General features: G+C 40.8%; 3 protein-coding genes across 5 annotated transcripts; 2 read left to right on the plus strand and 1 right to left on the minus strand.

Annotated features, from left to right (window-relative positions):
* Positions 1-5,220: 5,220 nt before the first annotated feature.
* On the plus strand, positions 5,221-7,518 carry LOC109208052 (heavy metal-associated isoprenylated plant protein 21-like). 3 transcript variants are annotated; one of them, XM_019371060.1, is made up of 4 exons: positions 5,221-5,378; positions 5,485-5,560; positions 7,055-7,172; positions 7,416-7,518. In XM_019371060.1, exons 1-4 carry the CDS (start codon positions 5,307-5,309, stop codon positions 7,474-7,476), a joined length of 327 nt encoding a protein of 108 aa, XP_019226605.1. In that variant the 5' UTR covers positions 5,221-5,306; the 3' UTR covers positions 7,477-7,518. The 3 variants fall into 3 exon arrangements, with proteins under 3 accessions (XP_019226605.1, XP_019226603.1, XP_019226604.1); XM_019371058.1 differs by having other exon boundaries at positions 7,055-7,518; XM_019371059.1 differs by having other exon boundaries at positions 5,485-5,551; positions 7,055-7,518.
* Positions 7,519-23,022: 15,504 nt separating this feature from the next.
* On the plus strand, positions 23,023-24,550 carry LOC109208051 (cilia- and flagella-associated protein 45-like). Its single transcript, XM_019371057.1, has 3 exons — positions 23,023-23,645; positions 23,730-24,223; positions 24,375-24,550. Exons 1-3 carry the CDS (start codon positions 23,023-23,025, stop codon positions 24,548-24,550), a joined length of 1,293 nt encoding a protein of 430 aa, XP_019226602.1.
* Positions 24,551-45,261: 20,711 nt separating this feature from the next.
* LOC109208053 lies at positions 45,262-46,802 on the minus strand. Its single transcript, XM_019371061.1, has 5 exons — positions 46,568-46,802; positions 46,288-46,491; positions 46,017-46,103; positions 45,808-45,924; positions 45,262-45,700 (listed from the first exon to the last, which is right to left on the minus strand). The coding sequence occupies exons 1-5, from the start codon at positions 46,766-46,768 to the stop codon at positions 45,401-45,403; spliced, it is 909 nt and encodes a 302-aa protein (XP_019226606.1). The 5' UTR covers positions 46,769-46,802; the 3' UTR covers positions 45,262-45,400.
* Between the last annotated feature and the right edge of the window lie 4,500 nt (positions 46,803-51,302).

Consider the following 51,302-nt stretch of genomic DNA (forward strand, 5'->3'; position numbering starts at 1 on the left):
TATTTCTTCTCTCTCCCCCCCCCCCTTTCATCCCCCCATTTTTGTTCTCCTCCTCAAAACCCTAAAGGTGCATTTTTGGTGACTGTGCTGCTGTCGGCCCCCCGGTTTTTCTTCTACTTTTTTGTTTCGAATCCCAGCCCCCCAACCCCCCCCCCTCTCTCTATTCTCTCATATCTTCCCGCCCTTATCTTCTTCTCCACCTTTTTTCTTCTATTTTTCTAGTTTTACCACCCTCCGTTTTGCGTCTTTATCTTTCTTTCCAGGGACAGCAATCCGGCAACAACATACCGGTCCAGCGCTGCCAAGGCAGTGGTACGATGACTGGCCTGCCACCCCCACCCCCTATTCTTGTTGGCCCCATAGTGTTTGTGTGTTTTTTTAGGTTGTATTTTGCGGCACTTGGAGACGGGCGGGAGACGCACTAGCAAATGTAGCTGAACAGGTTGGTGAGCTTTAATAAGGGACAGAGGGAAGTTAGAAGGGAGTACGTCAGGATCCGCAGACTCGGGTGTACATCAAGTTGAAACTCCAGGTTCTATTCTCGGGAGTTGGTACCTCCCGCCCTCTATTTCTCTTGTTAGTTATACTGTTGTCATAGTAGTTCATACTAGTTTAGTCATTCTAGTAGCGTACCTATAATTACTACTTGTTTTGCTTTTAGTTTAGAACGTTGCTATCCGTGTTAGTGTTTCCCTAAGCTACCGTAGGTGTAGTGGCTGGGATCTATAATGGAGGAGTAAGGGCATGTCCTCGGGGTGGGCAGATGGTGGGGCGGGGGAGGGGGGATGGGGAGAAGGTAGGAGTTAGGGGAATGGACGGGACCCAAAGGGAGTAAGGGGACCAAAGGAGCCTATAGGTTGAGAATTAGATCGTGAAACATAGGGACATTGACGGGTAAGTCTATAGAGTTGGCGAAGATTCTCTAGAAGAGGAAGGCCAATATAGCTTGTGTTCAGGAGACTAGGTGGGTAGGATTGAGGGCGAGGAATGCGGACGGGTATAAATTATAGTACTCGAGAGGCAAGAAGGGTAAGAATGGAGTGGGTATTTTGGCTGATAGAGAACTTAGAGAGTCGGTGGTAGAGGTCAGGTGGGTGAATGATAGATTAATGGCGATTAAGTAAGTAGTTGGAGGGATCACTCCGAATGTTATTAGTGCCTATGCACCACAAGCGGGCCGCTTGCGGAGAAGTTATTCATAGGAGGAGATTTCAACGGGCATATAGGGTCGTCTGCTGGTGTCTATGGTGAGGTCTATGGCGGCTTCAGATTTGGAGATAGGAACGGAGGAGGTACTTCACTATTGGATTTCGCAAGAGCTTTTGAGTTGGTGATCGCAAACTCTAGTTTTTCGAAGAGGGAGGAGCATTTGGTTACTTTCCATAGTACGGTGGCTAAGACTTAGATTGATTAAATCCTCCTTAGGATATGTGATAGGCGGCTGTGCGAGGATTGCAAGGTCATCCCGAGTGAGACCCTCGCGACACAACATAGGCTCATGGTGATGCACGTTGGTATATTATTAAAGAGGAAGAAGAGGTTTGTTCGGGGTCAACCGAGGATCAGGCGGGAGCCTTGACGAGGGATAAAGCTTAGGAGTTGGAGGGGAGGTTGATGGCTATGAGAGCCAGGATGAATAGCGGGGGCGCTAGAGAGATGTGGACATTGACATCGGACAATATAAGAATGGCGGTGAGAGAGGTGTTAGGGGTCTCGAAAGGTTACTCTGGCGGGCACCGAGGCAACTGGTGGTGGAATGAAATGATCTAGGGTAAAGTGGAAGCAAAGAAAGCAACGTATCTTAGGTTAGTATAGAGCACATATGAGGAAGAGAGGAGAGCGAATAGATGAAGGTATAAGGAAGCCAGGAAGGAAGCGAAGCTATCGGTCACGGAGGCTAAGACTGCAACGGTTGCTCGTCTATACGAGGAGTTGGGGGTCAAAGGAGGAGGGAAGAAGTTATTTCGGCTGGTCAAGGCGATAGAGAGGAAGGCTCGTGACTTGAATCAAGTGAGGTGCATCAAGGACAAGGAAGGTAGAGTATTGATGGAAGATGCCCAGATTAAGCGGAGATTACAGGACTACTTCCATAGACTTATATGAAGAAGGGGACAGAGACATTGTGCTAGGGGAATTAGGGCACTCCGAGAGTCACCAAGACTTTAGGTATTGTTGGCATATTAAGGCTGAGGAGATCGTGGGAGCTATGCACAAGATAAGTAGGGGCCGAGCGACCGGGCCGGATGAAATTCCGGTGGAATTATGGAAGTGTGTGGGTAGAGCAGGCTTGGAATGGTTGACTGCACTATTTAATGTTATCTTTAGAACGAAGAGGATGCTAGATGAATGGAGGTGGAGTACGATGATACCGTTGTCCAACAACAAAGGTGATATTCAAAACTGTAACAACTATAGTGGCATCAAGTTACTAAGTTATACCATGAAAATTTGGGAGAGGGTGGTGGAAAGGAGGGTGAGGAGGGCAGTGTCGATATCCGGCAACCAATTCGGGTTCATGCCGGGTCGTTCTACTACGAAAGCTATCCACCTTATCAGGAGGTTGTTGGAACAGTACAGGGATAGGAAGAAGGATTTGTATATGGTGTTTATTGACCTAGAGAAAGCGTATTACAAGGTTCCTAGGGAGGTTCTTTGGAGATGCTTGGAGGTTAAAGGTGCGTCAGTAGCCTACATTAGGGTGATAAAGGACATGTATAAGGGAGCTAAGACTTGGGTTAGGACTGTGCGAGGTGACTCGGAGCACTTTCCGATTGTTTTGGGGTTGCACCAAGGATGTGCGTAACCCATTCTTATTTTCCCTCGTGATGGATGCACTGACACACCATATTAAAGGGGAGGTTCCCTGGTGTATGTTGTTCATTGATGATAAACTGATTGATAAAACGCGAGGCGGCGTTAATGAGAGGCTGAAGGTTTAGAGACAGACCCTAGAGTCTAAAGGTTTCAGGTTAAGTAGGACTAAGACAGAATATCTTGAGTGTAAGTTAGTGATGTGTCGGGGAAGCGGACATGGACGTGAGTCTTGATTCACAAGTCATCCCCAAGAGAAGAAGTTTCAATTACCTTGGGTCAATTATCCAGGGGGGTAGGGAGATTGACGAGGAAGTCACGCACCGTATAAGAGTAGGGTGGATGAAATGGAGGTTAGCATATGGAGTCCTGTGTGACAACAAAGTGCCACCGAAACTTAAAGGTAATTTCTATAGAGTGGTGATTAGACCGGCCATGCTGTATGGCTGAGTGTTAGGCAGCCAAGAATTCTCATATCTAAAAGATGAAAGTGGCAGAAATGAGGATGTTGAGTTGGATGTGGGGCACACTAGGCTGGATATGATTAGGAATGAAGATATTCGGGAGAAAGTGGGCGTGGCTCCATGGATGACAAGATGCGTGAAGTGAGGCTTAGATGGTTGGAGCCGTGCGGAGGAGAAGCATAGATGTTCCGATAAGGAGGTGTGAGCAGTCGACATTGGCAGATATGAGGAGAGGTAGAAGGCACCCTAAAAAGTATTGGGGTGAGGTGATCAGGCAGGACATGGAGTGATATCAGATCTTCGAGGACATGGCTCTAGATAGGAAGGTGTGGAGGTCGAGCATTAGGATTGTAGGTTAGGAGGGAGTCGAGAGTTTTTCTACGTTGTTCCGGGGGCGGGGCTAGGCTGATAGTGTTTCGCCTTGGGTTGTTAGTGGTTTATGTAGTTTTCACGCTATTTTTTATGGCATTATTACTGGTTATTGTTATTGCTTTTACATTTATTTTCTATTTCTTACGATGCTGATATTATTTTTCTGGCTTCTATTGTTGTCACTGATCTATTGTCTATTGTCTATTTTCTTCTTCTTGAGCCGAGGGTCTTTCAAAAACAGCCTTTCTACTCCTTTGGGGTAAGGGTAAGTTCTGCATATACTCTACCCTCCCCATACCCCACTTGTAACATTTTACTGAATTGTTGTTGTTGTTGTATTCGTTAGTAGTTGGTTAGATTGTGCCACCTGTAGACAGCTCATTAGATAGTTAGTCGGTTATCTTTTCGTTTGATACACTCTCTTGTATATAGTGGGATTTTCCACTTTGAACTCAATCAGATTTCAAGTTCCAGAAGATTCATTTCCTTCTCCTTCTGTTTTCCTCTCATCACTGATCGCGTGAAGGTCAAATCCTCCTCTCCATTAAAGCTCACCTCGAGCTCACGCCACTATTTCATTAATAAATCTGATAACTTTCATCCCAACCCCCGTTCTCGTACGACGTTAGTTGCTTTTTTAAAAGCTTAATTTATTGGAGTAATTCTTAAAAGCTTTGCCTGTGTTCTATTCCCTCCCACCTACCTCATCTTACGAATATAGTGCAATTGGAGAATCAGGACAAACATTAAAGTCAATTCTATCTTTTCTTGTAACCTTTTCTTTCTTTTTGTTTTTTTATAGTTATTGTATGTGGACCAATTTGTACCTATCTCCATTATTTATCATATAAATTTCTTACAAATACAAGTATCGAATAATCAATTTGCCTATCAAAACTTTAGACAGATGAAAGGAAATAAGCTAGCATTTCTTCTTGTTGGGATTTTAACCCTGGTTTCCCATGATTATATCATTGACCGAGCCACAACATAATCACCTTTCGGGTACTCATCATGCATGAGAAGCTACGTTTGATCACAAATAAAGGAATGTTTATATCCATACATTTATAAATTATAATGCACTCACGATAATCAACCTACACCAGAAGCCAATAATTGTGGGCATCGCCTAATAATTGATATATAAACGAATGAAAAGGCAAAACCAAATCTATCGAGCGAAAAAAGAAAGCAATCACAAAAGAACTTTACAACAAATTCCCAAATTAACATATACAAATAAATGTAAGGAATAACATAAAGAGTCATGACTTGGGGCCTGTTTGCACTATTTCTGGACGCTTAATTTCTTTAACAAGAAAATAATTAAAGAATTTCAAAATCTTTTCTAGACGAGCTTAACGGTCCATCTCCTTAAAAAGTTTGGAGATGTAAAAAATAATTATATTACTTAAAATGTACTACATGTAGCTTCTATTTATAATCATTGATTGATACTTAAAATATTATAAATGCTGTTGCCTATAAATTACACGATAATATAAATAATGATATACAATGTTATCTAACTTTAATCTCATTATAAATACCCGAGCAATGGTGTCATAGTTGTTCTCACTTCCTCTTCCCTCATTTTTATCTCTTCGTTGCATGAACATCTTTCCTCCAAAGAAAAGGGAAGCTAGCTAGGAGAAGATGGGTGCTCTTCACTATCTTTCAAACTTTTGTACTGTCACTAGCACAAGAACCAATAGGAAACCCATGCAGGTAAATCCTTTTTTGTTCGCTTTTTTTGTCTTTTCTATTTTTCCCTTTGGTCATTCTTGGTTTAAGTTTTTGTGCTATTGAGAAATTCTAATTTTTATCTTGGCAGACAGTAGAGATAAAAGTGAAAATGGACTGTGATGGATGTGAAAGGAAAGTCAAGAATGCCGTTAACAGTATGAAAGGTTCTTTACTCTAAAGTATAAAGCTCTCTTCATGAATATAAGACGTGTTTAACGTTTAAATATCAAGAACGCAAATAAAATCGCTTCTAAAATTATATTGTCTTCTAAATTCACTGCGGTGAAAGAAAAAGAAAAAAAAGTCAAAATTCAAACTGCGGTTGGATGTACGCTATTTTGATTTTATAATTTTAGTTATAATACTGATACAAAGAAGGTGTAATAAGAGGCTCTTAAAATGGAGTATTAAGCTTATTGGTCTTAAGACATATAACGAATATACGTTTTCATCTGTATGTCCATTGTCCATAAGCATATAGAACTCGTCCCTTTTCTTTTGTCAAATGATTTATGTTATACATATATAATGTTAATATTATTAATGAATTTGATTCTATAATAAGAGGTTAGTTACTCTTTTCCCAAATTACCAATTTAATTTATCATAAACATTTGCTTGAATTGATACGTGACGACACTGCCATTGCCTAAAACTTGAACTCAAAGGCGGCCCGACGAATTTTGTGGCCTAAAGCCAAATTTTATGAGGGGCCTTAACCTTTTAATTTTTTTTATTATTTATTTGAAGTCTATTTTTTTTTTTTTTTAGCTTTACTTAGCTACTACTTTATTAATAATTTTCTTATAATCAATAACTCTTAATAAGTATTTCTCAATTGACAATATAGCTAATCCATTTAACCTTTCTTGTGAGTTGTGACATTGTTGTTCTTAAGTTAGATTTTATTAGTTTTAATTTTAAAAACTTCTTTCCGCTAAAGCAATTATAACATGAGTTATGAACATTATTCCATAAGCAATTTAGGCATTCGAAAAAAAATTAAATCTTTTTATTTGATTAAGTGATCAATTAAACTGTTATCTTCTAATTGTACTATTTTCCTTAATACTGTTAATTCAGAAAAAAATCTAAACCATCAATATCGAATTGATTATTATGCTTTAAGGAACATTCAAGATTAAGACAATATTTTTTTTAATTTCCAACATCTAGTGATCTTAGTTTTTACTGCCAAATAGAAAGCCAGAAATATTTTCATATGCTTCGAATTGTTCAAATCTATTTTGAAGTAAAAAAATAGCCTTGTCTATTATGTATAAAAGTAATCAACTCTAAAGGACTCTTCGAAAGATTTTGAGATTTTATTATCAACATTCGCATCACATTGTTACTTTCTATATATCACACGTTTTTTACGAAATTCAGGTTCAATATTCATTTCAAGTGCAATTTCCTTGATAGAAATCATAGCAACTGCAAACCCTTCTTCTCTATACTTGTTAAAGAAAGAAATCAAGCTTTTTCTCTTTGCAAAACTCTTATTTAAACTTATACATAATCTAAAAATAGGGCCTTGCTTTATGGAAGGGCCGCTCTGCTTGAACTCTTTGTTAGATATAAAGACTTTGCTGACTAAGCCCAAACTTTATATATCCTTTGTAATGAAAAGTTCTCTGGTGGCATTGGATTTTCAGGTGTGAAAACAGTGGAAGTGAACAGAAAGCAGAACAGGGTGACAGTGAGTGGTTATATTGACCCAAACAAAGTATTGAAGAGTGTAAAAAGCACTGGGAAAATGGCAATATTCTGGCCGTATGTCCCTTATGATCTTGTCTCCTATCCATACGTAGCTCAAGCTTATGACAAAAAAGCTCCTGCTGGTTTTGTTAAAAATGTTCCGCAGGCAAATGCAGAGGAACATACGATTACTTACCTTTTCAGTGACGACAATCCCAATGCTTGTTCCATTATGTGAAAATTATTGATGTAACTTCTACGTACATGTAATATATATCTCTTGGTTCCACATTAATTTTCTCCTTCTTTGTCTTTTAGGTTCGGGAAAAAGATACATTTACTTGTTCTCAATATGAAGATCAAGCTGAATAAAAGATAGCGTGTACGTACTTGATCATCATGGAAGAGTAAATTAGTAAAATCAGCACAAATTGCTCCCAAATACATTCCTTGACTGGTTGTTTTGTTAGGACAAAACTGTGTTGGGATTATAATCCATGCATGAATAATAATAAGAATAATATTAATAAACTTGAATATTTCGTATTTATGATTTATTTGGTTGAATTGCATTAAAAATGCAATATACGGGGTACGGAGAAATACAATGTTTCGTTAAAAAAATATTTATTCTCGGAAAACAAGAACTTTGTTTACCTCGAAAATACGAGTAACAATTAAATTTGATTTGTGGTTTTAAAGATATGTGATTTAATTCAATACCAATTAATAATCAAGAAATACACAATCAAAAAGGACTACAACTGGAGAAGAGGAAAGCTAGAGCAATGGCCTTGGAGCAGAGAAGTCTGTAATAGAATGAATGTCCCTAAACACAGTTTTATTAACTGGCTAGTGATGAGAAAGAGATTGTTAACAAAGGAGAAAACAATGAAGCTGAACATCACTGATGACAATGAATGTATGCTATGTGAAGGAAAACCATAATCCATTGACCACCTCTCTTTTGATTGCAAATACTCTAGAATGTGCTTGGCTGAAGTATTGCAATGGCTGGGGATGAACATACAAAACACTGAGGTAACAGGAATAGGGAGAAGGATGGATAGAATTGCAAAAGGTAAAGCAGGAAGATCATTCACAAAAGCAGCTTTGGCAGCAGTTATATACTACATATGGAAAGCTAGGAATGAAGCATTATAGAGGAAAAGAGTACCTCGACCACAAGTGCTGTTAAAACAGATTCAACTTGCTTGCAAACACAGATGCATGGAGGCAATGAAGAAGAAGGAAAACAACGACAACCTGTACTGGATAGAACACTTATACAGATAGCAAAAATAGGTCACTTGTATAATGAAAATGTAATTGTATAGAACAAAGTGTAGGCAGGACTTAGGAAAGATATGGGACTTGAAATTGTAACTGTATTTTTGGGAGATTAAATAAAAATTTTATTTCTACCAAAAAAAAAAAAAGAAATATAGAGTGTAGATGAAAGAAATGGATGAATCAAACCAGTGTTACTTAAGCAGATGACCTCGAGCTCAATGACCTCGAGATGGACCAAGAACAATAAAGTAAGAACAATAAAGTAAAAGGACAACTCTGATGAACAATAAGCGAGAAAAGTAGGATAGTATATTCTTTGCCAATGATTAGATGATGTTACAAATGATTGGGGTGCCCTTTATATAATAGGAAAACCCTAAATAAGGTACATTTCTATTTACAGTAAGGAATATTATTGGTACAGCTGTCTAACCGCCTAGTACGGTACAATTCTATTCTGATATTTGCGCCATGATCTTGGGGACGTGGCAGGAATCTCGCCCATTTTGTTAGAAATCCTTAACGGCATTATTTCGAGGTCGAGTGTAGTCAGCTTCGGTATTCATCGCACTCTGATCCCCGGGCCTTGTATCCTATCTTCGAGCTCGAGTCCGATCCATTGGGCTCGACTTCGACCTTGCCTGAACTTGGGCTTAAGGCGACCCCTCGAGCCTATAGATCGAAGGCACGCGATCTTGACCGTATACAGATAGTCCCCGCATTTCTTAGAGTAGGTCAATAAGAATTGATTTGATCTTTGATGCTCCGACGCCTCGGTCCCAATGTCAATCTCGTGATGTCAGCGGCTGAAGTGACTGAAAGGTCGCTTTCGTACAGTTTCCAAAGTCATTAATTGGAGGTGGCTGACGGTCGGCTATTTGGCTTTCCCAATACGCTTATGTGACTTCTATAAATAGGCCAACTTCATAATTTTTGCAAACTTTATTTCTCTAATCGTTTTCATAACCTCATCAGCTCCTTTTTCTGAGTTCATCATTCTCTTAAATTTGCCCTTACTTCATCATCAACCCTTTCTCTCTGAATTTCTACATCATAAGGGCTAAAACATCTAAATTTGTTCCCCAAAAAGAATAAGCCTCTTCATCATCGCGACTGGCCAAAAGCAAAATGGTGGTGCCATCTCGTATCAAGGAGTGTATTCCCCCGCCGTGCGAAAAAACCTCCGATTTTAAAAGCGAGAAACCCGTATCGACACTAGGCCGATGTGAGCCCATGTCTCGATACATTTGTTTGATAACCAAAGATGAGCTCCAACAGGTGAAGAAGGACTGCAACTGGGAGAACAAAGATGTAGTGATCCCTTCCCCTGAAGAGGACATCACTACTCACAAAGCAGGGTACTTAAGCGTGTACACCTACCCATTCATGCTAGGCCCTGCCGATCCAGCTCTGGGTTCCATTGATCCAGTTATTCTTGATTTCTGGCAACAATACCAAGTGACGCTTGGCCAGATATATCCTTCATTCTGGCGCATCGTCAACCTGATCAAATTCTTCTCGAAACAGGTTGAGGGAATGCCTTTTACCCTCGATCATCTGATCAGGCTATACAGTCCTCGTCTCTATCGAGGTGGCTTGATAAAGTTGCAACTCTGATCCACGAAATCTCTTTTCTCCAGCATTGATGAAGATAAAGATCGAGGGTGGATGAGTCGATTTGTCCGAGTCAGGACATCCGATCTGATACCTGCTGAGAGGATGCCATTCCCCGAAGAATGGAATATGAAACGTAAGACACGTTTGTCGATAACGACTTTATGCCCAGTATTTCCTTTTCTTTCTCGGCTTCATCTTTTTTCTCGGTCTAACCCTTTTCCGATGGTGTAGCTGTTGCTTGGTTTCCTGGTGCGGTCCTAGACCTCGAAGGTTAGGTCCGAAAGCTGGTCTCTACTTCTTCGTATGCGGAGCGCAGTTGGTATGACCTGGCCAAAGGTCGATGGGAAGCTAAAAACCATGGTGAGTCTTCTTATTTTCTTATTTGTGTTTCTCGGAGAAATACTTATTTTGTCTTTATACAGGCCTCAGAGATGGCATCGCTAAGCGGCCGCCCCCGCCCGGGGAAGAAGAGATCCCAAAGCCTTCCAAAGAAAGGAAAAGAAAGAGGGGGTCGCTTGCAAATTCCTCGAAGGCGAAGAAAATCAAGGCTCGTAAGCCTAAGGCCGATACTGCGGCCCTATCTCCAAGAACGGCCCAACGCCTTAGGGAAGAGGAGGAAGAGGGGGAGGATGACGACTGCTTGTTGGTAGTTCGAAAAAGAGGAAGCGCTGACGCTTCAAAGTCTTCTGAACCTATAGTGGCTGATGCGGTTCATTTTAGGACTGAAGAGATCTCCGAAGGGAGTTTGAACAAAGTCCCCGAGCCAACGGATAGCAAAAGAGCACCTCGTCTTGGAGGTCATTTGGAGGGTGAGACCGAGGGGCCCGGTCCCGAGGCCCTTCAAAGAGAGGAGAATGCCTCGAGTGGATCACTTGGGGTAATTAATGTGGATGAGTCACCGCCTGGTCCTGAGTTTTTTGAGAGGCAGTTCCAAGATGCTCGGAACATGAGAACTCCTGATATGGGGACGAGCCACGAAGGGCATGATATCTTTCGAGAGTGCCTTGCAGGGATCGAAGATGGTCCCGGTCTAGATGCTTCTTTTATTTTTGATGAGGCCCATCGGCTCTTCGAACAAGTATGTTTTTGTCCTTTAAAATTACGCCTGCGCTTTATCCTTATTGCTCAGAGTTTAACTTTTCCTTTTCTGTGAAGGTGGTGACGCTTCATCGAGAAGCATTCTCCAAGTCCCGAGCCGAGCTTGATCGATGTGAGGCCGAGCTCAAGAAGCTCTCAAAAGAGAGGGATGGCCTTAAGATCCTCTATGTCAAAAAGGAGGGAGAGATTAGTGACCTTCGAGCTGAACTGGCGAAGGCTTGTCATGAATGGACCGAGCTTGTCGAAAAGGTAACACACCCTTCGGAATTTTCTTATGAATTTGTCCGATTGGTTGACTAACACTTTAACTTTGCAGGCTGAACAAAAGGGCGAGTTGGTTGAGCAGCTCCGAGAGGAGCTTAAGATGAAAGAGGTCGAGACCCTAGGGTGGAGGCAAGGCATGGACCGTCTTGCCTCGAAGAAAGATACTCTTCGGGAGCAGATGGCTTCAATCGAACGCCAGCTTCAAAATGTGAAGGAGGAGAGCCTGGCTCGGAGCCGCAAAATCGAGGAGCTTGAAGCTAAATCTGCTGCTGAGCTTCTAAAGCTAAATCTGACGTAGAAGCATTTTTTTTCTTTGTACCGAGCTGACGCTGAAGCAACTAACACCCGGGCAAAGGAGATCTCTGCTGCGGATGAAGTTAAGCTATCATGCGCACTTGACCACGCCAGGCGACAGTCCCGGAGAGAAACCCTCGAGGAGGTGCATGTTCGCGGCTTCGATCTCTCAGCCGATATTGAAAAGGCAAAGACTTTGAAAGAAGAGGCTGCCGCTTTGCTTTCTGATGACGAGAATACAGCCAGTGGCTCCGAGAGCGGAAGAGACGAAGATCAAGTCCCTGAGGATGAGGCTCCCGAAGGCGTGGCTCCCGAAGATGCAGCTGCTGAAGATGTGGACCTGGAGTAGGTTTAGGTTCCTTCATTTTGTTTTAGTATTTTTGTGCAAAGACTCCTCGTAGGTATTGTAAATATATTTTTTAAACATCTCTATAAAGAATTCCTTTGCTTCATCTTTGATTCTGCATTGTCTTTATTTTGTGAAAAAATTGATAACATCAATGATTAAGTGAACCTAGGCTCGGATTCTGAATATAACAACCCTTAGTTTTTTAGTGATCAGCATGTGATCCTCGAACTTAGAATAGAATACCTCTTAAGGTTTTTGTTAGTCTTCGAGCTAGGCTTAAGTTGATTTGACGTGAGTTCGGGATAATGGACTCTCGAGTCCGAGTTGAGTGAGAACGAGGTCTCGAACCCTATATATTTTGGCCCTTAGGCTCTTTTATATCGGCCCTTAGGCTCTTTTAAGTTGGCCCTTAGGCTCGTATATATCGGCCCTTAAGCTCTTTAAGTTGGGCCAATTCGGCCTCTAAAGTGGCTATAATTTTTCCCTCTTTTCGACTAAAAGACTTAGTGAAAGTTTTTGTATGCCTTAGCATGTGTTTTTTGTACCCGTTGGGTTTTTTGAAGGTTCGACGGATCCGGACCTTACTAGTAATTTGTTTGTGTAAATATAATCGAATACCTCTTGAGGTTTTCTCGAAGGCTGATGTTATCGAAGCCTCTAATTTATTCGAGGGCTAATTTTATCGAAGCCCTTTATCTTTGCTTTTGCAGAGGGTAGCCTGATTTAACCGATTTTTTCCAAGTGTTTGAAGGCCTTTTATTTATGGCGGAAGTCGGACGTCTCCGAGCCGCATTATTTCGGCCGAAGCCTTTTTATATGACCGTAGTATTTAATATAACCGTAGCCTTCGGGTATGTCTCTTGGACTTATTTCCCGATAACCTTTCAAACTTGTTCGAAAGGTTAGTCCCCGAGTATATTGGCCTTGGCCTTTGTATCAAGGGGGTGCCTCTTTGAGGTCTTATGAGTCCGAGTTTTCGATGACTCGAATGTCCTGACTGTCGATGACAGTCCCCGAATATCTCGGGGGTGCATTCGTGTTCTGGCTCTTGAGCCGTTTCCCGTAGGATTATAAGTGTAGAGCTCGTATAATAGTAGACTTCTTTGAGATAAAAAAAGGTTTTTGATATAAACAGAATGCTTCTTCAAATAATTGATACATGCGTACATGTTTTGCCGTTGGGGCTCGACTATTCTATATGGACACGGTTCATCTGACCGTTTGTCCCATTACAAAAGTTCTCCCATCGAGGCCCGCTTAGGCGTGAAGTATTTTCCTCGAAAATATGACCTCCGAGGGTGATGCCCCCTAGTATTCGAGGTTTATTGAAAAAAAGGCTTGGATACTGTTGAGTTCTCCTTAGGTAGCATATAGTTGTTGCCTCGTTAAAAACCTCGCCGGTAAAACCCATTTGGGACAAAATCCGATCTAAGGAAAAAAGAGTGCAACGCATGCTTTAAACCTAAGGCCTTCGTCTAAAAAAGTGCCTCCGATATCTTTGATCGAACACCTGCAATGAGTTAGTTTCAAATCCAAATGGACAAGAAAGATACATTTATACCTTAGCAATAGTACTGTTTGAGTAATGATACGTTCCAATTGTTCGGCAGTTGTTCACCTTCCATTGTGCTATGTTTGTAAGATCCTTTACCGACAACTTCGAGGACTCGGTACGGTCCTTCCCAATTCGGGCCCAGTTTCCCTTCATTCGGGTCTCGAGTATTGAGGGTGACTTTCCGTAGAACTAAGTCCCCGATTTCGAAGTGTCGAAGGTTAGCCCTTCTATTGTAGTATCTTTCGATCCTCTGCTTCTGGCGGCCATCCGAACAAGCGATGCCTCTCATTTTTCATCTAAGAGCTCGAGGCTAGTATTTATAGCCTCGTGATTTGACTCCTTCGATGAATGTCGAAACCTGGCGCTAGGTTCATTGACTTCAATGGGGATGAGGGCCTCGGAGCCGTATACTAGAGAGAACAGATTAGCCCCCGTGCTAGACTTCGATGTTGTTCGATATGCCCAAAGGACCTCGGGTAAAACTTCTCTCCATTTCCCCTTTTGCATCGTCCAACCTTTTCTTCACGTTTTGAATGATAGTTTTGTTTGTTGACTCGGCCTTTCCATTTCCATTTGGATGGTATGTTGTTGATAAGATCCTCTTCATTTTATGTGCTTCGAGGAACTCCGTTACCTTGCTACCGATGAATTGTTTTTCATTGTCACATACAATCTCGGCAGGTATCCCGAACCGGCATATGATGTGGTCCCAGATAAAGTCAATAACTTCCTTTTCTTTAACCTTTTCGAAGTCTTGTGCTTCCACCCATTTAGAAATATAATCAATCATAAATAAAATAAATTTAGCTTTACCTGGGGCCGTTGGTAGAGGGACGACTATGTTCATTCCCCATTTCATGAAAGGCCACGAGGATAGGACTGGGTGGAGTTGTTCTCCGGGCTGATGGATCATCAGTGTAAACCTTTGACACTAATCACACTTTTTAACAAACTCCTTAGTGTCTTTTTTCATGCTATCCTAATAATACCCTGCTCTAATAACTTTGCGAACCAAAGACTCGGCGCCAGAGTGATTCCCACAAGTACCTTCATGGATTTCTCGTAGAACATTATCGGTGTCCCCCGGCCCTAAACATACCGCCAATGGCCCGTCGAACGTTCTTCGGTACAATATTCCATCTCCATCTAATGCAAACCTAGCAGCCTTGGTTCGTAGGGCCCTTGATTCTTTATGGTCCGATGGGAGTTTGTCGTTTTTCAAATAATTGATATATTTATTCCTCCAGTCCCAAGTCAAACTTGTTGAATTTATCTCGGTGTGACCCTCTTTGACCACATACCTCGATAACTGGACGACAGTCCCTGGGACGATGTCATCTTCTTCGACCGAGGATCCCAGATTAGCAAGTGCATCGGCCTCGCTATTTTCCTCTCGAGGCACATGATCCAGAGTCCACTCCTTGAAGCGATGTAAAGTTACCTGTAGCTTATCCAAGTGGCATTGCATTTTATCCTCTCGAACTTCAAAGCTTTTATTTACTTGGTTTACCAACAACGGTGAATCACACTTGGCTTCAATGACTTCTGCTCCCAAGCTTTTAGCTAGTTCGAGTCCTGCAATCATGGCCTCATACTCGACCTCATTATTAGTCAACCTAGAATTTTGATAGATTGTCTAATGGTACCACCCGTAGGTGGTTTCAAGACAATGCCAAGCCCGGACCCTTTCACATTCGAGGCACCATCCGTGTAAAGGGTCCATACCCCCGATGATGTACCCGTTCTTAGCAGGAGTTCTTTCTCCACTTCGGGTACGAGGGTCGACGTAAAATCGGCCACGAAGTCAGCTAGGATTTGCGACTTGATGGTCGTTTGGGGTTGATACTCGATATTGTTCCCGCTGAGTTTGACGACCCATTTAGCCAACTGGCCTGATCGCCCGGGCTTATGCAAAACATTTAGAGGGGGGTAAGTTGTTAATACACATATGGGATGACACTGAAAATATGGTTTTAGCTTCTTAGACGCGTTTATCAATGCAAGTGCTAATTTTTCTAAGTGAGGGTATCTAGTTTCAGCATCTCCTAAAGTTCGGCTCACATAATAAACAGGGAATTGAGTACCTTGCTCTTCTCGAACTAGTACACCACTTACCGCTATCTCGGACACTGCCAAGTATAGGTTAAAGTTTTTCATCTACCTTCGGGGTGTGAAGCAAAGGCGGGCTCGATAGATATTGCTTTATTCTTCTAAGGCTTGCTGACATTCCGGGGTCCATGCAAAATCATTTTTATTTTTAAGCAAAGAAAAGAACCGATGACTATGATCTGATGACCTTGAAATGAATCGACCCAGGGCAGAAATTTGTCCCGTTAGCCTCACGGCCTTCACACTATCCACGACCGTGATATCCTCGATGGCCTTGATCTTATCGGGGTTAATTTCGATACCCCGATTCGATACCATGAAGCCGAGGAACTTACCCGAGCCAACTCCGAAGGCACATTTCTCCGGGTTAAGCTTCATGTTGTATTTTCTAAAAATTTTGAATGTTTCCTGCAATTGAGTGAAATGGTCCTCTGCACGCAGGGACTTAACCAACATATCATCAATGTAAACTTCCATTGTTTTACCTATTTGTTCTTCGAAAATTTTGTTGACTAGGCGTTGATATGTAGCTCCCGCATTTTTTAGCCCGAAGGGCATTACATTGTAACAATAAGTTCCAAATTTAGTAATAAACGAAGTCTTTTCCTGTTCCTCCGGGTTCATCTGAATCTGATTGTACTCGGAGTAGGTGTCGAGAAAAGTTAGGATCTCGTGGCCGGCCGTGGAGTCAATCATGCGAACGATGTTGGGCAGTGGGAAAGAGTCTTTTGGGCATGCTTTGTTCAAGTCCTTATAGTCTACACACATTCTAAGTTTATTTCCTTTTTTAGTAACTACTACTACATTGGCTAACCATTCGGGGTACTTTACCTCCCGAATAGACCCTATTTTAATAAGTTTAGTTACCTCGTCCTTTATGAACGCATGTTTCACCTCGGACTGGGGCCTTCTTTTTTGCTTTACCGGTTTGAACTTGGGGCCGATGTATGGTGATTTCTGGTGGAATTCCTGTCATATTTTAATGGGACCAAACAAAGCAATCCATATTATCAATAAGAAATTGAATGAGTTTTTTTCTGAGTTCAGGGGTTAATTGCGTTCCCAGGTATACCTTTCTCTCGGGCATGTATTCGATCAGTATGACCTGCTCCAGTTCCTCGACAATTGATTTGGTTGCGTCGGATTCTTCGGGAACGACGAACGTTCGAGGAGTAAGGAAGTCCTCTTCTTCATCTTCGATTACCTATTGCACCGATTCCGTCGAGGCTAGGGGCGGTGATTGCTAGTTAGCCGCCTGCTTACCTTTGGTGCTCAATTTCTCCGAGGTCGAAGGCTCTGGTATCGGCACCACTTCCTCGACTGCAAACATCTCCTTTGCAGCATGTTGCTCTCCGTAAACTGTTTTCACTCCCTCCTCTGTTGGGAACTTCATCATTTGGTGAAGAGTTGAAGGTACTGCCCTCATGTCGTTTATCCATGGTCTCCCGAGGAGTGCATTATACCTCATGTCACCTTCGATAACATGGAATTCCGTGTCCTGTATGGTTCCAGCTATGTTTACTGGTAGGATTATCTCCCCTTCTGTTGTTTCGCTTGCCATATTGAAGCCATTAAGGACCCGGGACGCAGGTACAATCTGATCTTGTAGGCCGAGTTATTCCACGACCCTCGATCTGATTATGTTTGTTGAGCTACCTGGATCCACTAGAACACGCTTAACTTGAATTTTATTTAAAAGAATAGAAATTACCAGGGCGTCGTTGTGCGGTTGAGATACGCCATCTGCTTCCTCATTACAGAATGATAGGATGTCCTCGGGCACATAGCTCGGAGTTTGTTTTCTCTGGTGATTGACACCTTGGTGCGTTTGAACACAGGTCCTTGTCGGATGTCAACACCGCCAACGATCATGTGCATTACATGTTGTGTTTCTTCCTGCTCATTTTTTCTTGCACCTCTCTGCCTGAAGTGGTTTTTAGCTCGATCACCGAGAAATTCTCGAAGGTGACCCTCGTTGAACAACCGAGCTACCTCCTCCCTTAGCTGCCTGCAGTCTTCGGTTCTATGGCCATGTGTGCCATGATACTTACACATCAAATTTGGATTTCTCTAAGAAGGATTAGTTTGGATAGGTCTGGGCCACCTGGTATCTTTGATTCTTCCAATAACTGACACGATCCCTGATGCGTCTATGCTGAAATTATACTCTGACAATCGAGGTGCCTCCGCGGGATCGGTATGTTTATCGAACCCGCTCTTACTCATGAGTCCCCGAGAGCTTTGACCTCGATCGTTTCTCCGATCATTCCGAGGAGCATTACGACCCGAACCGTTGTTTCTCCGATCGACATACAGCTGATACCGCTCTTTGTTTGACCTTGATTCCCTATCCATATCCCTTGGGGGCTTAGTTGCCGACCTGTTAGGATGAACTGAACCCGAGGGGGCTCCCAACTGGTCGTCCACGACCCTAATCTTTGATTGGTAACGGTTATGTACGTCTGACCACGTCACAGCTGGATACTCGATCAGATTCTGCTTTAGTTGTCGAGACGCGATCGAACTCCTTTCATTCAAACCCTGCATAAAAGCTTGTACTGCCCAGTCATCCGAGACCGGTGGTAACTCCATTTGCTCCATCTGAAACCTAGACACGAACTCCTGTAACATCTCGTCGTTCCTTTGTTTTATCTTGAAGACGTCCGATTTTTTTGTTGCCACCTTTATGGCTCTGGAATGTGCTTTCACGAAGGCGTCTGCTAACATAGCAAATGAATCAATGGAATTAGGAGGCAAGTTGTGATACCAAATCATAGCTCCTTTTGAAAATGTTTCTCCAAACTTTTTTAAGAATACTTATTCGATCTCATCGTCGTTCAAGTCATTTCCTTTGATCCCGCAAGTGTATGAAGTAATATGTTCGTTAGGGTCAGTTGTCCTGTTATACTTGGGTATATCGGGCATGCGAAACTTTCTAGGGATGGGCATCGGAGCCGCGTTCTGAGGGAACGGTTTTTGTATGGACTTTTTTGCATCTAAACCTTTCAAAACTGGAGGTGCCGCCGGTATCTGGTCAACATGGGAGTTATAAGTCTCCACCTTCTTATCATTGTCCTCAATCTTCTTTTCCCCGGACTCGATCCTCTTGGTGAGCTCTTCGAGCATCCTCATAATGGTGGGGTCAGTCCCCAAGTCATTTCCGTTCGACCTCTCTGGCGCTGGTTCAGCACGTCAAGTGTTTTCTGGTTCAGCTACACTCGGAGTTTTATTTTGTCTCTGAAGTTGGCCGATGGCGATCTGCTGAGCTTGCAGCATCTCGTATATCACTTGGAGGCTGACTCCCCCATCTCCTATACCTGGTGTTCCTTGACCCCAGATCGGGCTTCTCTGCGTACACTCCCTCCGGGGTCTGCGCCTAAATCTGCATCCAAAGAAATGTGTGAACTGACATGAACTGGTTCCATATTTGGCACTTCCCCTGGGTTTATCGGTGGTAAACCGACCCCTAAATTGTTGTTTTCCCCATGAAAGCCAAGACCTTCGTTGTCATGAACAGGTGCATTTAGCGAGTTCGACATGTTTAATCCTGAGAATCAGAAAATCTTGACAAGAAAAAGCGTAAAAATAACGTGTGTCATGAGAATCAGTAAAAAAATAATCACTATTATCTTTAGCCCCACGGTGGGCGCCAAACTATTTACCTCGAAAAAACGAGTAACAATTAAATTCGATTTGTGGTTTTAAAGATATGTGATTTAATTCAATACCAATTAATAATCAAGAAATATAGAGTATAGATGAAAGAAATGGATGAATCAAACCAGTGTTACTTAAGCAGCTGACCTCGAGCTCAGTGACCTCGAGATGGACCAAGAACAATAAAGTAAAAGGACAACTCTGATGAACAATATCCCTAACTGCATGCCCCTATCGTCTCCAACCCCACCCTGGTAGTGTTTGCCATTATATATAAATGCTCTTGGGATAATAATTTTTATTTACTTACCAAACAATATTTTAAAATAAGTAAAAAAAATACTTATTTTCTAGAAATATTAATTTTTTCACAGAAAATATTTTTCTTCGTACAAAGCACATCCCCGATGTATAATCTATGTTTTTGTTTTAATCCTGATCAATAATCTTGGATAAAATTTGCGTCAATTTTAACTTGACCTTTTTAATAAAATGGATTTGGCACAAGAGCAATTTTGTCATTTTACTTATTTTATCCGAGTAGAGTTAATCCTTCGATTGCTACTCCATATAAAATATGGTATAAACTAACCTAGATTTCAATATAAAAGTTATCGGTAGCACTTGTACTGAAAAAAGAAACGCAACCAAACAATATTATAAAATAATACCTATTCTTATACAAAAGATTATTTTCATATTTTAATCCCGATAACCAAACGACCTATATCTGAATTTTAACAATTTCAATGAGGAAGCTGTTGCCCGTAAATTAAAGTGTTCTCAAGCTAAGCATTTAACTTTGTTACAGCATATAATTAAAGTGATGTCTTGGTCAGACAAGTGGGAAGGGTTCTAAAATCAGTAAAGTTATTATTTTAGTACTGTTGCCCATTTCCATCAAAGCGGTAGGTGACGAAGGGTCGTTATTCTGGCATAATATAGAAAAATAATTAGAGGTTCTAATAATTTTCTTCTTTGTTTAAAAGCAGTGGTCAGGATTAGGATGGAGGAATATATATGAAATCAGAAAAAATTAGACAGATAAATAAATAAAATTATAAGTGATAGGTGGAGTGAGGACTCAACTTGAAGTCATTGTGGTGATGGAATCTTAGAGGGTGTTTGGCTAAGCTTATAAGCTGGTCAAACTAGCTTATAAGTACTTTTTGGCTTATTTACGCGTTTGGTAAAATTAAAAGTGCTTATAAGTTAAGTTCTTATAAGCTAAAAATAAGCCAAACGTCATAAGTTGGTCTCCCCCAACTTATCAAATTTCAGCTTATAAACACTTTAGGTTTGACCAAAATATTTACTACTCCATCCCTAAAATACTTCTTTTTAGAACAAAACTCTTGGTATACCCAGTTCTTTAGCTGCTTATTATTAATTTCAGCACTTTTATCCAAACACGTAACTGCTTATTTTTTAAATCAGCTTCAGCATTTAAAAGTGCTTTTCAGCACCTAATACTTATCTGCTACTCTAAATCAGCTAAGCCAAACGGGCTCTTAGTCTTTAGGAAAATAGATGGAATTAAGCCACTTTAAGAGCAAAATTACTTCTTTGCTACATTGGCAAGACAAATCGATCGGTTACTTATGATTTCCTCACGTAGTATTAATTATCTTTGTCATCTATATCTATTTTGCGTTATGTAATCCCCAGTAATTAAGTAACTCGATGTTTGCTTTGTACATTTAGAGCTTATAAAGATCTGTTTATTCTAAAATTCGAGTAACAATTAAACTTGTTTTGTGATTTTAAAGATATGTGATTTAATCCATACTAATTGATAAACTAGGAATCATACGTATAAGTTAAAGAAATAAGTTAAATCAAACCAGTCGTGTAAGCAGACCTCGACCTCGAGTAAGGGCGTCCTCGAGGTAAGTGAACAAGAATAACAAGAACAATAAAATAATAAGATGATTCAGATGAACAGTAAGCAAGAAAGCGATAGTGTATATTCTCTTCTCAATGATTGAATAATCATGCGTTACAAATAATTGGAGTCCCCTTATATAGTAGGGGAATCCTAAATAAGGTACAATTCTAATAGTAGTAGGGTATCTTATCATATAGCTGCCTAACCGTCTAGTACAAATCCGTTCCGGAATTTATGCCGTGATCTTAGGGCCACCGCTAGAATCTCGCTCTTTCTGTTATAAAACTATAACGGTATCATCTCGAGGTTGGCCGTACTCGGTCCCGGTGTTCATCGAGCATTCCGATCTTCGAGTATAGTATTCTGCCATTGGGCTCGAGCCCGGCCCATATCAAATTTGTTTCTTGATGCGACCCCTCGAGCCTACAAAATCGGGGACACACGATTTTACCGTACATAGATAGTTCCCGCGTTTCTTAGAATAAAATGATAAGAAACGACTTGAGCCTCGATTTTCCGGAGTCCTTGATGATGACATCATTCTCGTGACATAGGCGCTCGAAGTGATCGAAACGTCCCGTCGGTTCGCTTCCCCAAAACATTAAATGCTTTACTAGTGGTGGTCGGCCACTAGCGTCGTTGAATCATCGCCGCTTGCCTATAAATACAAAGTTCAATTTCGGAAAAAACTTTACTTCAATCTTCAGACCGCCTTCAAACTCCTTTTATCTCTCCCTCTCTTCATCTCTTCTCCCTCATTATCTGTTACCTAATTCCTTTTAGCGTCGAAAAAACACCAAGTTCCGCCTACTTCCGCCTTTACTAATCAAAATCAATGGCAAAAACTTCCAAAATAGTTCCTCAAAAGGAGAAAGCTTCCTCCTGCTCTTCCTGACCGGCCAAACAGGTGGCGCCGACCCTTCACGAGATTATTCCCGGCCCCTACGTTATGAAAAAAAACTTTAACGTTGAAAATCCCCCCAATACCCTGGCTAATGCGAGCATGTATCCCAGTATATCAGCTCGATAATGGAGTAGCACCTCAAGGCTGTGAACAAAGACTGTGGCTGGGGGGATAAGGTCGTGGTACAGATTCCCAACCCCGAGGAGAGCATTACCACTCATGTGGAGGGGTTCCTAAGTGTTTACACTTACCCCTTCACAGTGTGTCCCCTTGATCCAACCGTGATTGACTTCTGCAAAAGATATCAAGTCACCCTCGGCCAGATCCACCCTTCTTTCTGGCGTATAGTGATTATACTTCGCTACTTCTCTAGCAAGGCCGAGGGACTAAATTTCACCCTCAATCACCTCATCTGATTGCATCGGCCTCAGCTTTTCCGATGGTTGATCAAGCTCCAACGCCGATCGAGCAAAGCCTTCTTCGATATCAATGGCGAGGATAAGGATCTGGGCTGGATGAGCCGTTTCGTACAAGTGAGGACCTCGGATGTCATCCCCGAGGAAAAAATGCCATTCCCAAAGAAATGGGACCTCGATCGTAAGTAAAGCCCTTCCCCAGTATCCTCTTATATTCCATTTTCGCATTGTGTGATGCCTTCTCTCTTTTTGCAACGGTTGCTTGGATGCCACATACGGTCGCCGAGGTTGAAGACTGGTCCGGAAATTAGCTGCGACCTCCTCGTATGATGAGCGCAAATGGCGTGACTTGGTGAGGGGCAAATGTGAAGCCAAGCACCATGGTTAGTTCTTCTCCCAAGTTTTTTATGCTTTCCCCTTTATTGGAGATGTCATATTATGTCTAATTTTCATTCATGCAGGCATTGGAGATGTCTTTGAAATGAGGCCAGCCCCGCTCGGGGAAGAGACCAAGTCCCCGATTCCAAAATCGGGGAAGGATAATAAGAGAAAAGGGGCTTCAAAACCCGAAGACCCCCAAGATAAGAGGGCCCCTACTCAAAGGCAAAGGAGGAAACTCATTCACGTGGACATAGACTCAGTCAATCAACTGAATGATGAAGAAGAAGACGAGGGCGAAGAATCGGCGTTGGTGACCCGAGCCAGGAAACCAGTTGAAGCTGTCAAGCCCTCAGAACCGGAGACCCTGCCTCAAAGTGAGGAAACTCCGAATAAAAATGCAGGCAAAGACCCTGAATCGCCTGAGGTCGAGATCGTTCCTCCGCCTTTAACAAGCATAGGAAACGAGACAAGTACCGAGATCCCCGAGGCTGAAGAGAGCACCCCGAGTGATATGCTCGGGGCCATGAAAATAGGTCACTCTCCTCCTCTACCAGCTTATTCTCAGGAGGCAATAAAGGAAGCTCAAGCTCTGCAAACGCCTGACCCGAGCGCAGTCCCCGGTGAAGAATATCGTTTCTGGGATTGTTTTACTGGGGTCGATGACGCCGCCGACCTCAATGACGCATCTACCCTCTTCGAAGAGGCTCACCGTCTTTTCTCTCAGTAAACATTAACTCCTATTGCTGCAATCTCTTCTTCTCCCCTTACTCTAACTGATATCTCTTTTTCCAAGTAGGCCATTACTAGGTTTAGGGCCGAGCTGAGCCAATGTGAGGCTGAGCTCAAGAAGTCCTCGGATGAAGGGAAGGCCCTGAAACTCCTTTGCAGCCAAAAGGAGGAGGAGCTCAAGGACCTTCGGGCAGACTTGGTCAAAGCTAGTAAAAATAAGGCCGAGTTAGACAAGCAGGTAACTATCATTTTGAAAGAGTATAGTCTACTTGACCCAACTGTGGAGGCTAACACTTCAGTGTCTCAGCTGCAGCAAAAACTGGAGATGATCAAGCAGCTTCAAGGGGAGGTCGATCAAGTTAAGGCCGACTACAACCGGTGGAAGGAATATATGGATCGACTTGCTGCTGAGAAAGAGGCTACTCTAGCCAAAATGGCCTCGATTGAGACCCAGATCCGGGGTGCTAAAGAGAAAAATCTAGCCCAGGCCAAAAAGATCGATGAGCTCGAGGCCAAACTTGCCGCAACCGAGGCTGAGGTTGCTGAAGCAGGACGAGGTCAAGAAGATGAAGGTTGCGACTAATAAAACCGTTGCAGTGTACCTAAGGGATGCTGAGGCTACTCAAATGGAACTAAGTGAAGCCTCCGACCGGGAGAAATGGAGCAATGATTTGGCGAAGTGCCAATCCCGGAGGGAGACCCTCTAAGAGATCCATGCTCTAGGTTTCGACCTTACTGAAGAGTTAGCCCAAGCAAAAGCGCTAGAAGCCGATACCAAGTTTCTCATCTCCTCCTCCGATGATGATGATGACGAAGGCAGCCAAAGCGGGTCCGATAATGAAGTTAGGCCCAAAGAGGAAGCTGCTCCCGCGGGAGAGACCAGCCCTGGGCATAGATAAAATTTTCCTTTCTCTTTTTTGTATTTTTCTTTTGTAAGACCTTTTATCTGTCTCTTGCATATATCTTTTTCTAAGTATATATAAAAAGAATTTCCTTGAATGTTTTCTCGATATTTCCTGCCTTACAAAATTCTTGTACTAATTTCATTCTTTGAACGGTATGTTCGGGATTTTATCTCAGACGGTTTCTTTGAAATTGTCGTGGTCGAGTTCAAATAAGGTTCGAACTTTAGGGCATAGACCCTTATGGGCTCGTGCTAGATAATGGTGAGTCCCCGAGCCATAATCAAGTTATTATTTATTTATGCTTGGGATAATCGAATCCTTTGATTTGTATCGGGTGAGAACAAGATCTCGAACCTTAAGTGTATCGGCCCTTAGGCTCTTTTAGATCGGTCAATTATGGCCTCTAAGAGATGGCTATTATTTTTCCTTTTCGGCTTAGAAGACTTAGTAAATATTTATTTATGTCTTGGCATGCATTTTTTACCCATTGGATTTTTGAGGGTTTGGTATCGATCGAAACCCTTTGTTTTTAATGCCTTAGCACAAGTTTGTATTTGAATAATTCGATACCTCTTAAGTTTTTTCGAGGGATGATTTTATCGAAGCCCTTTGATTATTTTGCCGAGGGTAGCCTTTATTTAACCGATTTTCTGAGAATTCGAAGGCCTGTTTTTATTGCGGAATTCGGACGTCTCCGAGCCGCGTTATTTAGGCCGTAGCCTTCGGGTGTGTCTCTTGGACTTGTTTCCCGATAACATTTCGAACTTGTCCGAAATGTTAGTCCCCGAGTATGATGGCCTTGGCCTTTGCCTCGAGGGATGCCTCTTTGAGGTCTTAAAAATTCGAGTTTAGACAACTCGAATGTATTGACTGTTGATGACAGTCCCCGAGTATTCGAGGTGTATTTGCGTTTTGGACCTTGATCCGTTTCTCGCAGAATCACAAATATGGAGGTCGTATAGTAGCAAGTTTCTTTAGGACACAAAGTGTTTGATATAGAAAGAATGCTTCTTTGAATAATTCATGCATGCGTACATGTTTTGCCATCGGGGCTCGACTATCCTATATGGACACGGTTCCTCTGACCGTTTGGCCCATTGCAAAATTTTCCTATCGAGGCCCTCTTTAGCGTGAAGTATTTTTCTCGAAAATATAACCTCCGAGGGTGATGCCCCCCAGCATTTGAGGCTGATTGAAAAGAAGCCTTAGATACTGTTGAATTCTCCTTAGGTAGCACATAGTTGTTGCCTCGTTAAAAACCTTGCCGGAAAAATCCATTTGGGATAAAACCCGATATAAGGGAAAAAGAGTGCAACGCGTGCTTTACAACCTAAGGTCTTCGGGTACAAGGGTGTCCTCGACGTCTTCGATCGAACACCTGCAATGAGTTAGTCTTAAATACATATGAAAAAGAGAAGTAGGTTATACCTCAGCAAAAATATCGCTTGAGCAGTGATACATTCCAATTGTTTGGTAATTGTTCGCCTTCTATCGTGCCAAGTTTGTAAGATCCTTTCCCGATGACTACAATGACTCGTTATGGTCCTTCCCAGTTCAGGCCTAGTTTCCCTTCATTCGGGTCTTGAGTATTGAGGGTGACTTTCCTTAGAACTAAGTCCCAGATTCCGAAGTGTCGAAGCTTGGTTCTTCTATTATAGTATCTCTCGATTCTTTGCTTCTTTGCAGTCATCCGAACAAATGCAGCTTCCCGTTTTTCATCTAATAGCTTGAGGCTAGTATTCATAGCCTCATGATTTGACTCCTCCGATGCATGTCGGAAGCTGGCGCTGGGTTCCCCGACCTCGATTGGAATTAATGCCTCGGAGCCATATACTAAAGAGAACGGGGTCGCCCCCGTACTGGACTTCGATGTTGTTCGATATGCCCAAAGAACTTCGGGTAGAACTTCTCTCCATTTCCCTTTAGCGTCGTTCAACCTTTTCTTCAAGTTTTGTATGATAGTCTTGTTTGTCGGTTCGGCCTGCCCGTTTCCGCTCGGATGATACGGTGTTGATAAGATCCTTTTTATTTTTTGTGCTTTGAGGAATTTTGTTACTTTGTTGCCGATAAATTGTTTGCCACTGTCGCATACAATTTCGGCAGGTATCCCGAATCGACACACGATGTTATCCCAGATGAAGTCAATAACTTCATTTTCTCTGACCTTCTCGAAAGCCAGTGCTTCCACCTATTTATAAAAGTAGTCAGTCATAAGCAAAATGGATTTAGCTTTACCTAAGGCCGTTGGTAGAGGGCCGACGATGTCCATTACCCATTTCATGAAAGGTCGTGGGGACGGGACTGAGTGAAGTTGCTCTCCGGGCTGATGAATCATCGGTACAAACCTTTGACATTTATCACATTTTCTAACAAACTCCTTAGTGTCTTTTTCCATGTTATCCCAGTAATACCCTGCTCTAATAATTTTGCGAATCAAAGACTCGGCGACGGAGTGATTTCCATAAGTGCCTTCGTGGATTTCTCGTAGAAAATAATCGGTGTCCCCTGGCCCTAAACGTACCGCCAATGGTCCATCGAACGTTCTCCTGTATAATGTTCCATCTTCATCCAATGTGAACCTAGCAGCCTTGGTTTGCAGAGCCCTCGACTCTTTATAATCCGATGGGAGCTTTCCATTTTTAATATTCGATATACTTATTCCTCCAAACCCAAGTCAAACTTGTAGAATTTATCTCGGCATGACCCTCCTCAACCATAGATCTCGATAATTGGACGATAGTCCCTGGGATAATATCATCTTCCTCGACTGATGACCCCAAGTTTGCAAGTGCATCTGCCTCACTGTTTTGTTCTCGAGGTACATGGTCTAAAGTGCATTCCTTGAAGAGATGCAAGGTTACCTGTAGCTTGTCCAAATATCTTTGCTTCTATCCTCTCGCACTTCGAAGCGTTTGTTTACTTGGTTTACCACCAACAGAGAATAGCACTTGGCTTCAACGACTTCTGCCCCCTAGCCCTTAGCTAGCTCAAGATCTGGAATCATGGCCTCATATTCGGCCTCATTATTAGTCAACCTAGAAGTTTTGATGGTTAGTCTAATAGTGTTACCTGTAGGGGGCTTCAAAATAATGCCGAGCCCGGACCCTTTCACATTCGAAGCACCGTCCGTGAAGAGGGTCCATACCCCCGATGATGTAACCTATTTTAGCAGAAGTTCTTTCTCCACTTCGGGTACGAGGGTCGGTGTAAAATTTGCCACGAAGTCAGTTAAGATTTGAGACTTGATGGTCGTTCGGGGTTGATATTCGATATCGTACCCGCCAAGTTCGACGGCCCATTTGGCCAATCGACCCGATAGCTCGGGCTTATGCAAAACATTTCGAAGAGGATAAGTGGTAACACACATATGGGGTGACACTGGAAATATGGCTTTAACTTTCTAGATGCGCTTATTAATGCAAGTGCCAATTTTTCTAAGTGTGGAAATCTAGTTTCAGCGTCTCCTAAAGTCCAACTTACGTAATAAACAGGGAACTGCGTACCTTGCTCTTCTCGAACTAGTACACCACTTACCGCTTTTCGGACACTGCCAAATATAAGTACAGCTTCTCATCTACCTTCGGAGTATGAAGTAGAGGCGGGCTCGACAAGTATCGCTTCAATTCCTCCAGTGCTTGCTGACATTCCGGGGTCCAAGCGAAATCATTTTTCTTTTTGAGTAAAGAAAAGAACCTGTGGCTTCGATCTGATTACCTCGAGATGAATCGCTTTAAGGCAGCTATCCGTCCGGTTAACCTTTGCATGGCTTTCACACTGTCTACAACGGTTATATCCTCGATGGCCTTAATCTTATCGGGGTTGATTTCGATTTCCCGATTTGATACCATGAAGCCGAGAAATTTGCCCGAGCCAACCCCAAAGGCACATTTTTCTAGGTTAAGCTTCATGTTGTACTTCCTCAAGATTTTGAATATTTCCTGCAAATGAGTTAGATGGTTCTCCACGCGCAGAGTTTTAACCAACATATCATCAATGTAAACTTTCATTGATTTACTTATTTGTTCCTCAAACATTTTGTTAACTAGGCGTTGATACGTAACTCCAGCATTTTTTAGTCCGAAGGGCATTCCATTGTAACAGTATGTTCCAAACTTAGTGATAAGTGAGGTCTTCTCCTGGCCCTCCGGGTTCATAGAATTTGATTGTACCCGGAGTAGGCGTCGAGAAAGGTAAGGATCTCGTGGCCGACCGCGGCATCGATCATGCGATCGACGTTAGGTAGTGGAAAGGAGTGTTTAGGTCATGCCTTGTTTAAATCCTTGTAATCTACGCACATTCTAAGTTTGTTCCCTTTTTAGGGACTACAACTACATTCTAACCATTCGGGGTATTTTACCTCCCGAATGGACCCTATTTTAGGAAGTTTAGTTGCCTCATCCTTAATGAATGCATGCTTCACCTCGAACCGGGACCTTCTTGTTTGCTTTACTGGTTTGAACCTAGGGTCGAGGCTTAGCCGATGTGATGTTATTTCCGGTGGGATCCCTGTCATGTCTAAATGGGACTAAGCAAAACAATCCATGTTATCGATAAGAAATTAAATGAGTTTTTTCCTGAGTTCGGGGGTTAACCCCGTCCCCAGGTATACCTTACATTCGGGTAGATGCTCGATCAATATCACCTGTTCCAGCTCTTCGAACGTTGACTTGGTTGCATCTGACTCTTCGGGAGCAACGAAAGTTCGAGGAGTGAGGAAATCCTCTTCTTCTTCTTCGATTATCTGTTTCTCTGGTTCAGTCGAAGCTGGTGACGGTGATTGCTATTTGTCCATCTGCTTTTTTGGTGCTCGATTTTTATGAGGTCGAAGGCGCTAGTGTCGGCGCCACCTCATCGACTGCAAACATTTCTTTTGCAGCATGTTGTTCCCCGTAAACCTTTTTCACACCATCCACTGTTGGGAATTTCATCATCTGATGAAGGGTCGACGACACTGCCCTTATGTTGTGGATCCATGGCCTCCCGAGTAGTGCATTATATCTCAAGTCGCCTTCAATGACATGGAATTTTGTATCTTGGATGGTCCCGGCCACGTTCACTGGTAGGATTGTCTCCCCCTTCGTTGTTTCGCTTGCCATGTTGAAGTTGTTTAGGACTCGAGATGTATGCACAATTTGGTCCTGCAGGCCGAGCTGCTCTACGACCCTCGATCTGATTATGTTTGCTGAGCTACCTGGATCCACTAGAACACGTTTAACTTTAATTTTATTTTAACAAAATAGAAATTACCAGGGAGTCATTGTGCGACTGAGAAATGCCTTCCGCTTTTTTGCCATTGAACGATAGGATGCCCTCGGGCATATAACTCCGAGTGCGTTTTCTCTGGTAATCGACACCTTGGTACGTTTGAATATAGGCCCTTGTGGTATATCGACCCCGCCAACGATCATATGAATTACATGCTGCGGCTCTTCCTGCTCATTCTTTCTGTTGGCGTCTCTTTCTCTGAATTGATTCTTAGCCCGATCACTGAGAAACTCTCGAAGATGACCCTCGTTGAACAATCAAGCTACCTCCTCCGTCAGCTGTCTGTAGTCTTCGGTCCTATGGCCATGCGTGCCATGATATTTACACATCAAGTATGGATTTCTTTGAGAAGGATTGGTTTGTATATGTCCGGGCCACCTGGTGTCTTTGATCCTTCCGATGGCCGATACGATCCTCGATGCATCGACAATTAAATTATACTCCGATAACCGAGGTGCTTCTGCAGGATCAGTATGTTTATCAAAACCATTCTTACTCATAAGTCCCCGAAAAATTTGCCCTCGATCATTTCTTCAATTATTCCGAGGAGGATTGCGCCTTGAACCGTTGTTTCTTCGATCTACGACATATGGCTGATTCCGTTCCCTATTTGATCTTGGTTCCCTATCGATATCTCTCGGGGTTTTAGCTGCCAATTTATTTGGATGAACTAAACCTGATGGGGCCCCCAGCTGGTCGTCCTCGACTCTGATCTTCGATTGGCAACGATTATGTACATCTGCCCAAGTCACGGCTGGGTATTCGATTAGATTTTGCTTAATGTGTCGTGACGCGATCGAACTCCGCTCGTTCAACCCCTGTTGTAAAAGCTTGCACGTCCCAATCATCTGAGACCGGTGGTAATTCCATTCGCTCTATTTGGAATAGGGATACGAACTCTCTTAGCATTTCATCGCCCCTCTATCTTATCGTAAAAATGTCTGACTTCCTTGTGGCAACCTTTATAGCCCCAACGTGTGCTTTCACAAAGGCGTCTGCTAACATAGCAAACAAATCGATAGAATTTGGTGGCAAGTTGTGATACCAAATCATTGCTCCTTTTGACAAAGTTTCCTCAAATTTTTTCAACAAAGCTGACTCGATCTCGTCATCATTTAAGTCGTTTCCTTTAATCCTGCATGTGCACGAGGCGACGTGTTCATTAGGATCGCTCATCCCGTTGTACTTAGGTATATCTAGCATACGAAACTTCTTGGGAATGGGCTTCGGAGCCGCACTCGGAGGGAACGACTTTTGTACGAACTTTTTGGCATCCAAATCTTTTAAGACCGGTGGTTCCCCCGGTATTTGATCAACACGGGAGTGATACGTCTCCACTTTTTTGTCATTATCCTTAATCTTTTTCTCTCCCAACTCGATTCTTTTGGTGAGCTCCTCGAGCATCTTCATAATTGTGAGGTCAGTCCCCGATCCATTACCGTTCGACCTTTCTGGCGCTGGTTCGATACGGCGAGTGATTTTTGGTTCGACCACACTCGGAGTTTTATGCTGACTTTGAAGCTGAGCGGTAGCGACCTGTTGAGCTTGTAGCATCTCGAATATTACCTGGAGGCTAACTCCCCCATCTCCTACACCCTGCGTTCTTTGGACACCAGATCAGACTTCTTTGCGTACACTACCTCCAGGGTCTGTGCCTAAGTCCGCATTAAAAGCAATATGCAAACTAACATCGACTGGTTCTGCAATAGGCACTTCCCCGGGGTTAACTGGTGGTACACCGGCTCCTGGAGCAACTACATTATCATTTTCCCCGTGAAGTCCAAGGCCATCATCGCCATGTACGGGTGCATTTTGTGAGTTTGACATGATTTAGCCCGAGAACAAAAATTCTTCACAAGAAAAAGTGTGAAAATAACGTGTGTTATCAGAATCAGTACTGAAACAATCAGTATTATCTTTAGCCCCACGGTGGGCACCAAACTGTTTACCCTAAAATCCGAGTAACAATTAAACTTGTTTTGTGGTTTTAAAGATATGTGATTTAATCCAATACTAATTGATAAACTAGGAATCAAACGTATAAGTTAAAGAAATAAGTTAAATCAAACCATTTGTGTAAGCAGACCTCAACCTCGAGTAAGGGCGACCTCGAGGTAAGTGAACAAGAACAATAAAATAATAAGATAATTTAGATGAACAGTAAGCAAGAAAGCGAAATTGTATATTCTCTTATCAATGATTGAATAATCATGCGTTACAAATGATTGGAGTCCCCTTTATATAGTAGGGGAATCCTAAATAAGGTACAATTCTAATTGTAGTAGGGAATCTTATTATACAGCTGTCTAACCGCCTAGTACAAATCCGTTCCGGAATTTACGTCGTGATCTTAGGGCCACCGCAGGAATCTCGCTCTTTCTGTTATTAAACTATAACGGTATCATCTCGGGGTTGGTCGTACTTGGCTCTGGTGTTCATCGAGCATTCCGATCTTCGAGTATAGTATTCTTCCATTGGGCTCGAGCCCGGCCCATATCAAATTTGTTTCTCGATGTGACCCCTCGAGCCTACAAAATCGTTGACACACGATTTTAGCGTATACAAGATCTTAAAAAGAAAATGACTTTACTCGTTTCTTTTATCATGTTCAGGTTTTTTCATTTTTATTTTGTAGAATCCTAGTTAAATACAAAGTTGTTTACTTTTTACCTCTGAAATGTTGTCCAAATTAGGTAGTAAAGTAGTTAATGCTTATACTTAGAATTTGTCTCTTGCATAGTACTCGGTTGCATATTAATTCTAATTTCTAACTAACATTAGAGAACTGAATTTTCTATTTCTAGAAGTAACAAGACAGCCAAAAGTAAAATTTCGCTTCTAGTACTAACTAAATGCTATAAGAAGAAATATATTTAAGTAGTGATCAAGTTATGTAAAATGGAGTTTCAACTCTAGAAAATGTAATAATATATCAGATTTAGGACGGTCAGTATTTTCCCAAAGCAGCAGGACAAATCCAAACGCCGGCCAAGAAGAGAACTAATTAACAAACATAAATTTTCGTTCCTATTAAATATGATATTGGTTTCACCTTCTTATAATGAACTTTGATACTATTTCCTTAACAGGCTATAAATGGACCAAGCCGATCCACTTTTCAGTATGGGCGTCAGGCCAAGCTCAACCGAGCTTTTTATTACATCGAGATTGAGCATTTACAAAATATAATTGAGCTCGAGCCGAGCCCTAGTCGACTCTTTAATGTTACGCTATTGGAAAAAATAAAATTCATAATAAATTAGTTGATCAATAAACATATGATCATTACGACTTTAAATTGATAATTGCATGTGATTGAATTTTATATAGAAAATTTGAATTAGAACTCAAATTCAAACGACGTTAACTTGAATTTCAAAATATATTAGAAATTTCAGCTTATCAACATCAAGGAGGATATACATAATACAATATCACCCACTTAGGGCTATTCTTGAAAATTGTAAATATTTCCTGGAAATTAGCAATGGCACTACTAAATATATTTGGAAGGAGGCAAATAAATATGCATATTTTCTGACAAATAGGATCAGAAACATTAAGAAAATTTACTAGTTTAGCAAGATGCATTCAAGAAAATGGAGTTTCTTCTCCTAGTAGATTTGAGTTATGTATTTTATGAACGATTAATGTAAAAAGTATTTTTTGTCTTTTCTAATGTACTAAAAAGAACACATGTCCACCTAAGTGCGTTTCTTTGACTTCCATGCTATATTCTTATGTTCAACAGTTCAAGTGAGGAGAAAAGTATTTCATGGCCGAAGTGACTCAATCAAGCAAGAAAATTTTCGGATATTGATTTAACATGTACCATTCTTTTTTCAATGTAAATATTGACTCTCGTGCATATTCTGATATATATGTTCAAGGTGGAAGAAAAGTATTTCATGGACTAGGTGACTGATTATTCAAATGGGAAAATTTTCGTTTTTTATTTTGACATGTATCATTCACTTTCACTACGCACATGTCTGGAGGATTGCAGAAAATCAAATTTCTTCTCGCGCTCACACCTTTTAAAACACTGATTTTAGAGGGTATAAGAAGAGTTTAATGTTAGTTGGGAGCTTAGTACGTACATAAGCTTGGGATTAATACATGAATTTTAGACATGACAAACATTTATTTTTGAAGGAAAAGGAACAAATTATGTAGCAAACTTAAACTAATTTCATTACATAAGAAGGGTTCTACTTGATTCGGTTTGGTTTTAGTTTAGACTTTCTAAAATGTTTGCGAACACTCTATATATAATACGCATGTTAATTTCTATAATATCCAGAATATTCAAAAATATAATCTTCTATGTGGCATTTCTGAACACCTCCAGTCCACTTCAGTACTCTCAGGTTCCAAACCTACCGTGCGCCCACCAGAGAAGGAAATAAATTAAAAATTAATAAAGGTGGGAATCTTTTCCACAGACCATAAGTTAGGCTGAATTGCCTATCTGCGGTAACTTCTATTGTGAAACAAAGAAAAGGATTTTACTACTACTATAAAATTTTCTCATTCTGCTTTTCTGTTTGTTTTTTTCAAAAGATACAGTGATACCGTAAATTGCAAAGATGTTTTCAATACAAAAGTCTTTTTGCCTACTTCAGTTTGAAAAGGTCGACGGACACGATTATTTACTCTACCTTCTTATATAGATTTTTGTATCTTTAATGGAGTAATAAATTACAGGGTAAATATACTCCTATTATATTTGAGAAGACTTTTCTATTGTGAACATAGGGAACGCTAAACCTTCTATACCTTAAAAGTATTTATGTTGGCCCAAGAACAGGTGATGTTTTGAAAAATGACAAATGAACTCGGTCATGGACCAGGTCCATCGTGTAAAGCACAGTCATGCTCAACCAATACATGTGAGATGCACGTGAAGGAGATAAGTCCTACTGATCAAGCAGCAATATCTCCTGATCTGATCGAAAAGGTTGCATATTGGATAAGGGGAGAAAGTCTCCTTATATGAAGAGAACACAATCTGGATAAAGATAGTGTTGGAGTTTGAGATCTTCAAGGACTCAACTACGATAGAAGATCAACAATTGAGTCCCAATCAAACTCTGATTACTAACCCATTAAAAGACAGTGATTGTTCTCTTTTACAGGTATTGCACATACGCAGAAGTTAAACTAAATTGAGAGCAAAAGAGCAAGGCGATTTTGCAAGCAATTTATGTGAGATTTGAGTGTTCACTCCTGAAGCTACTTGAACGAGCTAGAAGAATCAGTTCCATTGTGTATTTCTTTTATTCTAGTTCAATTGTAGTAGGTGGTTTAAAATTTTACCTTTCAACTTTCATAGAAGCAATTATATTAGATACCTAGAGTGTTCAGGTTATAAGCTAACTTGAAGTTATCACAACAGTTGAGGCTGTGTGCCACAACGGGATTAGAGTTAATCCTTAGGTTTACAAAGAGTTTTGTAAATGCTGTTTTGGCTCAGTGATTTTAGTGGAAGTTTGGGAAAATCCTACTGAGTAGTAGGTCGTGGTTTTTTCACCTTTTGAGCCAAGTGTTTTCCACGTAAAAATCTCTGTGTTCTTTATTTTATGTACTTATTATTCCGCAAACAGTAGTAGTTAGTACACCTAGAAGAACCAGGTTCTTCTAGAGCGAAAATTGGGTACCACACAAATCACCCCCCCCCCCCCTCTTTTGTGGTAGTGTCGTTTAGAACATCAATTGGTATCAGAGCGGATTATCCTTGAAGAGGCTAACACCTTAGGAAAAGATCAAGATGAGTGCACCACCTGGGAATTGGGAAGGGCAATCCACTGCTAGGCCTCCACTCTTCAATGGTCAGTACTATTCCTGGTGGAAGAACAGGATGAGAGATCATATCATAGGAGAGGACTATGAACTCTGGGACATAGTCACTGATGGTCCTTTGGCAACTACAAAGAAGAATGAGGAAGGAGCGGATGTGCCAAAGACAAGAGCTGACTGCACTGCTGAAGATTTGAAGAAATGGGAAAAGAATGCCAAGGCCAAGAAATGGCTTGTGTGTGGACTAGGTCCATATGAGTACAGTAGAATTCAAAGTTGTACCACTGATAAGGAAATCTGGGACACTTTGCAAGTGGCTCATGAAGGAACACCTCAAGTGAAGAGGTCCAGAGGAACACTGCTGTATTCTCAATATGAGAATTTCACCATGAAGGAAGGAGAAACCATCCAAGAGATGTATACAAGGTTGACCACACTGACAAATGAACTTAAGTCTCTTGGAAGGATTATCCTTGAAGAAGACAAAGTTGAGAAGATTTAAACAAGGGTTCTGCCAGTCTCTTGGGAAAGCAAAATCACTGCTATTCAGGAATCAAAGAATATTGCTACCCTTAAGCTGGATGAACTAATTGGAAACCTTGCTGCCTATGAACTGAGAAGGAAAAGGAAAACCATGAAAATGGATGCACCCAAGAAGGAAATAAGTCTGGCTCATAGAATTGCTGAAGGTTCATATCTGGAGGATGAGGAAATGGCTATGATCACAAGAGATTTCAAAAAGTACCTGATGAGAGGAAAGGGTTCTTCAAGAGGTACAACCTTCAACAAACCAAGGGCTCCTGAGAAACAGACCAACGAGGGTTGCTACAAATGTGGTAAGACTGATCACATGATCAAGAATTGTCCTCAATGGGAAATTGAGTGGAAGAAAAAAAGGGCTGAACGAAGGAACAGGAAGAAGGAACAGGTTCAACCAAAAAGAAACAAAGGATCAACAAAGGCTATGGTTGCTGCCTGGGGAGAAACATCATATGAGGACTCAGAAGATGAAGCTGGAGATGAACAAGCACTTATGGCCATCGGAGAATCAGATGATGAACAAGAGGTAAGTATTCTTCATCTCAAAGACAAGATTAAATTCCTGTCTAAAGAAAGGTTTTCTGAGCTACTGCTAGACTTCATTGATGAGTCTGAGATAATTAACAATGAGAAGGAAGAACTGTCTAGGGAATGTGTGATCCTAAAAGCCAAGTGCAAAAATCTAGAGTCTAGGGCTAATGAGAGTGAAAGTAAAAATGCTGAGTTGAAGAACCAGGTTCTTGAACTTGACACTAGTGTCCTAGAACATAGGTTTGAGAACTTAAAACTGAAATTGGGAACAGGAATGAAGAAAGCTGATCACACACATCTCACCCTAGAAGAAAACTTAGGAAAAATGAAGGATGAGCTGTAAAAGAAGGATGAGCAGATAAGAGTATTAAAAGAAGATCTAGGGAAACTAAAACATGAACTAGACAGAACTTGCAAATGGAATAAGGCTTCTGATGCACTCTCCTAGCTACAAGAACATCACAGTAGCAACAAAAGAGGACTTGGCTGTGGGACTCAAGCACCTAAGTGGGATCCTAAAAGCAAGTACCTCACTCTTCCTGAGAACAAAATCTGCACACACTGTGGCAAGATTGGCCATTACAAAAATGAATGTAATGCAAAAGAAAAGGCCAGTCAAAAGAACAAAGCTTTTGTTCAAGAAAAAAATAGGCTGCCTGGATGGGCTAGAAGGAATCTGATTTATCCCTTTGCCTATAGAAAGGGACCCAAACTAGTTTGGGTTCCTAAGACTAACCCCTGATTTCTTTTTGCAGGTCCAAGTGAAGGGAAGTAGCCAAATGTGGTACATGGATAGTGGCTGCTCAAAACATATGACTGGAAGCAAGAACCAGTTCCTTTCACTTGAGGACCTAAAGGGAGGTAATGTCTCCTTTGGAAATGGGAAGAAAGGTGAGATTATTGGGGTTGGAATGGTAGGTAAGACAGACTCTCACTCCATTGAGAATGTCTACTTGATAGATGGCTTGAAATACAGCCTGAACAGTGTGTCACAATTGTGTGACAGAGGTAACCTTGTAGCATTCACCTCTACTAAATGCTTTGTGATTAACCTTACCACTAACAAGATTTTTCTGCAGGGAAAAAGAGTTAACAATATTTACATTGTAGATTTGTCAACTCTCTCAGAAAATGAACTAACCTACCTAAGTGTGCTGGATAATGATCCCCTCCTGTGGCACAAAAGACTTGGTCATGCCAGCTTGAATCAGCTAAACAAATTAGTCTCTAAGGACTTGGTGATAGGGTTACCTAACATCAAGTTCAAGGAAGACAAAGTTTGTGAGGCTTGTGCAAGGGTGAAGTAGGTAAGATCATCCTTCAAAAACAAGAAAATGGTAAGCACAACCAAGTCATTGGAACTGGTCCATATGGATCTCTGTGGTCCAATGAGAACCATGAGCAGAGGTGGAAAGAAATATGTAATGGTACTTGTTGATGATTATTCTAGATTTACCTGGGTACTATTTCTAACATCTAAAGATGAAGTATTTGACATGTTTACTACCTTTGTTAGAAAAATTCAGAAACAATTAGGAAATCAACTTGCATCCATTAGGTCTGATCATGGAACTGAATTTGAAAATGCTAAGTTTGCTGAATTCTGTGATGAAAATGGTATAGATCATAACTTCTCTGCCCCTAGGACTCCTCAACAAAATGGAGTAGTTGAAAGAAAGAACAGGACTCTTGAAGACATGGCTAGGACTATGCTTCTTTCTAGTAAGCTGCCCCATAGCTTCTGGGCAGAGGCTGTAAACACTGCATGTTACATTATAAATAGATGCATGACTAGACCTCTTGTAGAGAAGACTCCCTATGAGTTACTTAAAGGGAGAAAACCAAATATATCCCATCTTAGAGCATGTGGATTTAAGTGCTTTGTGCACAATAATGGAAAAGATTCCCTAGGTAAGTTTGATCCCAGAAGTGATGATGGAGCATTCTTGGGATATTCTTCACATAGAAAAGCATATAAAGTGTTCAATAAAAGAACTTTGTGTGTAGAAGAAAGTGTGCATGTAGTATTTGATGAAACTAACATTCTTTCTGAGAGACAGGAACATGAAGATGAAGCCATTGGATTGGTAAAGGATTTGACTGAAGCCTCAGCACAAGTCAAAGTGGCACCAAAAAAAGGAACAGGTGATGGAACATGTTCTTCTATTCAGGGCAACCTGACAGGGGGAACTAATCAAAGAGGAATTGAAATAAATCCTCTAAAAGAACCTGTTCATGACCATGTTCCTCAGCAACAGAACATGGGAGAAACATCTAGTATGAACCAATTGGTTGTGAAACCTCACAAGTATCAAAGTTCTCATCATATTGAGAACATTATCACTGATCCAACATCTGGAGTCAAAACTAGATCACAATTAAAGAATCTGTGTGATTTTGATGCCTTTTTATCTCTTATTGAACCTAAAAATGTTGTTGAGGCTTTGCAGGATGCAGATTGGGTCAATGCAATGCAAGTTGAACTCAATCAGTTTGAGAGAAGTCAAGTTTGACATCTAGTTCCAAGACCCAAGGATAGATCAGTTATTGGTACAAAATGGGTCTTTAGAAACAAACTTGATAAAGATGGAACAGTTACAAGAAACAAGGCAAGACTGGTGGTCCAAGGTTACAGCCAAGAGGAGAGCATAGATTGTGATGAGACTTTTGCTCCAGTTGCAAGACTAGAGGCAATCGGACTCCTCATAGCCTTTGCAGCACACATGTAATTCACTCTTCATCAGATGGATGTCAAAAGTGCCTTCCTAAATGGCTACCTGAAAGAAGAAGTGCTTGTGAAACAACCTCCAGGGTTTGAGAGCAAGGAATGTCCTGAGCATGTGTACAAGTTAGACAAGGCTCTCTATGGACTCAAGCAGGCCCCAAGAGCATGGTATGAACGACTGTCCAAATTTCTGCTTGAACATGGTTACAAAAGAGGTAAAATTGATAGTACCTTATTCTTAAGGGAAAAAGGTAATGATCTCTTTGTGGTACAAATATATGTTGATGACATAATCTTTGGGGCCACCACTGATAAGCTAAGTAAGGACTTTGCAAAACTAATGGGGAGTGAGTTTGAAATGAGTATGATGGGTGAGCTTAACTTCTTCTTACGCTTGCAGATCAAACAAAGTCCTAATGGAACCATGATCCATCAACAGAAGTATGCAAAAGAGCTAATCAAAAGGTTTAAAATGGAAGAATCAAAAGAAATAGCCACACCCATTGCAACTGCCACTAAATTAGACATTGATGAACTTGGTCCATCAGTTGATCAAAAGTTGTATAGGGGTATGATTGGTTCACTCTCGTATCTTACTGCCAGTATACCTGACATTATTTAGAGTGTAGGGCTTTGTGCTCGTTTTCAGGCCAATCCAAAAGAGTCTCACTTGACTGCTGTCAAGAGGATACTAAGATATTTGAAAGGCACCACTGATCTGTGCCTTTGGTACCCCAAAGGTAGTAATTTCAATCTAGTAGGATATGCTGATGCTGATTATGCAGGTTTCCTAGTGGATAGGAAGAGCACCTCAGGTATGGCACACTACCTTGATTCATGTCTTGTGTCATGGGCTACTAAGAAGCAAAATTCAGTGGCCTTATCTACTGCTGAAGCTGAGTATGTTGCTGCTGCTTCTTGTTGTGCTCAATTGCTATGGATCAAACAACAGTTGGTAGATTTTGGCATTGAAGTTGGTTGCATTCCTATATTCTGTGATAACACTAGTGCTATAAGTATGACAAAGAACCCTGTTCATCATAAGAGGACTAAGCACATAGATGTTAGGCACCACTTCTTAAGAGATAACTATGAGAAAGGATTGATCTCCATAGAATTCTGTGCTACTGATAAACAAATTGCTGACATTTTCACTAAAGCACTGAGTAGAGAAAACTTTGAGAGGAACAGGTTGGAATTAGGGATGATTAAGATCACATAAAAGGTTCACTTCAGAATGCACAATGACAAAAAAATTGATGAAAAAAAAATATTTTGTTTGGCTAGGAATTCTGAACTTGTGTAAATATCTAGATTAATTCTTACTCAGCTTCATACTTTAATTAGTATACTCCTGTGACATGTGTTTATATGACTCACTGATCTTTTACTAAATTTTCTCTATTATGGCATTTGAGGTATGTTCAAGAGAGTTCTAAATGAAGAACCTGGTTCATCAGTATGGGCTCATATGAAAGCTCAGGTATGTTTTCTATACTCTGCACAATCAGAAAGATTAATGTTTCAATCATGAGCAGAAGTCCTATACTTGTCAAATTCCTAGAAAAGTTCTATCGGTTGGCATTGAACCAGTTCCGTCCATCTAGAACCCTAAACCGTAATTTTTGCCTAATATCTAGGGAAGCCAAATTGATCATTAAAATTCTGGAAATTCAATTTGATTAGACTTCTGTTTGACCCCTGAAAAAGCTGCCGTTACTTATTAAATGTCTAATTCTCTTTAAATACACACCATCTCTCCAGTCTTCATCATAATTCCAAAACCGTCAAAAACTCTTCTTCACTTCTAACTGCCATCTTCTCCAAAATTCCCAAAGTCTTTCAAGAAATCGACCATCATGTCTAACCCACAAGAAAATCCTGGAACTCCTCCACAACCATCTCCCTCAAATTCATCCTCATATACTCCCCAGTGTATCTCCAAAACCTAGTCTACGAAGGCAGAAAATGCTCGCTCGAAAAACTGTAGCATCTGGGGCTCTGAGGAAGGCTTTAAATGAAAGGTTGAAAGCAAGACAAATGAAGCAAAGCAAAACTCCCGATTCAGACTCCAGGTCTAAATCAGAATCATATCAATCAGCTACTGAGGGTGAAGGACATGGGTCTTCTAACTCTGAGAAAACTCAAGAATCCCCTACTAAGGTAAGTTCATCTGTGAGTGGAAACTTAGAGATTAGGTTTGTTATGGTTGGTCCTATTAGGGATGTTGAAGTGCCTGAGAGACGTAGGAGTGGAGGTAAAAAGAATTTTGAAAAAGAAAAAGAGAGAGAGAGGGTGCATGTGGTGAAGAGAGGCGAAATGGGAAGGGAGCAATTCTTGCTATATGTGGGGTTACACAAGAGAGATTAGAAGAGAGTGGCATGAAGTCAGGGGGAAGTGGCTTTGGGGAAGCTGCTGAGGGGTTGGTTCATCTGAGCAAGCAAAGAGATGAACCTGTTTCATCTACTGAAGAAACCTTGGCTGATCTACTGAAAAAGGTTGGGGCAAGCTATGACCCAAAGAAACGCAGAGCTCCCACAACAAAAGCCCCAACTGTTCCCAAGCCTTCCAAGAAAAGAAATCTTCATCCCCAACACCTACTGCCTCTTCAGTTCCTAGGGGTAGAGCCACAAGAAGCAGGGTAAAAAAGAGTGAAGCTGATCTACAAAAACCCTTAGAAGAAAGTAAGAAAAAGAAAATGGAAAAGGAAAAAGGGAAGATTGCAGAATCCTCAGAGGTACTTATTGAGGAAGAGGAGATGGAACTGGTCCATCAAGAAAGGGGTACAATAGAAGAGGTTCGTACACCCATGCCTAAAAAGCCCAAGACTTCCTTCAAGAAGTCTTCTTCTGCACCTGTGTCTGTTGAACCCACACTAGCCAATAAGACAAGATCTGCAGTGAAAGCTAAACAAACAAAAGTTTCAGATGATGATGACTGGAGTGGAGAAGAAGAAGAGAATGAATCTGAGAAGGAGCAAGACAGATTTGCCGTGTTTGGCAGAAGGAAAATTTTAAAAGGCAGATTGTTGAACGACCTGGTGGAACCAGGGATGATGAGATTGGTAGATTCTTTAGCTGCTCAAGGATGGAAGGACATGGTCCTTCAGATGGATGGTAGGCTAGCCAGAAATGAGCTCACTACTGGAAAATGAGCCTATTGCAACAGCCGTAGAACCGTTGCAACAGAGAGGTAAACCGTTGCCATAGAGGTATTGGAACGGTTTAGCAACCGTTATATACGCTGCCGTGCCAGTAGATCTAGAGTAACGGTTCTTGCAACGGTTATCCAAATCGTTGCTTAAGGTATATCTATCGCAACGGTTGTTCCTCTGCCTGAAGCAACGAGTATTTCTTTCCAGTTGTAACGGTTAAAAACCGTTGCCATATAGTCTATAGCAACGGTTGGCAGCAGTTACCATATAATATGTTGCAACGGTTATGTAAGCTATTGCAATATTTATTTACAATTATTCTAACGGTTTCATTACGCTACTGTAACGGTTTCATTTCTTTTGCAACGGTTTTAATTACCTATTGTGTTAGTTTGTTGCATATTTTGGAACGATTTGTAAGACCTAATCGAACGGTTTTGAATACCTATTGGAACAGTTCTTGTAGACTATTTTGGAGCAATTTGCCATACCTATTGGAACGGTTTGCAAGACCTATTGGAACGGTTCTATTAGGCTATTACGCCCTGGCTGTAAATGAATATTTAGATATATAAAATTTGTAATAACTTAAAATTTATATAAATAAAAAGATAAAACACTTCATAATCTATATTATCTCCATAAAACCAAATATTTTAACCCAATCACATAAGTTTTACATCAACACTTACTCCATAAAATCAAAATATTTTAACCCAATCACATAAGTTTTACATCAACACTTCAAGAGTTAGTTCAAATGTTGATAACAAAAGATTCCTAGAACATGGACAACAATTCAAAGTTCTTAAGTAAGGTCTAGATCTTCACAATCTCCATCTTCCCTTTCTTCAATTGCTCCACCTACAAAAGAGGATAAATAAAGTCATTATCCTTCATGAGTTGGTTTATCATTATAAGAATGGGTATGGTCCATAAACAATGCATAAAGCACAAAGTTTTCAAATGTACTAGAATGTCGATCTCTAAGTCTTCAGTTCTTTTTTCTAGGATGAAACAATCTTATATCCAGTAAAAATCTTACAGCACAAAGTTTGTCAAAAACAAGTCAGAGATGACAACAAGTAAATGGTTGTCTTTAAATCCGTGTAAGAATGCAAAAGACTTTGTACTCCCAAAGCCTCCAGAAGTAGTAGCTAACCAGGTAAGAGATGAATCACAACAATATTATACCCAATGGGCACTTCAAGAAGCATTGGCAAAACTATGTAAGGACTTGGTTCAACCAGCCAGCTAGGAAAACAAGGAGAAAAATTTAGTTGTAAATCTGTTTGGAATTGCATTAGAACTTATTAGAATACCTCTTTAGTAAACAAGATGATTTGGCACAAGAAATTCCCCTTTAAATTTTCCTTTTTTCTTGTGGAGATTATCCAGACATAAGATTACAGTGGGATACTAACATGAGCAGGTTTGGGATCCCCCTACCATCTATTTGTTCTTGCTGTACCAATCATAAACAAGAATTATCCCAGCAATCAATGAACACCTCATTTTAGTTACTCATAAGCAATTTCCTAAAATAACTTCTAAGGATGTCATGAATATGTCAAAACATCATTTCTTCACTACAGCAGTGAAATGGAAGCTTCCCAGAATTGGTTTTGCTAAGCTGAATTCAGAATGGGATTGTTTGGGATGATCAAGGCAAAACTATGTAAGGACTTGGTTCAACCAGCCAGCTAGGAAAACAAGGAGACGTGCTGCGGCTAGACAGCAGAAGGCTATGAAGATCTTCCCTAGGCCAACTGCGGGATCACTTTATTTGCTTTTTTCTTAAGTTAAAAAGTGATGTTTGATTTATTTATCTTTAGACAACAGCTATACAATTTTCCTAACATGTTCTCCAGCGGTTTGAATTTGAACCATCACATTCATGTGTATTTTCTGGAATTTTTTGACAGATATGCAAGGAATTGACAGAAAATAGTGGTTGTTTTTAGATGATAACCACTGCTTGCAGCTTGTGAAGGCTGCATTTAAGCATGTTGATAAGTTTTCAGTTCATTTTCAATTACTCTTTCATTGAAAAGTGGATTTTTTACAATATACTATATCATATGCCACATATTAAGCCTGATGTATGTCAACAACAACATGAAGAGCATTGTTTTTACAGCGTAGATTTGCATCCAAGATTTACTAGAAAAGGCAAATTTTGCATCCTTTTGAAGAATGCCCTTATAAATCTTTCTTGGGACCAATGTAACAAAGGGAAAACGAGAGAAGAGTTAGCAGAAGCTCAACTATAGCTAGTTGACAGAAGCCTTCAATCTAGAGAGTCTACTATGAGGATTTAGAAAGAAAAGAAAAAAAGCAAATGGTAAGCAATTGAAACAAATGGTCACCAGTGAAGTATTGAGTTGAGCCCAACTAGTTTGTAACTGAAACGTAGTTGACTGATTAAATTGATTTAGGTTCCAAAGATACAAAAACCAGCCAGCCACACAATAGATGTTGCTTTTGCCAATCAATAGATGGCTTTGTACAGAAAACCAAGATAAAGAGGAAGCAACATGTGTGAGGAAGCAACATGTGTTGATATTATAAGCCAATTATTCTCTTTATAAAAGGTTATAGCTAAGCGGAATAAGTTTAAGTGAAATTTAAAAGACAAGCAGAAGGAGGAGAAGAAGAAATCAAGAAACAAACAAAGATAGACGTACTGACCTTGATTATTACTCCCAGTAGATAGGCGATTTATTAGTTGCACAGCAGCTTGTTGGGCAGAGGAAGCTTCTCCAGGTGAACGAGCATTGAAACCTAGCATGCTGGGATCAACCCGTAAATCTGGATTCAGATGCTTAAGTTATGAAATGATTTTAACTGCAACTAGTAGTTCCATGGCATCTTTTTGTGCATTGAACTTTTCCTGCAATCTTTGCTGCATCCTTTCTTCCATTTCCTCCAATTTTTGCTGCATCACCTCATCAGTAGAACTTGAGGGTCCCGCATCTCCCACTTTTCTTTTTAAGGAAGTCTTGGTAACCCCACGTCCATACAATCTTAGGCGACCTGGATGCTCAGGTCCCATGACTGATGCAAATGCATCAACTGGTTGACTACCATCTTCACTTTCTTGTGTCGATTGTAGTCTTTCCATTTCAGCCTACAAGACCAAATTGAGTCATTATTAAATCAGAAAGTATATGACACTGAGTCAATAACTAAGAACGGACAAATGATAACAACAAACTTTAAATTAATAACTCGTACAATTTTATTAAGAGTATCTGCATACGAGGCCTTGTATACTCGATCAACTTTTCTTTTTCTCATAGCCACAAATAGGTCCTTGCTTGATAGAGGCTCAGAAGTTTCTTTCTTTTTTTCCTGATTATATAAAAAGTGGTATAAAAATATATTGGACTAAAGTTAATAAGTTCATATTTAAAAGAATAATAATAAGAAAAAAAATATCAAACCTCGCATATTCGAGCAAAACTTCTTTTGCCAGCAGTGTGTGGATATTTCAACTTTTTGCGATTCTCGGTATTGGTTTGGGACATTTTCTGCAAATCGGCCAATAAATATAAAGTTGTCAAGTTCAGTTGTCCCAACAGATTCAAATGAAGCTTAAATTTTGCACTAGGTTATGTAACCTAAGTGCATTTGATGTATAAAAATAATAAAGTGATTTCTAATTAAACATAAACCAGACATTCTCAGCAAATCATGGGCAGTACTTAGTTTTACCTTGTAGGCATCAGAGTTCCAATAATTAAGAAGATCCCTAAATTGAGATTCAGGAACATCAACCGGCCTTTTCTCCATTCGAAGCTCGTCATTCTCATATGGTTTATAATGGTCGTTAAATAGTTGATTCTTATACTTTCTCCAAGCATTCTGAATTGAATCAAAAACCCACCTTTTTGCAGCATCAGGAATATCATATTTTCCCTACAAAATTAATTTGGTACAGTTAGGTTAGTGTGAAAATATGAAATATCTACACAGAATATTGCGAACTTCAAACCTTGATATATATCCACATATCTTCTTTTGTTTGAAGTTTTCTCCAATTAAACACATTAAGAGGACAAAAGGCCGCATTCCTTGCCAATGTGCCGAGGAAGCTACCCAACTCTGCTACAACATCACCAGTAGGACCTATGGGTTGATTGTTCTCGTTTAGCACAATTAGTTTGCGCTCTTTCCTACCATGAACACTTGGCATCAAAGTTTTTCCTCTTTTTCTTTTTTCGTCATAAGGACCTGCATTAATATTAAGTAAGAATAATCACCATATATCACGTCCATATTGTTTGCTAATTTAACGAAATAAAATTTATATGTTCTTGCTTTGTTCCTCGGATTGTTCATTTGTTTCATGATTGGAAGAATCCTCAAATTGTTCCTATACTGGTTGTGAAGTACGAGTGGTGGAATCCAGTGGCAGTTGCTGCAATTGTTCGCGTACTTCTTGTGATGCAAGAGAGGTAGAGTTCAGTGACTTTTGTTGCACATGTTCATGTACATTTTGTGTTGGAGAAGCAGAAGGCTGAGGCAGTTGCAACAATTGTTCTTGCACTTGAACTCCTAATTGCGGAAGTTTTTTTTCAATTAAATTCAGATGATGCTTGTCATTTGTCCTTGTAGATTGAACAATTCTTTTTGTTTTCAATGATGAAACTTTTTGGTTCAGCAAAGATGCAAGTGATCCGGCTGCAATGCAATTTTTAGCTTTTTTGTTTTTACTTGAGTGCCCTTCCTGATTCATGACTATTCAAATTCCTGTCAAATTCAGAAAATTAAATAAAAAATAAGTTATCAAAGCATTAACAACAAGACCTTTGGGTTATTCTGGGAAATATGATGAAAAGGGAAGAAGTTCTGAGAACCAACAATGAATACAACAACACACAGCAGGAGTAGGAGAAGCTCTGAGAATAATTTTGACCATCTGCCCCAAGAGGAGAGCAATTTAACAATGGTAATCATAGGCATAGGATTAAGGAATAGTATTATGTTGTTCTATGATATATGCAGATACTATTGGCATTTAAATTCAGGAGCATTTGAGGTGGTTGAAAACCAGATCAACAACTCAATGTCACCTGAAGGGAGACACATGAGGGCAAGGCACAAACCATCAAAGAGTCGCTCACACAGATAGTGTCAAAATGGACAATCTCACCTAGGTGCACAACTGCTGCAACATGGTAGAACAGGAATTTTTCAGTTAAAGGTATATTTGGACTATTACAAATCACACAGAGAGACAGACAAAGACAAAACAGCAAAACATTACATTGATAATGAGAGAATACACTTCATGAGCTGGAAAATGCAGCAACATACAATGTAAGGACTACAAACACTGCAACATGTACTGGATACTAACTTTGGCAGGAAATTTTGGGAAACGACGGAATCAACCTTATGGAACATCATAGGAGCCTTTACTGTAGCTTCAATGGGAGCTTTTTGTAGGGATTTACTGATGCCCCCAGGTATATCCACAACACAAAAATTGTTTCCATCATTGGTTCTAACACAGCATTTCTAGGGATTACACAATTGCAATACCAAACTGGGCATCAACAACAATTTTGCACCCAGGCTGCTGATTAGGTCACAGCGGACTCAACCTTTGGAAGAGTGGGCGCTAATACTTTTACCCAATAGTGGTATCGGGGTCAATTTCCATAGGGAGCTAGGAAGGGAGTTGGATATTTGTTTAGCCTAGAAATGCGAGTTTGCTTCTAATTGATCTTCTATCATTTTTGGGTTTTTTTTTGTGATTATCAACTACAATTTAACAACTACTAATTATAACTAAATTATGCTAAGATATTAAGTCTAGGTTGTATGCAAGATAGAGAAAGACACTAGGGTCGTGGCATTTACCTAGGTGGTCAACTAACGGGTAGAGATTCCTAATACGAGAATGATGAATATGGGGCTTATGATATAACCGTTGCACGATAGCACTCACTCTCACACCTCTCGGTAGAAAGAATGATTTTGCCCAATTGACTCTCTCGAGACCAATTGGGTAGGCTAACAAACCAAGCAACTTAGGGTTCAAGTTGGGTAATTACTCTCTCGAGGTTTTACCCGTTAATTGGGACTACCATTCTCATAGGTCCATCCCAATTCCTTGTTGGGTTAATTTTGGAGTCATAGACACTTTCCTCAAGAAGAGTCAAGACCCACTAAGCTAGACTTAGTGTTTGCAACCACCAAATTCAAGTGAAAACATAAAATTAACCCAAATATCAAACACCCAACATCATTCAAGCATTAAACAATCATACCCATTGATTACCCACACTAGGGTTGAGCCACAACCCTAGCTTATGGGTTTAGCTAGCCATAATAACAACAGAAATTGAAGAAGAAATAGATAAAATGAACATATTAATTAACTAGAATGTAAATCTACAAGAATCCACTTAAAACAAGATGAAAATGCCCGAAATAGGCTAAAACTTTTGTCTCACTAGTGCAGCAGCTCTCTGGTATCTAATTCGTACCCTAGAAATGGCAAATATTCTATTTATACTAATTTAAGAAAAAACGGACAAAAATACCCCTGTGGGGTCCGTGCGGTCCGCACGAAGTTGACACGCGGCCGCACTGGGTTGCTTGACTTCTGAGACTTGCCTTCTGAAGATGTTGACGCGGACCGCACAATGATGAAGTGCGGCCGCATGATGACTGGCGCGGACCGCGTGAACTTGTAGTGCGGCCGCATGAGTGGCTTGTGATGGTCTCTGGACTTTTGTGGTGCAGACCGCGTGAACTTGTAGTGCGGCAGCATTGGCTGGAACTGAGATTGCCAACTCTCTGAACTCCTATGGTGCGGCCGCATGACATGATGGTGCGGTCCGCACCAATATCTGAATATCCTTGCTTTCATGATCTTTGACACTTGAGCAGGTTTCACTCCGTTTCGAGCCGATTTTTGACTTTCGTCATCTTGTTGCTCAAACCTGCAATCAAGCGCAACTTATAAGCATTCTGGGTTTATTTTAAGGCAAATCATACATAAAGCATAGGCAAGTATGGGCATAAAACGTGTTAAAATCACAGTTATCAACTCCCCCAAACTTAAACCTTTGCTTGTCCTCAAGCAAGTAAAACAAGACCCACCCCTCCAAGGGAAACATCCAAGTAATTCCAGCTTATCCTAAGGAAGCCTCATCACGCATCAATTGGGACTAACAATTGCCCTCAATACGAATGCATCATTAACGCATTTTTAATCTTTTAAGAACTATGGTTCAAATGTGACACGAGAGCATCAAGGGTTGACTCATTTCATCAAGGCGCTTTTCTCAAATACCTTGGTCTTTGTGAGACCCAAACTCACACATCCTCAACTCTCCCTAAGCAAACCTCACTTTTTTAGAGTATTGACACATAACCCGAGGTTGATGGATTTTTGTTTTCACTCATTTCTCTCACAAAGAAGGTCATAAGTCCATCTTTAGGTACCATATGCTTGCCACTTATGTAAGTATCCACTAATGTAGGCTTCCCTCAACTCAAGATCATATAGGGCTTTTGAGGAGTCTTTGTGAAGGCTTTTGGGTGAAGGTAGGATAAGTTTTTTGTTCATTTAGGTTCAATCTTCCCCTTAGCACTTCTTTTGATGCTTCATGGCATACTTTTTGACTCATTTGAGTGTTTCACTTCTTTCAATTCTTTCAAGGGGTTAGAGAGACACATTGTCACTCTTTCTTTTGCACTTCAACCCTTTCTTCTTTTTCTACTTTTACACAACCTTTTTCACTTTGTTTTCTTTGAATCTCCTTTTTCGGTTCTTATTCACTTTTGCATTTCTTTTTGTCTTTTTCTCTTTTTCATTGCCTCCCTTTTCTTTTGCTTTTGTGCCTCTTTACCGCATTGAGTCCTTTCTTGTCTCAACCCCCCAAACTTAGGTATTTGCCATCGCTCAAGGGAAGATTTGGGTGCCAAGAGAGAGTCTCATTGAGAACGGGTATAGGCTTGTAGCTTTGGTTCATGAAAGAAGAAGGTTAAGGCTCAAAAGGGTTGAACTAGGGATCATTTCATTGGTAGGTTATGGAAATTGTTCAAATTTGGAAGTTCGGATCAAGGAGGGCCTATATTCACTTCTCAAGTCAAGTTTCACCTATGATTTCGCCTCAACAAACATTCAGGGCATGTTCTAGACCATTGGCTTGGAAGGAACTTAGACTCATGATTCAAATTCTCACCACACACACACTCAGGGTTTGCTAAAGACATCGAGTTGAGAGCCCACAACGACCTTAGTTCCAATTCAAGCGCACAATGGCCCCACACGACCATATGATGATTGTTTGGTCAACACAAGAGTCTCAAGGCCACAATTTTTCACCATCCTAACACAACCTTATGTCTTTGACCATGGGATCAAAGGCAAATGTGTTAGGCCCAAGTGAAGCTTGCCTGAGGTCCTCTTAACTACAAAATTTGAAAATCAAAAGAAGAAAAATCAAAAACGGACTCAAACCCTTAAGAAGGTTGTCACGCCATCTATCATTGGGAAGAGCCACCCGGTTCGCACAACACACTACCCTTGGAAAGAACCGTGGCATTAAGAAAACCAAGGGCTTATTGAAAACACTAAAACCGAAACAAAAAGGCTACGAGCCTCACTACTAGGTTAAAAAAAACGAAAAATTTGAACGAAAATTAGAAAAAACCGAATGAATATGTACAATGGGGAGTAGAATATACAACAGGATGAATATATACAT

This window comes from Nicotiana attenuata, unplaced genomic scaffold (assembly GCF_001879085.1).
Source record: "Nicotiana attenuata strain UT unplaced genomic scaffold, NIATTr2, whole genome shotgun sequence".
NCBI lineage: Eukaryota > Viridiplantae > Streptophyta > Magnoliopsida > Solanales > Solanaceae > Nicotiana > Nicotiana attenuata.

Bases quoted from the DNA above. Each gene is read 5' to 3' on its own strand.
- LOC109208052 (XM_019371058.1), top strand. From the start codon at position 5,307: ATGGGTGCTCTTCACTATCTTTCAAACTTTTGTACTGTCACTAGCACA. The intron at 5,379-5,484 runs GTAAATCCTTTT...TTATCTTGGCAG, and splicing joins CCAATAGGAAACCCATGCAG to ACAGTAGAGATAAAAGTGAA. The intron at 5,561-7,054 runs GTTCTTTACTCT...TTGGATTTTCAG, and splicing joins TGCCGTTAACAGTATGAAAG to GTGTGAAAACAGTGGAAGTG.
- LOC109208051 (XM_019371057.1), top strand. From the start codon at position 23,023: ATGAGGCCAGCCCCGCTCGGGGAAGAGACCAAGTCCCCGATTCCAAAA. The intron at 23,646-23,729 runs GTAAACATTAAC...GGCCATTACTAG, and splicing joins GCTCACCGTCTTTTCTCTCA to GTTTAGGGCCGAGCTGAGCC. The intron at 24,224-24,374 runs GTTGCGACTAAT...TCCATGCTCTAG, and splicing joins ACGAGGTCAAGAAGATGAAG to GTTTCGACCTTACTGAAGAG.
- LOC109208053 (XM_019371061.1), bottom strand. From the start codon at position 46,768: ATGCCAAGTGTTCATGGTAGGAAAGAGCGCAAACTAATTGTGCTAAAC. The intron at 46,104-46,287 runs GTAAAACTAAGT...GCCGATTTGCAG, and splicing joins GGAACTCTGATGCCTACAAG to AAAATGTCCCAAACCAATAC. The intron at 45,701-45,807 runs GTACGAGTTATT...TTGGTCTTGTAG, and splicing joins CAGATACTCTTAATAAAATT to GCTGAAATGGAAAGACTACA.